This window comes from Sycon ciliatum, chromosome 7, assembly GCF_964019385.1.
Source record: "Sycon ciliatum chromosome 7, ocSycCili1.1, whole genome shotgun sequence".
Classification (NCBI taxonomy): domain Eukaryota; kingdom Metazoa; phylum Porifera; class Calcarea; order Leucosolenida; family Sycettidae; genus Sycon; species Sycon ciliatum.
In genome coordinates, this window is record NC_088649.1 from 16,202,874 (window position 1) to 16,253,392 (window position 50,519).

The following is a 50,519-nucleotide window of genomic DNA, read 5'->3' on the forward strand; positions in this document are numbered from 1 at the left end:
GTGCTCGCCAAAACCCAACCCCAGGCTGCGTACCACGTCTTCTCGACCGCAGTGCAGGCAAAGTGGAGGTTTCTGCAGCGAGTGTGTGAGGTCCCTGCCGACGCCTTTGGTCCATTGGACAATGTGATCGTCCGTTTCTGCGAGGGCATTTTCGGTCGAGACGAGCTGCCGGAGTCCCTCCGTAAGCTGTTGTCGTTGCCTGTCCGCCTCGGTGGTCTAGGCATCCCCGTCCCGTCCGAGGGTGCCAAGACAGCTAGAGCTGTCTCGTGCTTCTACTGGCCCGATTGTGGAGTTCCTCGTTGCCGCGGGTGCGGATGATGCGGCATCGGAGGTCGCTCGGAGTCTCAGCCCCGGCACTGGGGTTTGTGCGGGTGGTGCTTCGGGGCTTGCTCGGCGGCGACCTCGGGTGGTGGATGCAATTGCAGCGTCCAGGGCAGTTGCCGGGCACACACGCGCTCAGTTTCGTGAGTCCCTCGTGGACGCCGTCAGCGAGCTGGGACCGTCTCTAACACCACCTCAGCGACTTCTTCTCGACACCTCAAAGGAGAAGGGCGTTTCGACGTGGGTAATGTCTCCACCCACGTACGAACACGGCACCATATTGTCGAAGTCGGATTTCCGCGACGGCCTAGCTTTGCGGTATGGTCTGGCGCTGCATGATTTGCCGACGTCATGTATCTGCCGTGGGAGTCCCGATTTTACGGTGGATCATGCGATGACCTGCCCTGCCGGCGGGTATCCCACGGCTCGTCACAACGAGATCCGGGATTTGCTCTCGGAGCTTCTATCTGTCGTCGTCCCGGACGTTGAACGGGAACCAGTCCTCCTGTCCCTGGACGGCAAGGATGTCAGTGGATCTCATGCCGACCAAGCGAGAGTGGACATCCGAGCTCTTGGCTTTTGGACACGGCAGCAGAGCGCGTTTTTCGATGTAAGGGTGACCCACCCCAAAGCGTCTCTGCGGTCGTGTGCCACGAATGAAGAGGCTTCCATTCGTGAAAACGAGCTCTTTGCTCAGCTCTTTGCTTCCAATACGGAGCTCTACCTGGAAAAGTCTTCCACAAGCGGCGTCAGATTCAGGTCATAAAGGGTGGGGGAGGGTACATGAGATCAATTAGCGAAATGCCAAATCCCGAAATCCCATTTGCCACATCTCAAAAGAACAGAACTACGCCAAAAAACGCCTTTTTACAGTACATGCACAACATGACTTACAGCTTTTGTAATTTGGTTGTGGCGTTGAACAGTCCGGCAGGTAGGTGAACAAGTTGATTACCTCTCAAATCTCTGGGAGAACAAAGTATAATTTTGATAGGATGTACATCACTTCCTGGAAGAATTTCGTATTACTTTATTTGGCGTCTCAGAGGAGAAAGACAACCTGTTACGAGTTATGACTAGGGATTATTATTATTTATACAATAGACACAAAGGCACACAATGAAAACCTTGGCAAATTAATTCCGTTGTGACTCAGAGTTTCATGGCTGAACCAATCATCAGACAACGATAATGGAATAGGAGGCAGCGCTGGTATATCTCAGTGGAGAGAGGTGTGATAAACGATAGCGAGAGGAGTAATCGCGTGAATGTATACAGGGACAGGCTATTTCAGAGGCAGATGCAGTAGGCGCAGGTCTAGCACTAACAGGTATGCGCTTAATCTCGCTCACACACCACACACACACACACACACACACACACACACACATACTAACACGCACACACATAGTAACACCCACACGCACACACTAACACACACACACACATACACCCACCCACATCACCCTAACTTGCACACGGGGGCACGCACACCCAGACACCCACCCACCCACAACACCCTAACTCGCACACGCACAAACACACGCACCAACGCATATACACACCCCTATAGACACATGTCCATACGCATACACAGGCATCTGCGTTCGTATGACAAATCTAAGCGCACACAAACTCCTGCAATCACACGTCAAAAACCCGCAGCGGTCATAGCTGTCTATGTTATAGGGGTGGCCAGCAGAAACATTCACGCAATTACTCCTCTCCCTATCGTATTATCACACAAACATTGGTCAGCGAGTCCTGCAACTCGTCAGCAAGCACTTCCACAAAGGATGCAAATTATACAAGATATTTAACCTGAACACGCTAAAGCTCAGTTACAGCTGCATGCCAAATGTCGCCACCATCATCAAGCAACACGACAATAGTATCCTCCGCAGCGACCACCAGAATAAGACCAAGGATGTGAGAACCTGCAACTGCCATGTCAAAAATGATTGCCCCTTGGAAGGAAACTGTCTAGCATCGAGCATTGTGTACAGGGCACATGTAACCGGCAGCGACATGAAGGAGTACACTGGACTAACGGAAGGGACAATCAAGACACGATTCAATGGTCATCAACATACTTCGAAGTACTATTCGCCACAAGAAGCACGAGACCTCAACGAGACTGTCTAGACCCATCTGGAGACTGAAGGATGAAAACAAACCTTACAGTATCAGGTGGTCCGTTGTGAGGAGAGCCGCACCATACTCCAACATCTCGAAGCGCTGCAACCTGTGTCTGGGCGAGAAGCTGGAGATTGCCTGGGCCGACAAGACCCGCTCCCTCAACAAGAGGTCAGAGCTTGTGTCCAAGTGTCGTCATGAAAACAAGTTCAGTTCTACCACTGTACCTTTGCCCGCAAGGTCAAGTGAATCTAGCTGGCAGTCCCGCTGCCTAGTGTGTATGTGTGTGTGTGTGTGTGTGTGTGTTGGGGGGGGGGGGGGGGGGTGGTTGGGTGCACATGGTTGGTATGTGGTGTTTATGTGAGTGTGTGAGATATAGAGAATGAATGTGTCGGCGCGCGTGTGAGTGTATGTGTATATGAGAAAAGGGAGAGAGTGTGGGTGTATATTTGTGTAGTGGTGTGGGCATGTGTGGATTTGGCATTTGTCCCCAGCTCTATTCTATATCATTCACGCTGGAACTACTGCTGCATAGCCTCAAGTCTGAAGACTTGGCAACTTCACGCCTGCACCTGACTCCTGCGCTATGATACGCGTCGCCTATGACACCCTCCTGAATTTCCCACCTTACCCCCCCCCCCCTTATGTTCTGGCTGCCCGTTTTGGATCCATCAGTTGCCTGATGATCGTAGTAAGACGTGAAACTCAGAGTTGTAACAAAGTTCCCAAACTCTCTCTTGTGTAATAATAATAATAATAATAATTTGAAACTCGGGTATTGAGCCTATAATAAAAGTAGAAAGGAAAAGGACATATGGAAACGAGTTAAGAGTAACTCTCCACCACTGTAACTAGATACTATATACAGTCAGAAAGTGCAACCACTAGGCACAAAACTGACAGAGTACTGAGACATTCGACGTCCTGACACCTAGCTTCAACACATCTCCGTAGCGCTAACCGACAACCTTCCAACTTGGAAGGTTCAAGGTTATGGAAAGACCAAAGAGGGGAAGGCAAGCGCAACGAAAACGAGCACAAGCTACAGTCCCAACGGAACAAAGAATGTCGATTGTCACTGGACGATGACGAGACCAGTAGGCGATTTGACAAAGCGGTCTTACTACAATTCGAAGCAGCAAAGCAGCACACCACCCAACTTGGGTGGGTCAAAATATCAAAGATAAGTTAAGAAGGGGGAAGCTTTGCGAGAACGAATTGTACAAGCCGAAATCTAAACTCCTACAGTACTCCTCATGCATGACATTATAGGCTCAATACCCGAGTTTCAAATTGCACACCTGATGAGCCGTCACGAACCATACGGCGAAACGTACGTCGTGTGAAACAACTTGTTTTGTAGTCAACTAGTCCATCACAATGTCATGCATGAGGAGTACTGTAGGAGTTTAGATTTCGGCTTGTACAATTCGTTCTCGCAAAGCTTCCCCCTTCTTAACTTATCTTTGATATTTTGACCCACCCAAGTTGGGTGGTGTGCTGCTTTGCTGCTTCGAATTGTAGTAAGACCGCTTTGTCAAATCGCCTACTGGTCTCGTCATCGTCCAGTGACAATCGACATTCTTTGTTCCGTTGGGACTGTAGCTTGTGCTCGTTTTCGTTGCGCTTGCCTTCCCCTCTTTGGTCTTTCCATAACCTTGAACCTTCCAAGTTGGAAGGCTGTCGGTTAGCGCTACGGAGATGTGTTGAAGCTAGGTGTCAGGACGTCGAATGTCTCAGTACTCTGTCAGTTTTGTGCCTAGTGGTTGCACTTTCTGACTGTATATAGTATCTAGTTACAGTGGTGGAGAGTTACTCTTAACTCGTTTCCATATGTCCTTTTCCTTTCTAATAATAATAATAATAATAATAATAAAATTAGAAAGAAAAAGGACATATGGAAGCGAGTTAAGAGTAACTCTCTGACTGTATATAGTATCTAGTTACAGTGGTGGAGAGTTACTCTTAACTCGCTTCCATGTGTCCTTTTCCATTCTAATTTTATTATTGGCTCAATACCCGAGTTTCAAATAATAATAATAATAATAATAATAATAATTTTGAAAGGATTGGGAGAACTTCATATTCAAAGGATCAGTCGGGGAAGAGAAGTAAGAGCATTGCTCATGACAAGCAGGGTCCCAGGTTCGAGTCCTGGTGGGTCTGGCGTTTTTTTCTCTTTTCAGGCAGTTCACTTCCCCGACTGATCCTTTGAATAATAATAATAATAATAATTTTACCAGAAGTCGGAGGCGGATAATACTTTAATAACGAAGGTACGTGTTGGGTCGTAAGTATCCATGCAAACACACATCCAGTCAAAATAAGGCACTTGTCAAAGTATCCGAACGTTTTCGGTCCCTTCTCATCAAGGATTATACAGGGAATGGCTCAAGTTGGAAAGACTAAAACTTATATAGCGTAAAGATATGAGATAACAACACTCGTGACAAGGTGGAAAAGTATCAAGTTCAGCACGACACATAAACTCGAAGGAAATAATAATAGCGACAAGAACATAGTGAGCAAATTAAGTTACATTGTTAACACCTCGACGAGGAGTAACACCAAACAATTGTAGCGACAACACATTTTCTTTCTGTACGCAAAGTTCAGGATCTCACTTACGGATATACAAAGCTTCTAACACAGCCAGATGCAACGCACATCTACCACGTGACAATATTGAGAACACATTATCACTGTACAACTCACGACAATTGGTACGGGCTGACAGATGTTGCTTGATGGACGAAGTGCGATTCTTAGCTCCGTTGGGTGTAGTCTCCTCCAATGTCCCGTCATCTCGCCTCTTCGCGGCATCATCACTACCCGTCTCTTTGCTTTTCCGCGGCCTTCCACGTTTTCTGACACTAGCCGTTGTGTGCGCGATGCCCAGTGTCCTTTCAGCTACGTCTCCTCCATTGCGGATTTCTATTGATCTTCTTACTCCAAATTGTCCGGTGTTCGATATTGAGGTTCGTTTTCGCGGTCTACCACGTTTTCGAATATTGACTGTTGTTGTCACTTCCGTTGTCGTTGTACGTGCGTCCTCACCAGTCCGTATTTTTACTTGGCTTCGCATAACCCTTACCGACGCAGACAGATCCTTTGTCAATTTGTTTATATCCGTAAGTTAGATCCTGAACTTTGCGTACAGAAAGAAAATGTGTTGTCGCTACAATTGTTTGGTGTTACTCCTCGTCGAGGTGTTAACAATGTAACTTAATTTGCTCACTATGTTCTTGTCGCTATTATTATTTCCTTCGAGTTTATGTGTCGTGCTGAACTTGATACTTTTCCACCTTGTCACGAGTGTTGTTATCTCATATCTTTACGCTATATAAGTTTTAGTCTTTCCAACTTGAGCCATTCCCTGTATAATCCTTGATGAGAAGGGACCGAAAACGTTCGGATACTTTGACAAGTGCCTTATTTTGACTGGATGTGTGTTTGCGTGGATACTTACGACCCAACACGTACCTTCGTTATTAAAATAATAATAATAATAATAATTTGGAAAGGATTGGGAGAACTTCAAATTCAAAGGATCAGTCGGGGAAGTGAACTGCCTGAGAAGAGAAAAAAACGCCAGACCCACCAGGACTCGAACCTGGGACCCTGCTTGTCATGAGCAATGCTCTAACCACTGAGCTATGGGACCAGGCTGAACCTAGAAGGCGCTGACAAGTTTTTCACTCCAAAGGCAGCTCACAACACGTGCCACACATACTGATGGCACTTGGCTTTGAATTTGAAGTTCTCCCAATCCTTTCCAAATTTAATCACTTTCTTTCACCTCCAGAAACTGACCGTGGTTGGTCCCCTGGGGGAGGGAAAAAGACCCAAGTGCCATCAGTATGTGTGGCACATGTTGTGAGCTGCCTTTGGAGTGAAAAACTTGTCAGCGTCTTCTAGGTTCAGCCTGGTCCCATAGCTCAGTGGTTAGAGCATTGCTCATGACAAGCAGGGTCCCAGGTTCGAGTCCTGGTGGGTCTGGCGTTTTTTTCTCTTTTCAGGCAGTTCACTTCCCCGACTGATCCTTTGAATAATAATAATAATAATAATAATAGTAATAGCTCGTATTGCTTGCGCCTTTGATCCTAGAGGGCGGTAGCGTTTCCATGACGGATGCGGAAAACTGGGTTTCCAGCCGAGTCTCACGCGAACCGTGAAATTTAATTTTTTATATATTTTATTTCTTTTGGGCATTCTGGACATCACAAGACCGACTGCCCGAATCCTAGTCGCCGACTACATAAGATAAACTGCGAACAGTTTAATGTAGACCTTAGCAACAAGCTGAGCACTCTGCAGGCTCAAGCAGATGTGGACACATTGGCAAATTGCCTAACCTCCGCTCTCCTCTCTACTCTGAATGACCATGCACCAGTAGTACACCGACAAAAAAAGAACACCCGTCCTTGTCCATGGCTAAATGCAGCACCAGTAGCCTGTTTGAGGGAACGGAACTGGCTTAACCGCTTGTTGATGCGGGACAAACAAGATGAGGAGCTACGCAACCCACATAGAGCTGCAAGGGTTGCAGCAGGGAAGCTAGATCATCAGCTCAGAAACGAGTTCTTCACTGCACAGTGCAACACCAGTGACCAGCGAAGACGTTGGTCAATCATGAATGCAGTTGCTGGTTGGAAGAAAGAGATGTCTGAGCCACAGGCATCCATCACAGAACTAACTTCACTCTTTGGTTGTATATTCCATGACCCAGCTCGGACATTGAACCTTCAGCCACCCGCAGGGCCAGCATTGGAGACATCCCTATCCAATTTCCAGCCAGTTTCACATGAAGAAGAAGAAGTTAATGATTACATGGGTAAGGTGCGGATGCAAGTTTTTATGCTCCGCTTACTTTCGGTACCTGTGGCAGAGAACTTGATCTGGACACACTAGGAATATGCATTGAATATGGACATTGACCTCGCCTTGCTGACTTTCGAAGAGCTGCGGCATCTTGCCAAACAACATCCTATTGACGGAGCCGAGTCAAAGAGCCGAGTTGATCTTGTGGTTTCCCTAAGACAAGCTGGTGTGGGTGTAACCCCAATCAAGGCCAATGAGGTCAGTACTAGTAGTAGTCTGAAGTCTCTAAACGAGCTTGTATGTGTAGTGATAGAGCTAAGAGAGCAACTTGAGCAAGCGAAGCATGATAATGCCATTGTTTCTTCACTTCGGGATGAGGTTTCCAGCCTAAAATTGGAAGTACTAGAGCTGAGGAACTTCACTACAGGCGCACTTTCTCAAACTGCCAATGACACCCACAACCGTCGCACAAGTGCTAACGAAGTTACCGTAGAGCCCTCCCTGTATGAAACTGAGACATCCATCACCACTGCACCGCAATCACAGCACACCTCCACATCGCAGCATGCACGCTCAAGTTCAAATGACCGTACTACCGGTATGCACTCGCAACCACGTGCCGCTTCCCAGTCCAGAGACACTACTCGTACAGCACCTAGACCTGCTAGCAACGGTCACGTCACTAGTACGGACAGCAGTTCCCGCAACAAGTCAGATGGACAGAGCTCTTGGGTAGATGTTGTACAACGTCGGGTCACATTTCGGTACGTCAAGCCTATGCCCACGGTCGAAACAAACCCTGTAGTCCTGACAGGTGTCGAAAAGGTCGACAAAGCGATATTCTATGTAGGAAACGTCCACATGGGCTGCAGTGCCGACTCCATCAAGGATTGGTGCCAAGAGCGTGCAGTGGATGTGCTCAACTGCACCATCTTGGAATCCCGCACCTTCGGAACAGCTTACGCCAGAGTGACATTCCCAGCCTCAGCTACGGAAAAGGTACTGGGTGACGGATTCTGGCCTGCAACTATCCAGCACACCGTAAGAAAGTGGCGGTTTGCAGATTCAAATACGAACAAACCAGGTAAAACCTCCACGTCGTCAGAATGATGGCTTCCGCACCGCTGAGCGCCCGGGCCTTCCCATATTTTCCTAAGACTCAACATAATATCACTATTGTTACGATTAATTGTCGCTCCGTGGCGAACAAAATCCCTGAACTCCATGCATTGTGTCGATCCAACACACCGACTATCCTATGTCTGACAGAAACCTGGCTCTGCCCGATACATATGCTCAGTGTACCCGGTTATACGTGCTTCCATCGACATAGGCCAATACCAGCAAACCAAAGGGCCCAGTTCCGAGGTTATGGTGGTGTTGCCATCCTTGTACGAGATGGGACATTTTTGCATGCAGCCCAGCGCTCAGACCTTGACTCTCCCCAATGCGAAAACATATGGGTTGAGCTTGGACTTCCTGCAGACCTGGGTGCTAATCCTATACTCATTGGCTGTCAGTATCGCCCTCCTTCGCAATCCCTACCTGAACTTACCTCATTTTGTGACATGATGACGGATACCCTATGGGCTGTAGACCTCTCATCCGTTGATATATTCCTCACTGGTGACTACAATGCTCACAACTCTGACTGGTGGAGCGGTGACGCTACATCACGCGCTGGAAAGGAACTTTCGCATATATTCTCCAGCTTCGGTCTCTCCCAGCTGGTAGATTTTCCCACTCACACCTCTCCTAACGGAACCCTGTCGTGCCTAGACTTGCTCGCTACCAATCGTCCTCAATCAGTATTCTCTGTCGACGATGCTGCCCCGCTTGGTGCGTCCGACCATTCACAGGTAGTTACCACCCTTTTCTACAGAACTGTAACCCGAACGCCTGCAAAGGAAGTACCATGCTATCCTGCCCGTAGTTCCCCAGCCACTCCATACAATTTTGCGCAAGTGCCACCTTCTGTCTGGGTAGCAGTAAATATGTATCTTTCCTCGCTCAACTGGTATGATCTCATGGACACACCAGATGTCGACGACGCATTAGCCAGATTCTCCTCTTCCTTGAATGATGCATTTTCCCACTACCTGTCGCCTTATCGGAAAATCTCTTCCTCCACCCAGCGAGCTGTATCTAGGAAATATCCTCCGTGGGTTAATCGAGATTTAGTACTTGCCATTAAGTTGAAGTACGAACTCTACAGCCGATATAGGAAGTTCCCAACCCCAGCTAACCAGTCTGCCTTCAAAGTTCAGCGTAACAGAGTACGAAACTTATCTCGATCTCTTCACCGTGACTATTTGGCATCTATACAGGCCAGCATGGCGTCAGGTAACCTTAACATGTACCAGTTTGTTCGTTCTCAGCGGAATCGCCAGCAGGATCGTGGCCTTCCTCACCTCATTGATGAAGGCGGTCATCCAGTTTCTGGCAGTTTCGACAAGGCTACAGTCCTCAACCAGCAGTTCGCCTCCGTTGCTGTGCCGGATGATCCGTCGTTATCACTTCCAGCTCTTCGTGCCCACAGCCAACTTCATGAAACATTTGTTCAGGTCATCACCACAACTGCGGATGTTAGAAAGGCTATCGCCCGACTAAAGTCTCGCCGCAGTCCTGGCTTGGACACCATTACGAATGATGTCCTGAAGAAACTTGCCCCGTCGATATCGTACCCCCTCTGCCGTATTTTTAATGTGTCCTTTTCGACTGGTAAATTTCCAGCAGCATGGAAACTCGCGAAAGTGGTTCCGGTTTACAAGAGCAAAGGCTGCAAGTCACAAGCCAGCAATTACCGTCCTATCTCCTTGTTGTCCTGTGTATCGAAACTATGTGAGCGATTATTCTTTGATAAGCTTTATGCTCATGTGTCGCCGGCCCTTGCCCCAATCCAATCTGGTTTTCGACGAGGAGACTCAACCATCATGCAGCTGACACGCCTTGTGCAGGACATTGTGGCCCTTTGTCATGATCACCAACATGTTGGTATGTGTTTTTTCGACCTAGCAAAGGCGTTTGACACGGTATGGTTCCGTGGACTCCTAGCTAAATTATCTGCGATGTACAATGTTTCCGGAGCGTCTCTGGCGTGGATTACGGACTACCTAACAGATAGAACGCACTCAGTGTCAGTCGAAGGGGTACTCTCAGACCCACTGCCTGTGAAGTCGGGAGTCCCCCAGGGATCTATACTGGGGCCTCTACTATTCTTGTTGTATATAAACGATCTACCTGACTGTATAGATGGTTTGTCACTATTTGCTGATGACACAGCCCTCATTCAGTTTGACGCCGACATTGCAAACCTGTGTACGAAGCTTCAGAATGGAATCAATGTTGTTCATAAATGGATGTTGTCATGGCGTCTGAAACCCAATATCTTGAAAACAGAAATAGTCTTTCTCCCTCAACTAGACCACCCTCCCACATTTACCCTTCCCGGACTTGATTCGGCTATTAACATTAACATTGTAGATACGCACAGGCATTTGGGTGTTGTATTTGACTCGCAATTGTCCTGGAATTCTCACGTAGATTTTGTATGCAACAAAGTTAGCAAATCTGTAGGTTGCCTGATGTCTCACTGCTCCCACTTGTCCCCCGAATGTATTCGTCTCTTTTATAAATGCTACCTCCTTCCTATCTTTCTGTACGGCGCCACTGCTTGGCATTCCCTGCTTAGTAAATCTGCTGTACAGACACTAGAAATATATCATAAACGTGTGTTGAAAATTATTTTTCGTAAACCCTCTCTTTTTCCCTCTACTGATCTATATAGTTTGGCCTCCACCAGCCCCATCTCTATCCTGTCGCAGAGACAGTCATACGTTCTGGTCCATCGTATTAAACTCAACATTGTCCCTGAACATCTCACCAAGTATAATTGGTTTACTTTCGTACGGGACACTCGCAATGGCATAGTACTTCCCAGAGCTTTGTCAACTATGTTTACCAAATCTCCTATCTTCTCTGCATACTCGTATTGGCTCAAGCTGCCCATGGAAATGAAGACAATATCCAATATTAGACAGTTCATAGACCATGTTAAATGTCATGCCACGTTGTAGGCTCGCTCGCCTCTTTTGCTAGCTTATCTCGCCGCTCTCCACCATGGTCAACATAGTGATACATTTCACCCCGCTGATGCATTATTTTCTTCCGATTATCATCTTCTTTCCTTCATTTTGTTTTCTTCTCTTGCCATGGCTGGCTAACGCCCCCTCCTTTGCATTGGCTTCTGCCATTGGACGGTGAAATAAATAAAATAAAATAAGATGGCTCTGTTCTTGCATCGAATCTCACCAGCATTATCAATTTGTCTCTTATAACTTGACAGGTTCCACCAACCTTCAAAGTGTGACATTTCAGTCCGTTGTGTGGCAACCGAACCCTGCCCCAGAACTATCGTCCAGTATCTCTCCACCCCATTATCTCCCGTATTCTGGAGACAATGGTTAAGAGACAGCTTACTGCCTATCTGGAGGCACATTCGACTGAGGATGCACTTGTGATAGCTGTTAATCTATGGTCCACTGCAAGCCGCAAACGAGAGTTCACTTGGACAGTGCTCGTTGATATGTCGAAAGCCTTCGACCGTGTTAAGCATGGACGTCTAGTTACAGTTTTGTTTTCCCTTTGTATAGCTGGATTGGTTCACTGACTACGTCTCAGGGCGTTTCCAGAGTGTCAAAGTTCTGGACTCTGGTAGTGAAGCCGTCAGTTGCTCCCGTGGTGTTCCCCAAGGTAGCGTCCTTGGGCCACTGCTTTTTGTGCTCTACTCTAGTAAACTCCACACCATACTGCCACCGTCTGTACAGCACCAAGAATTTGCAGATGACATTGTCATCGACTGCTCCCATCCGGCCACGAGGCACGGCTGCAATACAACCGGAGGTCTTCCGCAATGGCGAGAAATTCTGTGTGATCCCTACAGCCCAGTACCTGGATTTAGTCCTGGATAATGATTTATCCTGGGCTCCACATGTGGAGTATATTGGTCGCAAGACAGCGCGAACAATTGGTCAGCTCTGGAGGCATGGACGAGGACTGAGTTTGCTTGCCTGGCGAACATGGTTCCTGAGCATGATCCTTTCCCAGCTTTGTTATGGTTCAACAGTTTCTTTCCAGGACTTAGCACACACCTGCTTGGTCCGTTTGAAAAGATGTTCAAGGCTGACATCGGTGCCACCTTGCGACAGCGGCTCTTGCGGAGTCCAACCCTTCTTGATCAATTCTCCAAACCCTCCAACAGAGGTCTACGGTCAACCCTCCAACAGCGTTATCTCGTGCCCACAGCCCTCTTCTATCCCTGCTGATGTCCCCAACCTACTGCACCTGTTAAATCAAACGTTTCTGGTCCTAGTTCATCGGTGCCTCCACCACAAAGCTAGCCCCCTGCTTTAGGAGATGTTCACAGGCACAGCTCCAGTTGGCCCCCCAGCAACATCCGGGCAACTTGAGGGCAGCAGTCCAATCTGCTATGTGTGCATTTTCTCCGAAGTCCCTTCGGGCGACGTTCCATCTGGTTGGTGGCAATTGTCCAGTGGAATGCTCTTCCCGAAAGCGTCAGAACTGAGGGTGGAAAGCGGACCTTCCAGGCTCTCACATGCGCACTAGATCTAGAGGCGATTGCAGCAGAGCAGTAACTCGGTCAGCTACAGACTGATCGATCTCTGTCTCTCTCTCTCTTATTCTCCCTCCCCTCCCCCCCCCCCTCTTTCACTCTCCCTCCTCTCCCCCCCCCTCTCTCTCTCTCTCTCTCTCTCTCTCTATCTCTATCTCTCTCTCTCTATCTCTCTCACTCACTTTCTTCCCGCTCTCTCTCTCTCTCTCTCTCTCTCACTCCCCCCCCCCTCTCTTTCTCTTTCTCTCTCTCTCTCTCTCTCTCTCTCTCTCTCTCTCTCTCTCTCTCTCTCTCTCTCTCTCTCTCTCTCCCATGCACACAACTACACACAGAGTCTTTAGATGCATTTTGTTCTGTTTGTAAGTTGGCTGTAAAGACTCTCTCTCTCTCTCTCTCTCTCTCTCTCTATCTCTCTCTCTCTATCTATCTATCTATCTATCTCCCCCCCCCCTCTCTCTCTCTCTCACTCACTGTTTCCCCTGCTCTCCCCCCCCTCTCTCTCTCTCTCACCCCCCCCCCCTCTCTCTCTCTTTCTCTCTCTCTATCTATCTATCTATCTATCTCTCATTCTCTCTATATCTCTCTCTCATTCTCTCTCTTTCATTATGTCTCTCTCTCTCACTCTCTCTCTCTCTCTCTCTCTCTCTCTCTCTCACTCTCTCGTTTCCTCCCTTTCCTCTTTTGTTCTCTCAGTCATACTGTATCTACGACCTAAGTTTGTGTGTGTGTGTGTGTGTGTGTGTGTGTGTGTGTGTTTGTGTGTGTGTGTGTGTGTGTGTGTGTGTGTGTGTGTGTGTGTGTGTGTGTGTGTGTGTGTGTGTGTGTGTGTGTGTGTGGTGTGTGTGTGTGGTGTGTGGTGTGTGTGTGTGTGGGGGGGGGGTGCATGTGTGTGTGCATGCGAGGATGTGTGTGTGTGTGTGTGTGTGTGTGCGCGTGCGCGCACATGTGTGTGTGTGTGGGGGGTGGGGGGGGGGGGGGGGGGGGTGGTTGGGTGCACATGGTTGGTATGTGGTGTTTATGTGAGCGTATGATAATAATCTCTTCAATAATATTAATATCTTTATTAATTTTCAAGATTAGCCAACGCCGGCGAACGCCTATCAGGTCGATCTCCTATTTGAACATGCGCATATGTGTGTGTATGATGTGCCCTAGCTCACTTATAATTATAATTATGTTATACACGTAGATCATGTCCATGATGCCTTTCCTCTGCGCAGGTCGACCGCACTATTGTTTTTAAGATTCACATAATTATTACTTCTGCATATGCATTACATACTATGATCATGCTGGCTCCATCCCTTATCTCCTAAGCTACCACCCCACCCCCCCCCCCCCACCCCGGTGCGTCTGCCCAGTGTTGACTCCGAGACCCACGGTCGGACGAGCTGCCCAGGCCTCACCACCACTGCCGTTTCCGTGTTGCCTTCTCGATACATACGTATGTACACTGTATATCATGTGCACATTCACATGTCAGAAAGTTTGTGGTTTTTCAAAAAATAAATAGAAAAAAATTAAAAAAAGTTTGATTTTCACTTCTTCCCACTCTTCTACTACCATGTTCATAATCATTAAGAGAGCATGTCTCTCTTCCAAGAAATGCAGTGTAGGATGGACCTACTGGACACAGCGTTCACTTGCGCACCTGCACTGGTGACAGTTCACTTTCGTCCCAATGCAGACCACCCGCGTGTACCTCGTCTTGATGCCTCAAAGGCAGCTGGACAGAACTACGCAAAAAACCTCTTTTCCGATACATGCCCACCATGACTTACAGGGTTTGTAATTCGGTTGTGGCTTTGAACAGCCCGTCAGGTAGGTCATCCAGTTGATTATACCTAAAATTTCTGGGAGAACAAAGTAGAATTTGGATAAGATGTACATTGTACGTCAAGTGTGTGGGTTACAATGAGATCTGAGTCTCACCCACCGGTGTAGATGAGAGAGAAAGAATGATAGAGAGAGCGTCAGGCGAAATAGCACGTCATAGTACATTCGAGATCAGCGGGAAGAAGATGACGACGTCCACTAATTTAGTATCTGTGCACACGAATCTGCTGTGTGTGTTACTCTGTGTGTCAGCTATGGCATCATCGCCTGTGGTTCCATGCCTAGCATGTACGTCTGAACCATCCTGCAAAGTTTGAATGACGTAGGTTGAGCGATCGCTTCGCGAAACATACTTTTTGAAATTCTCTTCATAGTATATCTTCCACCATTGAAATTTCGAATTTCTTCGAATTTTTTGCTGAGAGGGGTGGCTTGCAACCTCGATATGGCTTGTTCCAGGCATGCGTTGGAGCCATCGCCTGTTGAAAAAGTGGCGGGAAGCTGCCCTGCAACTGTTCCAACAGGAAATTAATCGATCCGAGAAAGCGCGAGTCCGCGAATCTCGGTTGAATATTGAGTATTTCAAGCCTTTTCACGACGAAGATGGAGTTCTTTTTGGAGATGGACGTCGCGGCAAAGGACATGGTGTCCGACTTCTGGCATCTGGTGAAGCCAGGGATCATTTGTCCAGTCAGGCCGGCAGCCTAACCGTCGGTAAGCTTGTGTTTGGATCCCGTTCTGCTCGATGTGGTAGATCACAAACAATTATTTTGATATCGCACAAATTGATCTCAGCATCGTGCGTACGGTATTTTCTATACAGAAAATCCCAAAGTGTCTCTGTGTGGCCGTCCCATGCCACGAGAAACTCCAATCAGGCTCCTATGTCCTCTGCCTTCATGATTGAATGTCCACTTTGTTTGAACAACGAACACAACAATCGTGGACGGCTTTGCAATGAAAAATACAGCTATACTGGAGCTGAAAAAAAGAAGAAAAAAACGTGCTCAGGATGAGACTCGAGTACACGTATACTCTCCCAGCAGGTGAAATGCAAATTTTTGTGAAAAATGCGTGTCGCCGACTGACCAGTAATTTCGCCTGACGAGATTGAGAGAGAGAGAGGGAGAATAAGAGGGAGAGAGAGAGAGAGAGAAACATAGGGAGATGAGCAAATTAAGGAGATATATCCGGTTGACTTGATGTTGCACTATCGGGCTAATATGGGATTACAAGTACATTGATTTGTAACTAGTTGGATGAACACATTGGCTCACGCAGAGCCTTCCAGCTCTTACGACAAGCAACTGTTGCCCCGAGCGAATGGAGATCTCCCAGAGTCAGGAGTCTACCCTGCCCGGCTTTCTGCAGATCTTGATGCAGCACGCTGGGAAGAGTGACGCGTGGCCGGCCAAGCCATCTGGTGGTGTTGTTTGCGAAAAAAATTCCATTGCCATTACTGCGGGGGTTGATGGTGGCAGCTGCAAGATGTGACCAAATAGACGCCACCTGGCACGGCGTACGAAGATGCTGATCCCCTCTATTTGGCACCTCTGGTACAGTGCTTCATTGGAGATGCGCTGTGGCCATTTGATGCCAAGGAGAGACCGCAACTGACGTCGGTGTAAGGCATCCAACTTCTGGAGAGCAGATTGCGTGAGGCCCCAAGTGCCACAGTTGTACGTGAGGACGGGTAGGACAAACGCCGAGTGCAGTCGCAGGCGCTCACTCACAGCAGATCTCCGTTTCCAGAGGTTAAACATTGAAGTGAAGGCTGCTGAAGCAAGCTGCTTCCCCCGTGCTACGTCAGCCTCGTCGCCAAGAAGAGATCCTAGTTTTCGGACCATTGTCCACTTCTCACCAATCCTTTCGTTGCTTCTGAGCACCTGAGTACGTTCCATTTTACTAGGGTTGACACTCAGTGATCAGTTGGCCCTCTCAATATCGACTGGAAATGTAATACCATCCAACATCCAAATAATAGCTATGAAAAGTATGAATGCCGCAGACATCACCACGCAACATGACAATTTGTTTAAGGTTTGAGATTGAGTTTCCAGAATCGATTTTCAAGCTCCGGTCATCAGTGGAAATACGGAACTAAAGTGATCAAGGGAAGCACAAAGGTTAAAAATCCAAAGAAGTGTGACACATGACGCGTAAGTATTACAAAAGTGAGGGCTAAGATAAAAGTAAGTGTGACAAATGGGCATGAACAGTGCAGAAACAACTCATGAACAAGGGGTGCAAACTCACGAAAATAACCTAAGTGCTACAACATGTTCTTTTTGCTTACACAAATCGCGCTTATGCGTACGAATACAAACAGCTTCAAGGACCTTCAACTGCTGGACATACCGTATTATCTCTCTTATAAACACAGGTCTCCATTATATGCACAGTCTCCCTTATAAGCACAGGTAAGAGGGCTGTTGAGATTACAAACGCACAGTCTCCAACATAGTCACAGTGATAATACTGGAATGCAGCTGTGCGCACATAAAAGTGCTCTACGTGCGTGACTTCCACTTCCGCATCATTCTTTTTTCTTCTCTCGGTTCTCTAATCATGAAATCTGAGTTAAATTCCAATTTGAGTGTTTACCGGTATGCAACTTTCTTGACTTTTTCAAGGTTGAAAAATATAAACACAGTCTCCAGTATTAGAGAGGTTCCGCATAACGTAATTACGTTAGTAAAAAACGTAGTCGATCTACGGAAAGTCTTACGTAAACTGCATGCGGATCTGGGTTCCGCCATACGGAGTTTTCAAATCACGTAGCTGCCCTTGGCAACTCCTAACGCAGCAGTGTAGGACCAGATCGACCTGGGGAGAGAGTCATAAATTTGTACCCAATCCGTTAACGGACCAGCTACGTTATCAGAGCCCTATCTACGTACTCTCTGTAGACAACTTTCCGTAAGTGGAGTGCAAACTCACGAATTCACGGGTTTTTCCCGCCCACTAACGTAAAGTTGCTCAACTTTACGTAGTGCGGAACCTCTCTAATATCACAGTCTCCTCTATAAGCACGGGTGCGAAGTGGGTTGAAGAAATAAAAGTCCCGTGTTTATAAGGGAGATAATATGGTAACCGACACGACACAGTACAGAGAAGTAGGAATCATCATACACACTCAAACAATCGGGACGAGATAACAAAATTAATGTAAGTCCACAGCTGACTTCTTACGAATCTCATCCTCATCAGCTCCAGCACCTTCGCTGCCACCTGACTCCTCCTCGTCCGTTTTATCACCATCACCACCAGCCGTCTCATCGTCATCCGCCTCGTCGCCATCCGCCGACTCGTCATCACCCGCCTCGTCATCATCTGTATCTTCGTCATCCGCCGCATCATCACCCAACTCATATTCACCACCAGTCAGTCGTCTGGTACCATACGTGTTCTCCTTCCTACGTCTGTCCCGTCCCACTGTCCTTAGTTCATCCCTGTCTCGAGATTGTGTTCCGTTTAGCTTCTGGCTTCTGTTCTCCTTCGATGCTCCACGTGGGCCTTGGCCATTTCTAGCATATACTACGGTTGAATAATTTGCAGTCGACCTCCGTGGTCTCCGGACCGCGAAATTATCAATCATAATTTAAGAGTGGGTAGGACATCCTTCTTCACCATGAAGGCATGAGCTGTTGTGTAGACGAACCGGACACTAACATTACGAAAGTTCGATTCTGCAGCTGACTTCACTCGACGTTGCATGGTACGGCAAACAGCTTCACCCTTCCAAGGCAAACGAAGATACACCGGAGTGGCCTCGGAGGACACTTCCTTCGCTCCACCCAGTGTACCAACTACGACATATTTAGATATCACATATTCCGGGTACCCATTTAAACGAAACAAAGTGCGTAACCGCTCCAGCTCCTCATCCAACTTTGAAGGCGAACATAATCGACGAGCACGATCCACTAGATTACGAACGAGATTAATTTTGTACGACCTCGCAGTAAACGAGTCCCAAACAATGTACAAGCCGGTGAACGTTGGTTTCCGGTACACTGATGTAATTACACCACCCATACCAGACTTCTCTACAAGAACGTCCAAGAAGGACAATTTACTAGCCGATTCAAACTCACAAGTAGACTTCAGTGACGGGTGCAGCTTATTCAATAATTCAAGAAACTCCTGCGCGTCGTTCCGAGACTGAAAGTAGGACCAACTATCGTCAACAAAACGACAATACACCGCAGGCCATTTACATTTGGGGACCAATGATTCTCAGTAACCCACAAATATATTTGCAAGAACTGGACCCAACGGTGAACCCATCGCGACACCATCTATCTGACGATACATAACATTCTCAAACGAAAAATCAACGCCAGACGTAACCATATTCATAAGACGGGGAAAGTACGTCTCTTCGATAGTAACAGGAGAACCTACATTACCACGGTACATAGCATCACAGCAAATATCAATCGTAAAATCCAAAGGTACGTTCGTGAAAAGACTCACAACATCAAACGAGCACATAAAGAATGTCTCCGGGAATTCGTGATCATGCAAAAAGTCGGCAAACTCAAAACTATCCTTGACTACATATGTACTGTACATGTCGAGAACAGGCTGTAACAAACGACAAATCCACCTCGACACTTTGTACTGCGGTGAACCACACATGGACAAAATCGGACGAACTGGACAACCAGCCTTGTGAATTTTGGGTAAGCCATACATGTGCGGTCGCGCAGAACCAATTGGACTAAATGAATCCGACTCAGTCTGCGTGATCTGCTTCAGCAATACTAACTCTTTGAAATAGTTGCATAATTGTTCCTCTATTTTAGCCGTTTTTATCATGTGTCTCAATGGGCCCAATGACAGTAAACTTCGAACTATCGTTCAGAATGGTATGTGTCTTCGTGATGTAGTCATGCTTGTTCATAATGACGGTAGCCCTTCCTTTGTCAGGTTTGGTTATTACAATGTTGTTGTTGCTCCGCAATTCTTTCCGTACTCTAAAATGTTCACGGGTTAGTGTAAAACATGTCGTGTCATTGCTAGACTGGATGTATTGGTTCGCAATGTCAGCCAGAGAGGTTGCGCACACCGACGCTGATCTGTTTGTCTTCGGTAGTGATGAGGACAGGCAATCATAAAGTACCTCAAAATCAGCCATAACCTCTTCTCGGTTAGTTTTAGGCGGCAAACCGAAACTCATACCTCGGCATAGCAGCTCTTTCTCAGCAGACGAAAGTGTATAGTCAGACAAATTGATAATGAATTATCACATCATATATACAACTTCGAGTGCCGGTAATGTGAGAGCCGGTATGTGGGTAGGACCCATCAGCACCTGGAGGCACGGATCGACCAGCATGTGCCTCTTCACGTTATGCCTGTTGAGGCACAGTCGTCAAGGCCTAGACGAGGTCGTCCCCCAAAGATTGCTACTGCGACTGGAGGTGCACCTTCGCTGGGGTCGGACCAACTGGGGTGTCGTTGTCTTCTTCGTCGGCATCGGCTTGTTCGTCATTGCCTTCGTCTTTACCGTCTCTTCCTTCTATCCCGTCATCATCGTTGGTATCTGCGGTTTCGTCTTCTTTGACTTCCTTGGTACCGTCATCCGGTGTGTCAAACCTCCGGTGGCAAAAAAGGGTGGCCGGCCACCGAAGAAACCACCGGATGGTGTGTCTGCGGGACCAGTGACTCGCTCTAGGGCGAGGTTAGCAGAGTCTTTATCGTCTCCGTCGTTGTCGTCATCGTCGTCGTCAGCGTCTTCCTCATCTCCCTCCTCCTCTTCATCAACATCAACAGCCATTGGAACGTCAAAGGGAGCATCATCGCAGCAGGCAGTGCCAGTAGCGGACGTGCCTTTGGTACTGACATCTACATCGGCCTCGTCTGGATTGGCAGTAGCGGCAAGGAATGTCAGGTCGGTTTCATTGTCACGTAATTCCAACGTATGTACTGGTTCTAGTAGCATTGGTAAGGTGTATGAATCTGCTGTTGCCAACCATCTTGTTCAGAATAGTGATTGTCGTTCTAGTTATGCTGATGATTGCTTTTCTGTTTGGTCTCGTTCACGTTGTCAAAGGTATTTGCGTGTATTGGAGTCTATCTACATTTTTACCACCAAGCCAATTTTGTGTAGGCAGAAAAAGAATTTGTTTACGTTGAAATTGTTTGTGAATTTAGATCAGTAGTTCTCGTTTGTGGTGGCATGGTAACTTTCTAGTGGTGAATTTATCGCATCTGTTGTCACCTGATATCGTTGAATGGTGTAATGTTTCTTTCAGCTCTCATTTTATCGCGCTAGTTAGGGTCTAAATTATTACTTGCATTGTGCGTATATATATTGAGTTAAGAGCTATTGTTGATTTGCCAGTAATCCTCTGATGAGATGGCGACGAAAACGTTTAGGAACAAGCTTCTTTATTTACATGAAAACAAGTTTTGCTAATGGTGTTTGTACTGAGTGCGCAGCTTACTCTATTTATTGCGTTGATTACACTTTTATCTCCACGAAGCTTAATAAGTCAAACAATAATAATTTATGATTTTTAATAGTTTTACTCGGTTAAGGAGCCAATTTAATAATTGTGGTAACAGAGGAGAGGACAACATGTTACGAATTATGACAAACAGTCCACCAATGTGACCAGATCACATGCAGGCAGCGAGTGCGACAAAATGGCACAAAACCTACAAGGAGTACGGAGACATTCAGCAACCTGACACCTAGCTCGAACACTTCTCCAAGGCGCAAGCCAACAAATTTCCAACTTGAAAGGCTCAGATTCGGACATGTCCAAGAGTGTAGGAAAGCGTATTTTTGTTTGATAGAATGACTCCCCCGTCTACTATACAGTCATACTGCCGTATTTCCACAAAATAGTAGGCTGGGCTACCATTTTTCAAACTCTCGTCCTAACGCGGACTTATAATTGAGGACGGTGTTGTATTCGAGGACGGTCTTTTCTTCTTTCAAACCAGTTTGACCCCGGTCTTCTATTTTTCGCCACACAGTTTTACCCCCGTTCTTCTACACAGTTTGAGCACTGTCTTCTATTTCTCCCACAGTTTGAGCACGTTCGTAAGACTCATTTAGTAGGCCCGGTCTTTCAATAGGACACCGTCTTGTATTTTTCAATCACCCCCTGCCCCGGGCTTGTATTCAAGGAAGGCGTTGTATACAAGGACGGTCGTACAGCAGCCTGACACCTAGCTCGAACACTTCTCCAAGGCGAAAGCCAACCACGTTCCAACTTGGGAGGCTCAGGTTCGGAAAGGTCACAAGGGAAGGTAAGTATATTTTTGTAGGATAGAATGACTCCACACTCATTTATTCTATACAGTCATACTAACTTGTACACCCTTGAGAAATGCCTCAACTTCAAAACCTACGTACAGTCAACTTTGCTAATAACCACTGCGGATATAACGACAATTTGCGAATAACGACATAAATTTCATGCCCAGAGCAAAGTCCTATCCAACTGTGACACATAATGAGACTTCAGGTATAACGACACTTCGCGGTGGTGACTGGATTGCCAGCAATATGAGAGGATGTGTATTCTGCGGCGGACCTCACCTGGACAAGAGCTGCACGAAATACGCAACAGTAGCACAGCGGAAAGAACAACTGATTGAACAGGAGCGTTGCTTTGTGTGTTTGCGCACAGGGCACCGGTCAACTCAGTGCAAGGCCACCCACAAGTGTAATGTGTGTTCTCGCATGGGTCACCATCATGTCACGATCTGCCCTGAATCTCAACAGAAATCTGGCAACAGTACCAACCTGGTAGCTGATCAACCTGTGGCTCACGAGGCACCAGCATCTAGCACAACAACGGCTAGTGCAGCATCAACCAGTGTCGTCATAGCTGCTGACACAGCAGCCCCTCAAACGCAGCCCACTGCTGCACTTCAGTCGTCTATCGCAAGTGGTGATGTTTACCTGCAAACAGCGAGAGTTCCGATTGAGAGTGCAGACGGCTCCACAGTCATGGCGACAGTTCTCTTCGATTCTGCCAGTCACCGCTCTTATCTGACAGAAAAGTTGGCAGACACCATTCCAGCAGATGCGGCACGCTATGAGTGGCTCTCTTTATCTACCTTCGGTCATGCAAGGAAGACGCAACGGAAGGTCCGAGTTGCGGGTCTTGGTTTGCGATTGAAGGATGGCTCATCGAAACAAATCGAAGCCAGTGTGTTGCCACATATCACCAACACTATCTCTCAGCAGGGTATCCCAGCAGCGGATATCATGGCATTCCAAGAACTGGGTACAGACAACTTGGCGGACACTATCAACTTGCAAGAAGTCGACCGTCAGATAGACGTCTTGATCAGTACAGATTTCCACTGGGAGTTTATGATGGGGAGCACCAGAAGACTTCCGTCAGGACTGCAGCTTCTGCCCATCACAGTCGGTTTTGTGGTGACTGGCCGAACACGTCACTCCAAGCCCTCAGCTGCACCGATAAGCAGCACAGCCATGCCAGCTATCGTTTCTTTAACTGATGCGACTCCCGAGTCGTGCACCATTCCAGATCTGTGCGACTTAGACTGCATTGGCAACCAGGATTCAGCCGATCTGACGAACAACGACCTAGCCATGCAGCAATTCAACTCCACTGTAACGTTTGACGGTCAGAGGTATGAAGTCAGCTGGCCCTGGCAATCCAATGCCCATCTACTGCCAGACAACTTTGGTGTCGCACTTGGTCATTTCCGGTCTCTATCTAAGCGCCTAGCAGCCGAGCCGGAACTCAAGGTCAAATACGACAACATGATCCAACAGCAGCTACGGCAAGGCTTGCTTCTCTACTTCATCCTTTGTTTTGTTTTTCTCTTTCCGCTGGGAGTGTCGTGACATTCAAGTGTACGAGTTAAGTGTGTAGAACTTGGTACGCACTGAGCTCTGTGTCTTTCTCTGGTCTCCAAAATTATACTGCATGCATTCACGTTACACGCTTATAAGTTTGACCCTGAGTTCATGTCTACTATCCCGTGTCTCCTCTACTTCTGTTTGCTTCCACGTGGTACACGGCTACGGTGTAGCACTGCACGTGTTCCGTCAGCTTGAACTGTAACATAAATCGTACTCTAGCCCTGCTCACACTTCATTTATGTCACGTCCCCGCTCGCGCGGTTCTTCTGCGCTCTACTGCGCAGTACGGTAGTATTCCACATTTTATTCCCGTAGCTATGCAGAAGACGTTACTTCAGTAACGTCTGGCGCTAGCCAGGGTCCACACAGCTTTAATTTGGTGTTTGTTTGTTTGTTTGTTTGTGTCACGCCTGGCGCTATCCTGTATCTGTCCCGTACTGTACAACAAGCAAAGACAGCTGGCCACAATATATAATTATGTTTGTTTGTGCCATCGACATGCCTGGCGCTATCCCGTACCTGTCCCGTACCATCAAGAGTACGGTACCATCAAGAGAATGAGTATATATGCGAAGTGTATCGGGGGAATGCATTCAGTGCAGTAACATTTTGTGTGGATTTGTGTGCGAGGCCGAGATCCCACTAGAAGGCTGGCTGGGCCGCCTGTCGACCAGCCCGTGAATCGCATGTAGGCGGATAGCATAATAATTATAACGTTTATACAGTCATGTAGATGTATAGCAGGGAGTCATAATGTAAACCACTCCCTGCTGTATGGGGAGATTTTCTGGAAACAAATACGAAGTAGGGAGACGAGTAAATGCAATCAGAATGGATGTTAGTTGCCCTCAGTATAATAATAAGAAGAAGATAAACGCCCATGATCGGCAGAGTCAGCGCCGGTCCCAGGAAACGTCAAAAAAAGACATCTCGTCGACTCCGGAACGCCCGTGATCGGCAGATTCAGCCCCGGTCCCATAGCTATGCAGAAGACGTTACTTCAGTATCTCATTGAAGCGTTTTTGCAATACAATGATGTAGCTAATCAAAGGAAAAAGCATTTCCATCAGTTCTAACAACATGCGCGATGAGCTAGGCAACAAAGCATAGCGCAGGGCCCTGAGCTTCCAAGCTCTCTCGTTTCTCGTATCCTTTTCTGGCTGGCTGGGGCCTTTTGCTGTTTGTCCTTGGAGAAAAGGACTGGTCTTTGCTGTTAGTCCTTGGAGAAAAGGACTGGTCTTTCCACTGGTAGTTAGAATTCAGTAGCCGTTTTTAGGACGCTCTTGAATTATGGTTTGGAACTAAAACACAACGTAGAAGTAACTATTGCCTCTTAAATCTCTGGTGCACCATATTAGGCACCTTTCGCATTTGCTACGAACCGAATGCGAAACGAAAGTTTGACTCGTCTCGTGATCATTTCGTTGAAAACTGAATTCAGGTTTCGCAAGTCGTGAAGCAAATGTGCATGGCAACCACGAATACGGCCGGTAGCTTGGCGTACGGGTGTGTTCGCGCACACGTGCATGGATCATGGAACCAAGGGAAAAAAATGTGTACCTGGCAAAACATGTGTACCTTGCAAAAAAATGTGTACCTGACGGATTCAGAGCGTGCCACGAATGAAGAGGCTTCCATTCGTGAAAACAAGCTCTTTGCTCAGCTCTTTGCTTCCAATACGGAGTTCTACCTGGAAAAGTCTTCCACAAGCGGCGTCAGATTCAGGTCATAAAGGGTGGGGGAGGGTACATGAGATCAATTAGCGAAATGCCAAATCCCGAAATCCCATTTGCCACATCTCAAAAGAACAGAACTAAGCCAAAAAACGCCTTTTTACGGTACATGCACAACATGACTTACAGCTTTTGTAATTTGGTTGTGGCGTTGAACAGTCCGGCAGGTAGGTGAACAAGATGATTAAGTCTCAAATCTCTGGGAGAACAAAGTATAATTTTGATAGGATGTACATCACTTCCTGGAAGAATTTCGTATTACTTTATTTGGCGTCTCAGAGGAGAAAGACAACCTGTTACGAGTTATGACTAGGGATTATTATTATTTATACAATAGACACAAAGGCACACAATGAAAACCTTGGCAAATTAATTCCGTTGTGACTCAGAGTTTCATGGCTGAACCAATCATCAGACAACGATAATGGAATAGGAGGCAGCGCTGGTATATCTAAGTGGAGAGAGGTGTGATAATACGATAGCGAGAGGAGTAATCGCGTGAATATATACAGGGACAGGCTATTTCAGAGGCAGATGCAGTAGGCGCAGGTCTAGCACTAACAAGTATGCGATTAATCTCGCTCACACACCACACCCAAACACACACACACACACACATACTAACAAGCACACACATAGTAACACCCACACACATACACACATACACGCACACACTAACACACACACACACACACACACACACACACACACACACACATACACCCACCCACATCACCTTAACTTGCACACGGGCGCACGCACACACAGACTCCCACCCACCCACAACACCCTAACTCGCACACGCACAAACACACGCACACACGCATATACACACACCTATAGACACATGTCCACACGCATACACAGGCATCTGCGTTCGTATGACAAATCTAAGCGCACACAAACTCCTGCAATCACGCGTCAAAAACCCGCAGCGGTCATAGCTGTCTATGTTATAGGGGTGGCCAGCAGAAACATTCACGCAATTACTCCTCTCCCTATCGTATTATCACACCTCTCTCCACTTAGATATACCAGCGCTGCCTCCTATTCCATTATCGTTGTCTGATGATTGGTCCAGCGATGTAACTCTGAGTCACAACGGAATTAATTTGCCAAGGTTTTCATTGTGTGCCTTTGTGTATGCCGCTCTGCCAGAATCAGGCATTGAGCACTCTTGCAGAACCAAAGCATATCCCCTCTGTATTTATACAAAAGAGAAAGATTTTAAAAAAAGTCGGCACTCAAAGAAAGTCTAAACTCGGATATGGAGCCAGTAATAAAATGTAAAAAATGAGAAGAAACACATGAGAACGAGTTATGCAGCTACTGTCCACGATGGTAACGAGATGATTAACGGTCAGAAAGTGCTATAATAGGGCACAAAACTGACAGGCTACTGAGACATTCAGCGACCCGAGACCTAGCTCTAACACATCTCCAGTGCGCAAACCAACAGCCTTCCAACTTCGAAGGTTCATGGTTACGTAGGACCGAAGAGGGGAAGGTGAGCGCAGCGAAAATGTGCGAGACATATTCCGGGCCATGTTCCGCTCAGATTTGTAATGGGTGAGCTTGTCAGGAGTGGGGTACTTCTTGTACTGGATGTGAGAGTCTCGCTTGTGCTTTAACTGAATTCTTAGTGCCGGAGTGAGCCACGAGGGATTACTGGGTGACAGGGAAGATATATCTCGGCGTATGCATCTGGCCACAGGTGAGTTTCAAAGGCTTTGGCCACTGTGGGTGAGAGGCTCGCAGGTGAGAGAGAACATACGTGTCAAGCTATACAATGCAGTTATCACACCAATACTCCTGTAAAATTGCTCAACATGGTGAGTCCCAAGCAATGTCTTCAAGCGATTAGAAGTATTCCACAGACGTCACATGGCCAGCAATCGAGGACATCTGGGAGTTGTAATTTTTGTACTCCTCCGAGGTGTGATTTTTGGCGTGCTGGGCCAAGCACAAGGAAGCCAGCCACCTGTCAAAAAATGAAGAAAACGGTTGTTGTTTGATCCTTTGGTGTAATCTTTGTAGCTAGTCGAAGCAAGTTGCTGTTTGGAGCAGAAACTGAAATTGACTTTTTTCTGCATGTACTCATGCATGTACTCATGTACTCAGTCATGCAGTCTCACTCGTATTTTAGCTCTTCTTCTGGAATGGATGCTGCTCTGCGCCCCTTGGTGAACATTACCCGCGCTCGTGGAGCAGCTGGAGAGGACCACTGGTATGTCTGGTTCCTGGTTTGAAAGTGGAGAGTCGACTTTTGTGTCTTGAAACAGGAGTAGCTTATTTTGAGTGCTCCTCGTACATTTTTGATCGTGATAGAAATTCTCAGACCAAAGTCAGCGCGATGATGACCGATCAGTTTTCTTATGGATTTTTTAGTTGTTTCGTCTCGTATCTATGTCAGTATGGTGATGGTGAAGTGGAGAGGGTGATTTTCTTCCTCTGGGCTTCGTTCGGCCGACTTTGCTTCGTCCTCGTTGAAAAGTGATGCTGAAAAAAAGGTCGATTCGCAAAATTATGTTGATTTTGAATGTAAGTGATGACATGGGATTGCTGGCTATGATTGCAAAACAGTCGTGGGGATCAAGTACCCTCAATTCATCAAAAATATCGAGCTGTATAAACGCACCAACTCCCAGCCCCTAGGGAAAACCATTGTGAGAGCGAGGTGGCGGTTCTTTGGCCATGTCCTGAGACTAGATGACGATGTACCAGCACGCTTTATGATGGCAGCATACTTCGAAAACCCAAGATCTGCAGCCACCTGGCGGGGCCGGCCACGTACCACTCTGCCACTGAGTCTGCACCAGGACCTGCAGCGTATGGGGGGGGGGGCACTCAAGAAACGTGAGCAACTCGAGAACCTCCATGCCATCGCCCAGTCACGACAAGACTGGAAAGACCTATGCAGCAATGTGATAAAAGCATACATCAAAGCCTAATACTGCTTCCACCTGTGGCAGCTGCATGGCTGTACGTTGTACTAGAACATAACTCATTGACTAACATATTTTGTGAAAATATTATCCTGTAAAAGAATAGGAATGTAAACGATATACCGATGAAAACATAACCTTTAATGCTATTAACACAACCTGTGACTACAATAATCATGAGAACAACCCCAAAACATTTCTTGCAGTTTACTTTCGTAGAGTTTGCAACATTGTGTACCTCAATACAACTTGCAGCTTTCTTCAAAAATATCCTCCACCTTGGTTCTGTCCTAGATTGTATATACATGCATTCATTGTTTCGTCTCATCATTATGGAGCAGCTTATGCGAAGGCTAGCCAAGCTTGCTTGGCGATGCCAACGCGGAAAAGCCTATAATAATAATAATAATAATAATAATTGTCTCTTTCCCTCAAAACCAGTTAATATTTTATGACTTGGGGCTCCCCGCGTGCTAGTTTGTTAGTGAAGTGTGTGGGTACAGTGAGGGCTGCGTCCCACCCGCCTGTGTGGATTCACAGGAAGTGTGAGTTACAAAGTCTGAAGAAAACGTTGAACGGTCTCTGCTTGGATGACGACTACACCATAGCTCAGTGGTCAGAGCATCGCTGGCTACAAGCGAGGGTCCCTGGTTCGAGTCCTGGTGGTGACAGTCAATTTTTTCTTCAGACTTTTCCCGTTTGTCTCTTTCCCTCAAACCAGTTAATAATAATAATAATAATAATACTTTAATAACGAAGGTACGTGTTGGGTCGTAAGTATCCACGCAAACACACATCCAGTCAAAATAAGGCACTTGTCAAAGTATCCGAACGTTTTCGGTCCCTTCTCATCAAGGATTATACAGGGAATGGCTCAAGTTGGAAAGACTAAAACTTATATAGCGTAAAGATATGAGATAACAACACTCGTGACAAGGTGGAAAAAGTATCAAGTTCAGCACGACACATAAACTCGAAGGAAATAATAATAGCGACAAGAACATAGTGAGCAAATTAAGTTACATTGTTAACACCTCGACGAGGAGTAACACCAAACAATTGTAGCGACAACACATTTTCTTTCTGTACGCAAAGTTCAGGATCTAACTTACGGATATACAAAGCTTCTAACACAGCCAGATGCAACGCACATCTACCCAACGGAGCTAAGAATCGCACTTCGTCCATCAAGCAACATCTGTCAGCCCGTACCAATTGTCGTGAGTTGTACAGTGATAATGTGTTCTCAATATTGTCACGTGGTAGATGTGCGTTGCATCTGGCTGTGTTAGAAGCTTTGTATATCCGTAAGTTAGATCCTGAACTTTGCGTACAGAAAGAAAATGTGTTGTCGCTACAATTGTTTGGTGTTACTCCTCGTCGAGGTGTTAACAATGTAACTTAATTTGCTCACTATGTTCTTGTCGCTATTATTATTTCCTTCGAGTTTATGTGTCATGCTGAACTTGATACTTTTTCCACCTTGTCACGAGTGTTGTTATCTCATATCTTTACGCTATATAAGTTTAGTCTTTCCAACTTGAGCCATTCCCTGTATAATCCTTGATGAGAAGGGACCGAAAACGTTCGGATACTTTGACAAGTGCCTTATTTTGACTGGATGTGTGTTTGCGTGGATACTTACGACCCAACACGTACCTTCGTTATTAAAGTATTATCCGCCTCCGACTTCTTGTAAAATAATAATAATAATAATAATAATAAAGGGTTGCTCCCCACACCGGAGCTCGCGCTATTCCGCCGACTTGACTTGACACTTGACACTACTTCGTAATAATAATAATAATAATAATAATAATAATAATACGAACTTAGAACGAACTGTGATCCTAGTTTGAACAATCAACTTAATAATAATAATAATAATAATTGTAAAAGAGAAAAGGACATATGAATACGAGTTTAGAGTAACTCTCCATCACTGTAACATGATACTATATACAGTCAGAAAGTGCAATAACTAGGCACAAAACTGACAGAGTACTGAAACATTCGACGTCCTGACACCTAACTTTAACACATCTCCGTAGCGCTAACCGACAGCCTTCCAACTTGGAAGGTTCAAGGTTATGGAAAGACCAAAGAGGGGAAGGCAAGCGCAACGAAAACGAGCAAAAGCTACAGTCCCAACGGAACAAAGAATGTCGATTGTTACTGGACGATGACGAGACCAGTACGATATTTGACAAAGCGGTCTAACTACAATTCGACTGTATATAGTATCATGTTACAGTGATGGAGAGTTACTCTAAACTCGTATTCATATGTCCTTTTCTCTTTTACATTTATTTATGGCTCAACATCCGAGTTTTAAATAATAATAATAATAATAATAATAATAATACTGCCAACAAATGCCTGGAAGAACACACCCGCCGTGATTGACTGGTTCGAGGGGCCGGAGGAAAAGCAAAACTGCGTTTTTGTATGTTTTGATGTCGTGCAGTTCTACCCATCTATCTCGGAGGAACTATTATCAATGTCGTTGGAGTTTGCCAGAGGCTTCACGTCGGTGTCTTCGGAGGACCAGGAAACAATCCTCCATGCACAGAAATCCCTGCTATTCGGCATCGGGAAAGAGTGGATGAAGAAGGGAAGCGGAGTATTCGATGTGACGATGGGATGCTATGACGGTGCTGAAGTCTGTAAGTTGGTCGGTACGATGACTAACAGACATATCAACGGATCAAGAGACATTCCAGGACGCATCTCAAATGTACAACAATGCGCTCAGAGACAGCGGGTACAATGAGACCGTCCAGTTCTCGCAGGAACGGAAGAGTGGGAAAAGGAAGAGACAAAGGAAGGGACACCGGAATATCACATGGTTTAACCCACCGTTCAGTATGTTTTTCTACCTGAAACCATATTAGCTACATGTATATAAGTGTGTGTTTTAGTTATTACATTTTTATGTGACAGCGTTCCACTGATGACAGTCACAAGAAAACGTTATGGAACTTGACTTTCTTCATTTTTGCTGTTGTTATGAGTGCACAATTTATCTTATTTATTGCCATTTTACGAGTATTATTATTATTATTATTATTACGAAGTAGTGGTTGCGACTTCGGCGATTATTTGTAAGAAAGGGTTTGCTCCCCGCACTGGAGCTCGCGCTATTCGTCAAGTGTCAAGTATAGTCGGCGGAATAGCGCGAGCTCCAGTGTGGGGAGCAAACCCTTTATTATTATTATTATTATTATTATTATTATTATTATTATTATTTGTAAGGAATGGTTTGCTCCCCACACCGGAGCTCGCGCTATTCCGCCGTGTCAAGTAAAGTCGGCGGAATAGCGCGAGCTCCGGTGTGGGGAGCAAACCATTCCTTACAAATCATCGCCGAAGTCGCAACCACTACTTCGTACTGTTGTGCCCAGCACGGGCTTGCGACTAGTTGGTTTGGAGGTGACGGCGTTGCGAATGACCGAGGGTCCTCGACGTCTGTCTCACCATCCAGGAGCGACACTGACTCACGCTGCTATCTGGTGTTCACGAGGTGTTTGTCGCGCTGGAAACGGAGCGTCTCTGTAAGTTTGTATCCCTGGTGATGTTTGTGCCTGGAGAGCACTATATAAGTGGTGCTCTTCAGGCACAATCTTCCTCAGCCTACTCAAGCTCAACTGATGAGGGGTGAATTCCCTGAAACACTGTGTATTGAGCAGGGAGTGGTGCTTTCTTGCAGGTTTGCCGAGTCGAAGGTTCGATGGACTTCTCGTGTGCTCTGGATGGCAGTCGTGAGTCAGTCAAGTGTCAAGTAAAGTCGGCGGAATAGCGCGAGCTCCGGTGTGGGGAGCAAACCATTCCTTACAAATCATCGCCGAAGTCGCAACCACTACTTCGTATTATTATTATTATTATTTGTAAGGACTGATGAGGGGTGAATTCCCCGAAACACTGTGTATTGAGCAGGGAGTGGTGCTTTCTTGCAGGTTTGCCGAGTCGAAGGTTCGATGGACTTCTCGTGTGCTCTGGATGGCAGTCGTGAGTCAGTCAAGTGTCAAGTAAAGTCGGCGGAATAGCGCGAGCTCCGGTGTGGGGAGCAAACCCTTTCTTACAAGTCATCGCCGAAGTCGCAACCACTACTTCGTATAATTATTATTATTATTAAAAAGCTTCCGTGGAGATAAAAATATAATCAACGCAATAAATAGAGTAAGCTGCGCACTCAGTACAAACACCATAAGCAAAACTTGTTTTCATGTAAATAAAGAAGCTTGTTCCTAAACGTTTTCGTCGCCATCTCATCAGAGGATTACTGGCAAATCAACAAAAGCTCTTAACTCAAAATATATACGCACAATGCAAGTAATAAGTTAGACCCTAACTAGCGCGATAAAATGAGAGCTGAAAGAAACATTACACCATTCAACGATATCAGGTGACAACAGATGCGATAAATTCACCACTAGAAAGTTACCATGCAACCACAAACGAGAACTACTGATCTAAATTCACAAACAATTTCAACGTAAACAAATTCTTTTTCTGCCTACACAAAATCGGCTTGGTGGTAAAAATGTAAATAGACTCCAATACACGCAAATACCTTTGACTACGTGAACGAGACCAAACCGAAAAGCAATCATCAGCATAACTAGAACGACAATCACTATTCTAAACAAGATGGTTGGCGATAGAAGATTCATACACCCTAACACCGCTACTAGAAAACAAGTTTTGCTTATGGTGTTTGTACTGAGTGCGCAGCTTACTCTATTTATTGCGTTGATTATTATTATTATTATTATTATTATTATTTTGATTGTTCAAACTAGGAACACAGTTCGTTCTAAGTTCGTATTATTATTATTATAATTATTATAGGCTTTTCCGCGTTTGCATCGCCAAGCAAGCTTGGCTAGCCTTCGCATAAGCTGCTCCATAATGATGAGACGAAACAATGAATGCATGTATATACAATCTAGGACAGAACCAAGGTGGAGGATATTTTTGAAGAAAGCTGCAAGTTGTATTGAGGTACACAATGTTGCAAACTCTACGAAAGAAAACTGCAAGAAATGTTTTGGGGTTGTTCTCATGATTATTGTAGTCACCGGTTGTGTTAATAGCATTAAAGGTTATGTTTTCACATGTATATCGTTTACATTAGAGAGGTTCTGCTACACGGAACTACGTACCAAACTCCGTGTCAACTGCAGTGAAGTTTGACACGGATTTTTCGTACGTTGCACCGGTTCTGCTGTACGTAGCATGCTCGAACCATGCACGAACACTCCGCCACATGTACTCTGTACGCTCACTTTTCACACGGAGTCCGGTCCGTGTGAACCGCGCTTCACACGGAAAACGGTATGAAAAAATCCGTATCAAACTAAATCCCGTACGCGTCGAAGTTTCCAAACGTACTTTGGCACGTTATACCGTGTGGCAGAACCTCACTATTCCTATTCTTTTACAGGAAAATATTTTCACAAAATATTTTGGTCAATGAGTTACGTTATAGTACACCGTACAGCCATGCAGCTGCCACAGGTGGAAGCAGTATTAGGCTTTGATGTATGCTTTTAACACATTGCTGCATAGGTCTTTCCAGTCTTGTCGTGACTGGGCGATGGCATGGAGGTTCTCAAGTTGCTCACGTTTCTTGAGTGACCCCCCATACGCTGCAGGTCCTGGTGCAGACTCAGTGGCAGAGTGGTACGTGGCCGGCCCCGCCAGGTGGCTGGAGATCTTGGGTTTTCGAAGTATGCTGCCATCATAAAGCGTGCTGGTACATCGTCATCTAGTCTCAGGACATGGCCAAAGAACCGCCACCTCGCTCTCACAATGGTTTTCCCTAGGGGCTGGGAGTTGGTGCGTTTATACAGCTCGATATTTTTGATGAATTGAGGGTACTTGATCCCCACGACTGTTTTGCAATCATAGCCAGCAATCCCATGTCATCACTTACATTCAAAATCAACATAATTTTGCGAATCGACCTTTTTTCAGCATCACTTTTCAACGAGGACGAAGCAAAGTCGGCCGAACGAAGCCCAGAGGAAGAAAATCACCCTCTCCACTTCACCATCACCATACTGACATACTAAAAAATCCACAAGAAAACTGATCGGTCATCATCGCTGACTTTAGTCTGAGAATTTTTATCACGATCAGAAATGTACGAGGAGCACTCAAAATAAGCTACTCCTGTTTCAAGACACAAAAGTCGACTCTCCACTTTCAAACCAGGAACCAGACATACCAGTGGTCCTCTCCAGCTGCTCCACGAGCGCGGGTAATGTTCACCAAGGGGCGCAGAGCAGCATCCATTCCAGAAAAGAGCTAAAATACGAGTGAGACTGCATGACTGAGTACATGAGTACATGCATGAGTACATGCAGAAAAAAGTCAATTTCAGTTTCTGCTCCAAACAGCAACTTGCTTCGACTAGCTACAAAGGACTGATCCCTGTCTATATTCTGCCTGTACAATGTCCTTCATTACTTTTAAAATTGCTTGTCCACCCAGCTTCGCGAAATCCCTTCTGGCACTCTCTTCAAATCCTAGATATCCCTGCTGTTGCAGAACTCTGTATGCTCGTGTAGCAACCACCCTGCCCATACACGTATTCACTAATCCCTGCTCACCCAATTTTTCATCACTCTTCCTCCTCTCTCACACAATTATCGCTTATTGGTCACTGGGTACCGTGAGAATAAAGTTTTGACAACAACCACGTTATGAATTTGCAGTTGAAAGCCCTATTTGAATAAGGTGACGAGCTGTCTTTGATGATGCTGTGCGGTCCATGTACCCCATCTTTTTCATAGCTACGGGAAGAAAGCTGCGTTTACACAAAGACAAAATGAAACGAAACGAAACGTAACGAAAACGGGCTGGCCTCGAATCGTTTTCAAATCTTTTACACGAGAACAGAAAATCGTTTTGAACCGTTTACACTAAAACGGAAAACGGGCGATCAGGCTAGAGTTAGCACGTGCTGGTTTGGCGCAAGGGCGGGAAGTAACACGTTAGTTGGAGTTGGTACGTGATGGTGGTCGCAAGGAATGGGTGTTTCCTGCTAGTTATATTCTGGCAAAGAATGGTTTCCATGACCGCGCTCCGTTTCCAATCGTTTTCACTGTTTTCACCGTTTACACGAGAATGAAAACGTTTTGAAAACTTTTCAAAACACTTTGAAGTGCTTTTCTATTTCGTTCCGTTTAGGTATCGTTTTCGGTCGTTGTCGTGTAAAGATTAGTAGTAAACGCAACAATATCATTCCGGTTGGCGTATTTCGTTGTCGTGTAAACGCAAATCGTTTTCAATCGTGTAAACGCAGCCTTAAGCATCATTACCGCATAGTGGGGACTGTTGATTGCCATTTAGAGTGAGACTCGTTTTGAAAATTGACTTACATATCCGTAATGATCTTGTTATTCTGAAATGCTGAGCCACTGAGATTCATCAAACGCTCTTGGCTCAAATCACTAGATGCAATAAAGCACAGAATAAAGCGGTATTTTATACAAAAAATAACGGACCAAGGAACTACACGTTATGCTATACAGTCCATTAACACCACCAGTTACTAAACAATCAGCTCGTGCGATAATACCGCACGACACTGACCGACGGTACAGACGTTTGACGGCTGTTATGCATGCATAATCCAGCGACATTATGTACCGTACGACATGTCCCCGTCACCCAGTGATCCATGATGCGGTCTTACACGACCTTGCTGCCTTTTTCAAATCTCTGGAAATATTCGGCAAGGTTTAGCCTATGTTTCTGTCGATTCCAGCCGTTTTCCACGCTGGATTCGCGAAGTCTCGGCGAATTCACCTTCCTGCCTTCAAGCTGCGCAAGCAGATATTTTGATCGTCAAACTGCGCAATGGGAAAGTGAAGTTACGATCTTTTTCATTTCGTTCTTCCTCGGCGTGCCGGCCATTGGCGTTTATCAGAATTGGCTCACATTTGAGGCTTCCTCCTAAGGAGTGCAGAATTTTTGGCAGCCTTCATGCCAATTTTGATTGAAACGTTTGTCCTTTTCCTACATCGTAGTTATATTTTCATTGCCTCCCAGATTATCGTTTTCGTGCCCAAGTCGATTTGCGTGGCGTACTTGGACGTCAGTTGCAAGTGTTTGCTGATATATGCAGAACGATTGGAGGTGTGTTCTCCTGCCTCAATGTCTAACGAAGAGCCCGGTTTCGTCCACCATAGGAGGGATCCGTGCATGCTTAATTCTGGATGTCAGCAAGTACAAATCAGACATGCATCCAATGAACATTTTTTGAAATCCATGCTTTCGAAATGTATGTGAAAGCAGGACATTGTGTACAGATTTTAAATGTTAGACAGATAGGCATGGGTTTTTGTATTACTAGTTTTACTGCAGATTTAGGCCTCGCACAATGAAGTCTGTCGACGCATGCGTGAAGACCATACGGAAATACTTAAAGCAATGGAACAACAACAAACGGCACCCATGATTCAGCTTATAATTATATCTTGCAATGCATCAGCACTAAGCACAGCATGGCACGCAGAACAGTGCCGCAGCCGCTGGTGATGACCGTACCCGGTTTTACCACTCTCGGCGTTCATGATAATTACATGTAACATGTTCAATATGCAAATGATTATGTAGAACACTAATAGGCTATCCTCGTACACTCCTCACTAGAGTCCCTCCTGAACTGCTTTCTTCTTCAGTGAGGACTACTGTACAAGCTGCATTATGCAGAGCATCGGTTGCTACCGGAGTGTGTAGCCAAAACAAACAGGTTATTAATCTGATGCGAATAAGATGCACAGCATCACGCATCTTCATGACTGTGCCATTCCTATGGAGCTGGCGCAGGGCTTGATGGCAATGCAGTTCACCTACTGAATTGACAGATGTCCATGAATTCATATTAAAATAACAAGTCGGTCAAGTGAGAATTCAAGTCGGCAGGAATAGCGCAAGCTCCCACGTAGGGAGCAACACACAATTCCACAAGTATCGCCGAAGTCGCATCAACCTCTCCTTCACATTAATTACAATACGGCGAATTAAATCAAAGCTGTAAGAAGCAAAACAATTCTGTGACTTGAAACAAGCATTGAAAGAATAGCACCTATAGCAGGTCCATGTGCTTTAAAAGTTAGAGACTGGAAGATATCCTCTATTTGTACACTAACAACACCAACATGGAAGCGTTGCGGGCAACCAACTCCGCCATGCTATGACACTTGATGATGTATTGCGGTACTTTGCTTATCACTGCAAGCCCACCGGTTGACTTGACCAACATCCATTGCTTCTTTCATGACGAAGATCAGCAGTGCAACCACCTCCTCCGATGCCGCACTTATTGGAGGAGCACATTCTACTGGAAATGAAGCACTTTAATGTTCAGTTAGTGCTGATCTGAAATAGTATGGAGAGCAGGGTGGTGAAGGGTTACACGCAAATTCAACATCCTTGCCGATGAGCACTGTGGAGCATGTGCAATGCAGAAACTGCTGTCCAATAGTATACAGAATCTGATTTCCAGCAATCCTAAAATCCTCACATTGATCCCCAAGGTGAAGAGCACATGCATGAAGAGACGTACACGTAGCTGCTATGTCATCAACTTTGCGTTGAGAGAGTAGCAGACGATCGAATTCTATCCTTCTCCTTCTCCAAGATGAATTGCAATCAGTCTAACGATTTACTTGTGCTCTTTTCTTGTGTACGGAAATCTGGCTGTAAGCTGTCCTCAGGGGAGAACATGTTCTAGAATAAGAGCAGTGGGGTTCCATCTGTTCACGTCATGATGGTAGCGAGTCAAGCAAACGTGCCCCCTTCTTGTTCCGGAGTTTCAAACACACCTAATTCCATGATGTTCATGCATTGCAATGACGATACTGGCAAGACCAATGGACAATAAGGTCGAACCACGATTCAAGATGTCTCAGTACTCTGTCAGTTTTGTGCCTAGTTCTTGCACTTTCTGACTGTACATAGTAGTGTTGAAGCGAGCATATCTATAAAAATAAAAAGAACGATCAGTTCCACTAACGAGCAAGCTATCGAGCGAGCTAACGAGTTTCATTGATGTGGCAAATATGAATTTTTGAATATACTTTTTTCAAAGTTCGATTTTTCAGCTGGTTCAAATTATCACCGCAAATTATCACCACTGGCATAATTGGGGTTGCTGCTGCTTCACTTCGGACTTCTGTTTGGTGTCGAGATGTTTTCGGCGCCGTGGTTAAGTAGCCTTTGTAAGAATAGACCGTTTTGCAAAGATTGCAAGTAGCCCTGGTCTTCGCTGCATCGCGGGAGAAAACTTCCAAACGACTGAGCGTAACTTTCACTCAGATGCGGAACAAGACATCAGTAGAGTCCACCAAAGCTGCAATGACAACACAAGCAACTCAAGTGTGGTGCAGGCATCCAGACACTATAACTGCGAGTGATTTTCACTTTGAGCGGGACCGGACTCTCTATCGACCAGGGAATCGTAACATATTTTACGACTCCCCGGTCGACATGTACTGCCATGTGTACGGAGTACGGTGTACGGTGTTCGTTAGTGCAAACGAGCTGGCCGCACAAACGAGCAGAGTTTCTGGCGAGCGAGCTAACGAGTACCGGTTGAGATCGTTTTAACACTAGTATGTAGAATCTAGTTACAGTGATGGAGAGTTGCTCTTAACTCGAATTCCTATGTCCTTTTCATTTCTACAGTTATTGTTGGTTCAACATCCGACTTTAATATATTTATTCTCTTACAGCTGTGACTTCTTTCACTTGTGATTTTTTCTCCTCCCCTCCCCATTACTTCCCATAACTATTATCAATAACCTTGCCATGCCGTGTATGTCGCTCACATGTATAAAAGGAGGCGCCATCGCCTGTTTGTGTAATTCTAAAGCTGGTTCTCCAACTCGGCAAATCAGTTGATCTATGCGACTTTGTGCCTTTGTATCACTTTGATGTTTGTATAGCAAAAGGCATGCAACAATGTTAGTGAAAAGACCCTAATGTATTATCTGTAGGGGTCAAATGGGTGTTCCGGGTACCCGGGTACCTGCCCGTTAATCTCAGGTACCGTTAGTAAAAGGGTACCCGTTTGTAAAAAAAAGTTGGATTTCGATGATCCTATCGTATGCCAAGACTCAAAATAGGAGTGCGGATACTCTTTTTCTTTTCCTGTGCATTCCCGCTTTCGACTTTGTCAGGCAGGAGCAGGCTGAAAGACAGCCGTTCTCTCCACTCTAGTCCAAGTAAAAATCCTCGTACTGGAGGTTTTTGATTGTAATATGAGAAAATGCAAGACTTGAAACCGAGTCGTTCGAGGTGGCAGCTCAGTTACTAGAAAGTTACGATGGTTCTCCGACATCGACATCGAACCTGCCACAGTACTTGAAAATGAACTAGTGTCACCAGGCTGAGTGACCAGTCGGAGTGTCACACACGGCGATGTCCGTAGGTGGTAGCTATGATACTCATGGTTGTAGTTTGTTCGACGAACTAGGTTTAGTTGAAAAGTTGTTCGAAATATTGCATACAAGATTACAGATTTGTGAAGATTCGTTTCACGAGTTCAACGAGCTAGCACTAGCAGCTAGCTGGCCAGCAGCACATCAACTGTGTCAGGCACCCCAGCTAGCAATGGGTGAAAACATCTTCTGAATGGGAAGAGTACCAGTTCTCTGCGAACATAGCAAATAGGATTGGGCGAGATCATGGGAGTTTTGCTAAACTATTCTGTCCTTGCATGGCTTGAATCACATCGATCTGCAGTTGATTTGCATACATGTATCAAAATACATGTATCACTAGGACCATGTACGATTGTAACTGCCTGTGAAGTTATGTTTATGGGCAAATGTACGGATGACATTAATTTGGAACCTTCATTGCCATAATATTATCATGAGACACGAATAAATAGAATGCGAATCATAATGTGGTATCAAAATAAAACCTGAGAATATACAAATTTAAATCATGATTTATGTGATAAATGCACACAAAAATAATATGGCTGCTAAAGGGTACCCGTTAACCCGCCCGTTAAGAAAATTACCCGTTCGTTAGTTAAAGGTACACCCGTTTGAGCCCTAATTATCTGCATCAAAACTTGTTTCATTTATTCAAAAGGATCAAAAGAATAACTCCATCATTGAATAGTGTTCAATGTGAATACTAATATGGGCACAAGTGCTGAATATTTCTACTTCCTCCGCGTCATCGAAATTGTCGCAGTTTTACTAGTGACTTGTCACTTGTTACTGACAACTCCATAAGCTAAGCCATTCAAAACCTATTACACAGTATGATAGTCTGAAGACTAGAGTAACGTTCCAGGACAGTTGGACTGAGAGTTTTCATGCAGAGATGAAGTCCTCGTCGTCGCTGATGTCAATGGACGCAAAAAATATCGCTCCGAAACATTTCAAGGAAGGTTAAAAGTTGGTCGCGCCTCATCTCAAACACTTTGACATCCTCCACAGGACAAGAGCTGCTATGCTTGTCGTTTGCTAGCTCTGGATGATTTCTACTTTACCACCAACGAAGCCTAGTAAGAATACACGATCGTTGCGAGGTCGGTTGATTACCGTCGGCGGAATCACGTCGATCTTGAAATGAACTTTTTTTAGCCGTGGCATGCTCATTTATTTTAGCTGTGCGGTCACAGCTCATGCAGATAAGTGTACCATCACGTCCAGCTCGCCGTCTTTTTCAGCATCACTGGTATCATGGTAGGGCACCTGCCTGTGCATCACTAGCACTACGTGTGGAGTCTACACTGCTCTTGCAGGTACAATCATGTACTGAGTGTGTCAGCCAGAGCGACACATTTTATCGCTGTTGCAGGCATTTAGTTTGCTGATCCCTCGATTTTTCTCCAAGCGCTGCCACTTGTTCCATGAAGTCATTCTCACCCCAGCTAAGGTAAAACAGAGATGAGGCTGGAGTGAATGGCCATTAGCACGAGAAATGTGCAGGCTGCAACGCCTGACTAATCTCAGCGAGTCGAAATTACTATCGCAGCGACATCAGCAAAGAAATTGCGTCTAGTTCAAAAATTCCAGCTTTCAATAACAGAAAATAGAACTTTGCCATCACCCTATACTGCTGACTATCGCTTATGTCCGATTCCTTGCCTCTGGTACGAATGCTGGTGAGTAAATACCCCGTTTTATATCAAAAGTCAAACTGCAACAGTTTCGATGACACAGAGGAAGTAATTGCTGCTTTGAATACGTAAGTGAAAGCTTTCAAACGCCAGACCATGTAGAACTCACATTTGGGCAATGTTTGGGCACGACATGACAACTCCGTTGCTACATGTACACGAAACACAGGCTTTGGAAGGTTCACTCCAAGCTAGCACCATACAAATCACAGCTACCGATAAGACCTGCGAATATCCAAAGGATATGACCAGACGCACAACCAGAACAGAACAGAAAACGTTACGGCTTCGGGTAGAAACTCAAAAATACAACGCAGCAGTGTTATTAATTACCTAAACATAATATTTGTATACGTACACAAGGACGCTAAACATTCTAAGTTTGCGGAGGAGATGAGAAAGTCAACGCTGAGGTGCAAAAATATAGGTAGAATCTGGATAAATCAAACCCCAGTATGCCAGGGCATTCCAATTATCCAACCCCAAGAACATATGCCCGTTTTGAGGTTCGCATTACCAGACTTTGCTATTCCCGTAGCTATGCAAAAGGTGTAACTTCAGTAACGTATTGCGCTAGCCAGGGTCCACACAGCTTTAATGCCATGTGTTTGTTTGTTTTGTGCCGTCGCGTACGTCGGCATGCCTGGCGCTATCCCGTACCTGTCTCGTACCGTACCATTAGAGACAGCTGGCCACAATATTCAAATAGGGCTTTCAAATACAAGATCATAACGTGCAGCAGCTGGGAAGAATGAGTATGTATGCGAAGTATATCGGGGGGATGCATGCGGTGTGATAGTGCGGGTTCGAATCCTAGGTTATGTCTTGAGTAAATTAGGAGAGATGAAAAATTTATAGCATCACTATGCTTTTTTGCCTTGGGCATCAAGGTGGTAGACGGTGTCGTATTACCTTCGAATGCGAAGAGAAAGTTATTTTCTTTCGCTCAGGGCCCTACGCTATTCTTATTTGCCTAGCTCATCATGCATGTTATTCGTACAGATGGAAACTTTTGCAGTACAATGATGTAGCCGACCAGTTCGTTATGGCATGTTTGGGCATTGTAGCCGTCATGGTCGAAGTATAACACTATATCCAATTAATGGAGAAAAAAACATTTCCATCAGTTCTAATAACATGCACGAGCTAGGCAAAAAAAAGCTTAGCGTAGGACCCTGAGCTTCCAAGCTCTCTCATATTAATATCAAGAGTAGTAAAATTACGATTGAGCTGGCTTTAAACTCTGATAAGGCCGCTGGCGGCAACGTTGCTCATATGTCGTTTCCTGGATAACGAGACAGACCTCATTCTAAAAAAAAAAGCATAATACAATATTGAGTGACACGTTTCCTATTCTTTAGTCCGCTATACTACAGAAACCCATTTAGCAGAAAAGCATTTAAAGGAAGCCATGATGCGCTTCTAGCAGGGCACAGAACTGAAGGTGGCTGGGCTAGTAGTAGTAGAAGTATTAGTAGTGTTTATAGACTAGGGAGTCCCAACAGGCATGGCCCCGCCATTGTTACAGGGAACCCTAGGTGAATCTTTGTGAGGTGAGCAAATGTACCAGCAGATTGTACCCGACGACAATTTGGAAGAAAAGCATTCCACCGACCTGCCGCCAGAAATGAAACCGAGTGCAGTCCATACTCAATTTCTACAGTAGGAAATACTAAGGCAGCTGTATCCTGGCCACGAGTACGAGCATTTGTGTGCGAGCCAGCTGAACACAGGGTAAACAGTGATTGAAGGAGTTGCTAGCAATTGATGACCAGTACTAGTGATAGACAAAACCGTATAGTTTCAAATTAACTCTTTACTCAAACGAATGCAGATGACACAGTTGTAGAACTAATGCAGTTGGGGTCATTCTATCTAAACCAAATGCATTTTTCATCGCAATGTGGCTGACCGTTACCAGCCTGGGTATATGGGATAGTTTTCAAACAGTGCACATACGCATTACTTGCATATCCTAGATAAAAAATCATCGATAAATAAAATAATACTGACTGGTTTGAGGGAAAGAGACAAATAAAATAATATTTAAATAATAATCATTAGTATACAGAGGTATTTCACAGTAGAGACAGGGGAAATGACAATATCTTTACAGGTCAGGTACACTTTACAAGGCTGGGCTCGTGCACGCAGGGCAGGACGCCGCATCAACCTGACCTGTGTCTTAAAGGAGTTGAACCGAAGGCCATTTTCATCGAGGTGATGCTCTAGCCACCGCATACTATCCTTCAAGCGTAGCATGATTGTAGCCACATCAGAGCTGACTGCGATTAGTGAGATAGTCTGAGAATCACTTGAGGACAGTGTTGCCTACGCCAGTTGCGGCTAGCTCATCCAGTAGACCTGTGGGGTGCACACGGTCGAACGCCTTGCCCATATCCGCAAAGACTTCTAGTCAATTTCTGTCTATGCAAAGTGTCATGGCATCCTCACAGCTATGATGTGAGAGGTACGCAAATTGTTCAGCTGCTATGGCAGATAGGTTTGGATTCTGGGTGAAATACGAAGTGACTTAATTGTGGGCAATCTTCTCTAGGATCTTGGCAGCGATATGTAACAGTGAGATTGGTCTGTAGATGGTGGCTGAGGTCTTATCACCGGATCTGTAAACAGGGCAGACATGGGCAATCTTGTAGGCAGCAGGAAAGATGCCAGACCTAAGGGACTGGGGGACGATAAAAGTTAGGGGATACGAGACTTAATCTCTGCATTATTTCAGGATGCCGTACAGAATATCATAGGAGCCGGTGGCTTCGCTGGATGCAAAATATTCAAGCAACTTCGAGATGGCATCGACGCTGACAGTATAAAACTCCAAAAGGGTAGCGCCATTGGGGTCTGCAAGAGGCAGGGGCACCTTGACTGGTCTGGCAGGGTCATGGACGATCTCGGCAAAGGCACTAGTAGTCGTCAGATCAGCGAGTGTGGCTGCTGGTGCAGCCCTCACTGCTGTTCTACCAGACTAGCTATTGATACTGGCCCATTAGCCTCGTGGGTCATGGTGACGATTTTCGAACTCTCTGATGTAATACTGTGACTTCAGCTGCCTATTGAGGAGAGTGCCTTCTCGCCGTATTGCACGATACATCTGCCAAAGCTCATGATCTGACGGGTGACTGTGTACCTTTCTATGTATGTGGATTCGTTGCTGGAGGAGGTGTTTCAACCGAGGTGTCTAGCCAGCTACCGACTCTGGAAAAGCCTGCCCGATAATATGAAGTCGCTAGTATCTGACGGTGGATTCAAACGCATGCTACGCGTATTTTTATTCGGTTAAATGTAATGGCTTTCATAACCTGCTGATGAGGCTCGATAGAATCATACTACGATGACCCGACTTGTAAATTTGAGATCTCTTTTTCTCAGATGGAGAGCCAAGGAACTTTTTAAACATGGAAATCGATAGCATACCTTGTGTTCACAATTTCCCATGTTTATAATACAAACCGTTTTCCTGCTCGTCCTAACCCTGCCTCCCCTCACTCTTACTTCCATTTTCGTATTATAATTTTAATTTTACTTTCTCTTCATCTCTGACTCTTTTTACTGGTTGTCATCGCTTTCATAATACCGTAAAGTATCGTTGATCCGCCCCCTCTCTAATTCCCACCCCCTGTCGATTTTCTACATGTGAAGCGATTTCGGCGTAGACAACGAAATACGATGTTGAACCGACGCTTGCACTGCTGTACTCAGGATGAGAATGTGCACAATTTAGCACATCGAGTCTGATCCTCCAAGTTGTTGTACATCGTACTTCACTTGACAGCCTCGATCTAATTCCAGCCCCCTGTCGAAAAACCAGCTGGGAAGCGGCATGGCGTGGGGGCGGATCAACGGTACTTTACGGTATTGGGCAGAACTGCCCGTTTGACATGCGATGTATATTAAATAAACAACAAAAACAACAACAGCTTGCTCACTCCATAAAATATCAATATGCCCCACAACACATACGCATGCTCAACACCCCCACTCAAGTTACGGCCCAGCACAGCCTTCGACACGCACGCACTTGGCACCTCCCACCCTCGAGAACCGATCGGTGTAAAGACTCCCCACTGTACAAGTCCCTAGAATACTACAATGCCCTCCCTGCTAGCATTCATGGCGTCGCCTCCCAAACTGCTTTCAAACAAGAAATCTGCTCACTGCCGATTAACTCAATCTGCTCCTGCAGCGCTCACCCTCTCCCATACTTGTAAAGTTCAAAGTGATGTAAATCACTTTCCAACTGTTTAACCCACAATTTCTTCTTCTCATAAATGTATCTCTTCTTGGCGATGGTGCCATCGTGAGCATAAAGAATTCAAACAACTTTGGTGCTTTTTTGACAACATTCACATCATCTTTGTTCAATATGCGTACATGTTGCGAACTACACCCTTGTTTGGTTCGATTGGGCCAGCGTTGCTCGGACTACACCGTGTGCCCGCACTCAATCCAGATTTGCCAATCGATGAGACCCCTGCTGGAACATTTTCTCCGCTGCTTGTTATGACCAGCACGAGCGGTGAAAGTACAATATGAGATTAAGACCACGTGATGTGTGAAACTTTCGCTGTTTGCGGATCTACAGTTGTGGCAAGTGAAATCCGACACTTGTCATAGGGGACAGCGCCACAAATGGACCCCAATGATGTAATGTACTGCACCTAATTTGTACTATAGAGCCGTATGCATTCCAAACAGATCGAAAGGTCACAGTGTAGATACACACAGTTCACAAACATGGTACACATAAGGAGTATTGGTATCCAATCCCTATACATTTTTGCAAACATCTTTTTGAACCTTGACTGTGATGAGTACGAGTTTTGTCATCAGACAGATAAAGTTGTATGTAACACATGTACGAGGTGATTCGCAATTTATGGACATGTCGCAATTTTTGGACAAATCAGTTAAATATCGAAGTAGAGTCCTCCTGAGTCGTTGTCCTTTCCTTGGTGGACAAATCTTTGACGAGAGTGTCTTTGTGTGGTCCTCAAGTTTCTTCGTGCCAATTTTTAGCGGTGAAGGCCGTTTCTTTCTGGGCGTTTTCTTTATTATTCTTAGGTAATGTAATGAGTAATTTTGAAAATTTCGATTAAATAAAGAGAGAGCTTGGAAGCTAAGGGCCCTACGCTATGCCTTGATGACCTAGACAAAAAAGCATAGAGATGTTATGAACTTTTATAAATTTCTCCTTTTTTTAAGACATAACCTGGGATTCGAACCCGCACTATCGCCCTGCATGCATCCCCCGATACACTTCGCATACATACTAATTCTTCCAAGTTGCTTCACATTATGATCTTGCATTTGAAAGCCCTATTTGAATATGCATTGGGGCCAGCCGTCTTTGATGGTGCGGTACGGGAGAGGTACGGGACAGATACGGTCGAGGATAATACGACACCGTCTACCGCCTTGATGACCTAGGCAAAAAATGCATAAGGATGTTATAAATGTTTCAATTCGTCTATTTTTTTAGGCATAACCTGGGATTCGAACCAGCGCTATCGCCCTACATGCATTCCCCCATACACTTCGCATTCATACTCATTCTTCCAAGTTGCACGTTATGATCTTGCGTTTGAAAGCCCTATTTGAATATTGCGGCCAGCTGTATGTGCATGTGGCCAGCTGTGTTTGATGGTACGGTACGGGACAGATACGGGATAGCGCCAGGCGTGACACAAACACACAAACAAACAAACACACAAATACCAAATTAAAGCTGTGTAGACCCTGGCTAGCACCAGACGTTACTGAAGTAACGTCTTCTGCATAGCTACGGAAATAAATGAATTAAAATGATTGAGGATTCCGTTGACTCTACGTTGCATAACGGAGAGAATGTCGGCATGGGGATGTTGTATCCCTTCCATCAACTCCAGGGACTATGTCTTCCAGCTCGAATCCGCCTGGAAGAGTCTCCTCGCCTTCTCAACCGGTGCGTTTGTGGAGGGGTTCTGGTCAGGAGAAATCTCTTTTAGCAGTGCGAGCGTTCCACTCACCTGGCGCCAGTGAACACTTCCTAACCAAGAAGGACGCAGCGGCTAGTTACGGCGCTAGCCCTCCACTCTTTGCGAAATATGAGAAGGAGATGGGCCACACTGGAGTGCTCTCCTCTGTTCTTGAATATGACGTCCATGTAAACCCTTGAGTGACCCTTTAAATTGTGTGTCATATTGAAAAGCCTTGAAAAGATTGCTATGAACGGCCTGTCATTAGAACTCATATCAGCCGGTCTCATAGGCATAGCCTCACCCCATTTTCATGTCCTGTGCAAGTTTTACTTGTTCACACCATTGCAGACTGCTGCTAGATGCTATTTAATTTAGTTGTCCAATAATTGCTCACATTGAAAAAGCAGTAGAAAAAGACACCTTCAATCAGGTCAAGTTGTGGCCGCATGCTTCAACTCTATGCCTTCAGGTGTGTGGGGTGGTGGTAAAGCATAAGTGTGCCAGAAGAAAGCAAGAAAGAAATTTTAGTTATCTTACAAACCAACATAATGGGGTGGTATTTAATTTGAGTGTCCAAAAATAGCAAATGACCTCGTACTGTACGTATGCAGGGCTGCAGGGGCTGCAGACTGCATGGTGCAGTCCCTTATGCCAAGTGTTGGATTTCACTTGCCACAACTGTATTAAAGGGCATGCAGATTTGCACTTATCATAATATAATTATGTTCTTGATAACACAGTAGATGTCTACAAGTGACAACAAAGAAAACTAACAGCTATAGAAATATTGAGTACTTACACAAAAGTTTGAAGCGTTCATGATGTCTTCGTTGCAAACAGCCTGTGAGATCCAAGGATATTATGCCACATAGGAACTTGGGTTCCCTCTCTCGACAGCCCTCCTTCTGTTGCGAAATGCCGATTGGTCGTACAGAGAAAAACCAGTACTAGTAGTGCTTTTCGGAAAAGCCGGGGCAAAGTGCTCCTTCTCTTGGCAATGGTACTGATGACTGTGAAAGAAGAACTGTGCGGGAGTACATGTACCGGGTTCATGCACTAATGCTATTCTGTTAGGCTTTGCAAATTTGGTTACATGAGAAATTTCAACCCGGGTCGAGTTCAGGCCCAGTTGAAAGTCTGTACGATAGACAAAATGAGTGATGCGCACAGAGAGACCCCATATGTAGAGTTGCACACTTTTGGGGGTTACGAAAACTCACAGCACGTGTGTCAGATCCGTTCGTACTACGTACAAACGAAGTATAGCGTGCAAGCAGTTTTGTTGACAAAACTACAATTACCGCAAAATCCCGCCAGCAGGCCAGAGCGCCTCTAGCTCTACCGCCTCGACGCTTTGGGGGGGGGGGGGGGAGGGGCGGATGGGCGAGTCCTACTTGCTGCATGCAGTCCTGTACTATATTGTACTGTACATGAAAAAGTACTTACCTTGCGGTACCCTACAAAAACTGTTCGTGCATCTCGTACACCGACCAAAAGTCAAGAGCCAGGAGTCGTACAGATCCGTCAAAAATCAGGGTTTGTGCGATCCCTGGCCTGGTCAAGAGGATGGGCATCAGGGAGTAGTACAGTACCTGCTACCTTGGCCGGGCCATTCACACGACGTGCAAACATTTGCACGCGTGTGATCAAGATAACACTGGCAAACCGTGATCCAGTTCACACGGTGCTGGGCAAACTTTGCAACCGTCAATGTATCCATAGTGACCCCCTGAAAATGCCGGGAAATGTTGAATTTTGAATTTTCCTTTGTTCAAGCCCTGCATTTGCAGTACGCACTTTCAACAACCGACACTTTTCTTGGCGTGCAAAGATAAAAAATCAGTTGCACGCGTGAGTCCAAGTTTATCGTATTCGAGCAAATATCCTTGGAGACAGTACGATAAAAGTGAGTTTGCCCGTCGTGTGAATGGCCTATACCAAGAGTACATAACCCCCCAGAGTGTGCAACTCCACTATGGGTGCTGTGACTGCTGTCCCGACAGAATTTCAAGTTGACGTCATTTTGATGATGCAATGCGCACTGTACACGGATTATCAGACGAATCCGGAACCTGTGGTTGACCAAAGCCGATCGATTCTGTACAAATTATTGCAAAGAAAAGCGTGTGATGCGTTGACACCCGTACACATGTTGTAAATCACTGCTGCAAGGAGCATTGCGTCATAAATAATGACGTCAACTTGAAATTCTGTCGGGACAACAGGGTATGTGGGAGTTGCACACTCTGGGGGGTTATGAACTCTTGCCTATACTCAGTATTACCGAGGCCCGCTGCCCCGTATAAGGCCCCGGTCACACCGAAACAAGCCACTTTGGGCTTGTTATCGCTGGCGCTCAGCTGGCTTGCGTGATCCCTGTGACGCGGTCACACCAGACCTTGAGTGCAAAGCTTGAATGGCTTGTTTTTCTTACCCGCCAAATTTTGAATATCTCGAAACACACCAATGTTTGCAAGAAACTGGAGAGCAGAACGTTTGCGATCTAAAACTGTACTTGTTCTAGTGTTCAGTTTTGATGAAGAAGCAAAGGAAGCCCGGATTCTGAATTGCGAAGTCGTGCTCTTTTTGCGAACACAAATGAAAGTGCTGGAGGCGGACAACAGGAAAAAGACGCATCAACCCCAGGCCGGGGAGAAATACACCCGACCGAACACAAGGGAAAGCACCCCCTCGACGGGATCTCAGAAACCTCACAGCAGGAAAACGATACCTCCAGCACAGAGCAGAATGAAGAGACAAACCGTACATATGCCTCCGCTGTTGATGAGGGGCATCACAGGCTCCCTGACCCCAACAGCGCGGAACAAGCGACTGGTGATGAGTGTCACGAACATCAGTCGTGATCATTTATGTGCCCCCTTTTTTGGCACCAAGCGATTCCCTTTTGTATGCACCCAGCCATGTCTGGCTGTCCTGCAGCTAGCAGTGTGCTCTACTTGCTCTCTGTTGTATGCATGTACCCGTTTCTGGCTGCCGTGCATGTCGCGGTGTGCTCCCCTTTCTGCGCATGTATCCATTTCTGGCTGCCATGCATGTCGCGGTGTGCTCTCTTTCTGCGCATGTATCCATTTCTGGCT

At 45.8% G+C, this 50,519-nt stretch overlaps 2 long non-coding RNA genes across 2 annotated transcripts; both read right to left on the minus strand.

The window, feature by feature from the left end:
- Nucleotides 1-1,214: 1,214 nt before the first annotated feature.
- LOC135821431 (uncharacterized) lies at nt 1,215-25,522 on the minus strand. Its single transcript, XR_010554348.1, has 3 exons — nt 25,470-25,522; nt 14,692-14,763; nt 1,215-1,287 (listed from the first exon to the last, which is right to left on the minus strand). It is a non-coding gene; the product is annotated as an uncharacterized LOC135821431 (long non-coding RNA).
- A 10,153-nt stretch (nt 25,523-35,675) lies between these two features.
- On the minus strand, nt 35,676-48,466 carry LOC135820824 (uncharacterized). The gene is made up of 3 exons (XR_010554212.1): nt 48,221-48,466; nt 41,556-41,671; nt 35,676-35,747 (listed from the first exon to the last, which is right to left on the minus strand). It is a non-coding gene; the product is annotated as an uncharacterized LOC135820824 (long non-coding RNA).
- Between the last annotated feature and the right edge of the window lie 2,053 nt (nt 48,467-50,519).